This window comes from Mesocricetus auratus, unplaced genomic scaffold (genome assembly GCF_017639785.1).
Source record: "Mesocricetus auratus isolate SY011 unplaced genomic scaffold, BCM_Maur_2.0 Super-Scaffold_100676, whole genome shotgun sequence".
Classification (NCBI taxonomy): Eukaryota; Metazoa; Chordata; class Mammalia; order Rodentia; family Cricetidae; genus Mesocricetus; species Mesocricetus auratus.
In genome coordinates, this window is record NW_024429266.1 from 45335828 (window position 1) to 45407916 (window position 72089).

Sequence of the window (72089 nt, forward strand, 5' to 3'; positions counted from 1 at the left end):
AGATAAGTAACAAGATGTGACTGAATTCAAATGAGACAATTCTGATTATTATTGAGACTATGACACGAATGTGAGAGGGTAGAAAAATAGACAGAAAACTGTTGCAGGCTAATGTTGTAGTGTCTTGGGAAGATGAAACAAAAGTAACAATATTCATAAGCTAGCTGAAAAGAAATATATATATATACTTTCTGTCCCACCTTGTCCCAAGTCATTTAGTCCCAAATATACATGCTGAGGCTTATATTAATTATAAACTGTTTGGCCAATGGTTTAGGCTTCTTACTGGCTAGCTCTCTAATTGTTAACCAATAACTATTAATCAATGTGTTTCTACATGGCCTTATCTTACTGGAGAATACCTAGAACCAAGAGTCCTACATTTTGGGTAGCTACATGGTGTCTCCCTGGTAGCTCTCTTTCTTTCTTGTCTCTCTTCAGAATTCTACTCACCTGGTAGCTTAGGCTACACGTCATGCCTGGTTGCTGGACAATCAGTGATTTATTCATCAACCAATAAGAGAAACATATATACAGAAGAACATTTCCCATAATATATATTTAAACATGTTTCAGGAGTTTCAAAATTATCCTTTGACACTATATATATATATATGTATATATATATATATATGTAACATATGGAAATTAAAACATTCATTGAATGATAGGTTGGGATGAATCCCTATTTATTTTGTTTAATACAAGAAGATGGCATTCCACTTATCATATTGCATAAAGATAACAAATATGATGCAAAAAATCAAGCTTTAATATTTTGATATGTTAACTTTAAACTGATAATTTGATATTTAAGAAGTGATGAAATGGTGATATTTATGCCTATACAATGTATTTGAAGGGAGACCTCTGGCTCTTTGCAACATGTCATTAAAATGATGTTATACAAGTGTAGCAAACAATAAATCTAGATTTAAAAAATAAATAAACTGATACTAAGAACAGACTCCTTTATTTTGATACCACATTACTGAGTCTGTAGAATTACTGGGTGCTTGCCCAGAGGGATGTGGGAAAGATTAGGTAACAGAGAACTAAAAATGAAGTGGCGTGAAGGTAATTTAGCAAATGTAAGGGGATTGATTGTTTTCTAAAGAAGCAAATAACCTCTGACATCACATGAAAGTTACAGATTAAGGAAATTAAGAAAAAATATGGTAGCTGGAAATTGCAACATTAATATCACTCTAGATACTGAGTGATGAAATGATTTCAGGGCAGGCCTACGAAAAGAGAATATGCTTAGAATAGTAATAAATGGAATAACTGAAGAAATTATCTAAATATTTGGTCAATAATAAGATCCCACCTACCAATTACACCAGAATTAAGAATAAATATTTTAAAAGGTGAAATACCAGGACAATGAAGTGTAAAATATTTGGAAAGAAAATGAAGAGGAAGAAACACACATATAAAAACTGCAAATTTTCATTTGACTGGGGACTAGAACAATCAATACTACTAAAGCATTTGTATGAGCCCTCAAATCCACACACTCATCATAACTTCTATTTTTCTGAAAGCAAACATTTTAAAACATTCTACTATTAAAATAATATTTTCCAGAAATTCACTTTTGGAAGAACCCATTTTGTAGTAATAATTTATGTAAAATTTATAGGTTCAGCTAATAGCCTAGAAACTGTTATGGAATATTAGGCGAAGATGTGTTACAATTGTTCATGCTGTGGAACGTTTGTTTAATGATGCAAAGATGTGTTGCATTCTTTTTTTTTTTTGATTGTTTGGAATTTATTCTCTTTTTTATATTTTGTTTTTAAATTTAAATTTAAATTAGAAACAATGTTGCTTCACATGTCAATTCCAGGTCCCTCTCCCTTTCCTCCCCCTCCAGCCCCCCAATAGCCCCTCATTTCCCCAGGGAAGGTGAGGTCCTCCATGGGGGTGTCCATAGTCTGTCATTTCACCTAGGGCAGGGCCTAAACCCTCCCCCAAGAGTCCAGGGTGAGCGGGCATCTCTCATTGTTAGATGAGAGCCCAAAGTCAATTTGTATACCCAGGATAAATACTGATCTACTACCCAAGGCTCAATAGAGTGTCAGTGGGTGTCAGTGAGAAGGCCTTAGTAATATATTGAGCCTTGGGTAGTAGATCATTGTTGCATTCTTTTATGTTGCATTTGTTTAACTCTGCGAAGCTGTATTACTTTGCTTGTAAGCAATACCTGATTGGTCTGATTAAAAGCTTAAAAGCCAATAGCTAGACAGGAGAGAGCAACAAGTGGGGCTGGTGGGCAGAGAATAAATAGGAAGATAAATATAGGGAAGAGAGTGGGTAACAAGAAAAGGAGAAACAGAAGAGAACGTCTAGGGTAAGCCACCCAGCCACACAACCAGCCATGGAGTAAGTAGGCAAAAAACTCCAGAGGGTCAAAATGTAATTAAAGAGAAACAGAATAGTTTAAGTTAGAAGATCTGGCTAGAAATAAGCCAAGCTAAGGCAGGCAGCAATAAGTAAAACTAAGTCTCCCTATAGTCTCAGTGTATTTATTTGAGAGTTAGTTGGTGGGCCCACAAACAGAAAAATGAAAAGGACAACTACAAGAAGCACTCTAGGAGATCTTAATCAAAGAAGCTTTATTCATACTTGAAAACCCCTCTATTGCCATGTAACTGAACCACACAGGGATGGGAGTAAAGTGAATCATTCAGTTATGGATTATTTATACCAAAGGTAGACACAATGTTGCCCATATCAGAAAGCTTGAGAGAATTTAAATTCTTTCTATAATACTGCCTTCCCTGGCTCCTCTATCTCTCTCACAAACAAACACATTTACTCAATATTGAATACATAATTTTATGATTTCACACATAAATTTATCTCTCAGACAAAATCCAGATTATCTCAAATACAGTATACTTACATAAATTAAGTTTAGAATATATAAGCAATACAGTGCATATATATTTCCTAATTGTTTTTATTCTGATTACAGAAAACAGTGCTCATCATATTCCCCTCATATGATACACACACATATGCATACATACACATACACACACACAAAAACACACACATACACACACACACGAGAAAGTTTAGCTTCATCTAAACATAAAATGAGATAAACAATGAAGTATTTGGAAGAGGGATGGAAACAACTCAATTTCAGTTCCTCCTTTATCGATGTAAATAAACACAGATTCTCTTCAAACAGCTATGGAATGTACTCTCTCATATGTAGCTCCTTCTAAATGCTAAATATGGGTATTTAGGTTGGACTAAGTGTGAAAGTTATGAAACTAAGAAAGAGGACCATTTGAGGAAGAAAAGGAGACTCTATGGAAGAGAAAAGGGGTGTGGGAGAGGCAGCAGAGCACAAGCGATACAGAAGGCAAAGGTAGGATTCCTGGGTCCTTACGGCACAGCATAGATAGGGAGGACCTGAGATAGGGTGGAGAGAGTGAGGATGAATTGCATCTGAATGGAGCATGCACAATTTCCTTGTAAGTATGTATTCATTATTATGTTTACTTAGCATTTACTTTGATTGTTTCTTACAAAAATAAATGGATTAACTGCTTACAAATCATCAACGTCATACATTCCAATCGGCAATAAATAATTGATTTATAAGTTATTACCAGCCGGGCGTTGGTGGCACACGCCTTTAATCCCAGCACTCGGGAGGCAGAGGCAGGTGGATCTCTGTGAGTTCGAGACCAGCCTGGACTACCAAGCGAGTTCCAGGACAGCCTCCAAAGCCAAAGAGAAACCCTGTCTCGAAAAACCAAAAAAAAAAAAGGTATAAGTTATTACCATGAATAGATATACCCTAACTATAAAACTGTACAAACAAAATGGATCATAAACATGTCTTATCAGCCAGAAGTTTCAGATTCATATATGTGTACATGTCACTCTTAACATCTTTGCTTGAAATGCATTAGAAAATAAACAGCTGCTTGTTCAACAATTCATGAATTAACTCACAGAAGAACAAGTTTCTTAAAGCTTTTCAGATCATTTACATAGTTACTAAGCTTTAACTTCATGCTAAGGCCTATGATGACTTCCACTTCCTTCTTCTGGAAAGTGTTCGCAGTTCTGAATCTCCTGGTATTGTGACACATTACTGATGGAAATTAAAGTATGTGACTCTTGTAAAAAGCTTGTCAATAATTCATAAACCAGTTAAATGCTGCCCTTAAAACTCTCTGCAAAATGACTTGAACAGCACGAACAGAAAAGTGTAATGTTTAAGGCTAATGAAATTCATAGAATCAAATATTTTGCCAGTTAAAACCTTGGCATACTGAAAATCTTCACTAGAGCTGGGAAGCCATTGAGCTGGTATATACATTGACTCTTACTGGTTACTTTTATCTTTCCTATGCCACCAAATACATGATTTTATAACAAAATACGATGTAAGTATAAAAACAATTTATAGGCTTTCTCCATGATCCAGTTACTGATTTTAAGATGTGTTTGTACTGAGATCTTAGTCACCACATAATTTGATGAAAATTTAGCTGCTGAAGTGAAAAGTAATCTATATGAAAAATAAGACATACAAAGTTTCACAGTCATAAAGCAGACATACTTGAAAGTGTTCAAGCCAGAATCCTGTTTCTGGGAGGAGGGAAACATGGAATATATTGAAGGAAGGAACAGATTTGACACTAAATAATTAACACAAATACTCACGTAGCATTTAAAAGTGTTTGACTTGGGGAAGCTATAATGTTGCCTTGATTTTGCATTAGAATTGTCCTATGTAGTAGGGGTGCTTAGCCTTTCTAAGTAACTATAGAAGGTCAAATAAACCCCAGAGGAAGCCTAAGAAATCCTGAGATTTCAAACTTTTGCTCCTTAACTATCCGGTGATAGTGTCACAGGTTTGTGTGTGTGTATGTGTGTGTGTGTGTGTATGTGTGTGTTTGTTTTATGAGGGTATTGAATAGGATAACTAAAACTCTAGAATTTTGAGTTAGTTAATTGTAACAGAAGCTTAATATGCTAATTTCTAATATATAAAACGTGTATGTTTAATTTACAGCATGTATTTGGGAAACATTTAAAAAATAAATCTTGATTTTTTCCTAATGGTCTACAGTATATAATGTAGGAATGACTACACTTTAGACATTAAGACACAAAGACCACTTGGCTGGGCAACTATCCCAACATTGATCACTAAAAACTGATTCACAAATCTGACTGATCACAACATTCTCCTTTTTCTGTGGTCCATTTATAGGTTCCATTGAAGGGTAGAATATTAGTGAAGAACAACATGCTTTGTTTCCATTAGCATTCTTTTTAGCTTGAATGCTCTCTGAGTAAGAGCAATTTAATGCCACCTTTATTATGTCCTTTGAAAATGTGGACACAGAAAATTCCACATGGCCGTATCCCTAGATGAACATCTACAGGTGATCTATAATTAAAGAGAGAGAATATGCTTCCTCCAGGGATGAGTTCCTTCAGAGGTGATCCAGTTCCTTATGGTCAGCTCTAGACACATGTACACATTAGCAAAACTAAAAGGACTCAATAGGTGTGTGTGTGTGTGTGTGTGTGTGTGTGTGTGTGTGTGTGTGTGTGTGTGTACCATCATACCTAAAAAAGAGATCATGAGTTTGGGAGGGAAGGGGAAATGGAAGCATTTAAATTGGAGAAAGGAAAGGTGGGAATACTATACATGCAGAAAATAAGTATAAGGTTGTCAAGTAACTCAAGGTACTTTTTAAAAATCCAATACCTTTGTCACAGCGTCTACTTCACTCCTTTCACTGTCATAGATCAGAGCGCATGTAAGGACAGCCTCTTCCCCTCTATCTATACTTATTCTTGCATCCTGGATTTTCAAAGCAAATGATGTCACCACTCTTTGAAAATGAAGCATAAATGGTCTAGTCATTTTAGAAAGTTTTTACTGTGTTCTGCTTCACCTCTCCTACCATTTTCATTCTTCTGAAGAGTTCAGCTATACTGAACTCAGAAACCTTTTTGAAACAAGCCAGAAACATTCCACTCAGGCAAGGCCTTTTTACTTATTATCACCCTGCTCTGAAATTCTCGTCTCTCGTTGGTCTACCTCACTTTTCCAATACTATATCAAGTGTTCCTTCTTTACAAACTCTTGGGACACTTTATAAAAACTTTCTATTGTATATTAATACTCTCTAACTTTCTATTTCCCTTTAGTTCTCCATAATACATATCAACATCTAATATACTGTGTATAATATATGTATGTATATATCATATATAAGTATGCTTATATATGTATATAATATATATATACTAGAATGTTTCAATTGCTACATTCACATTTGCCTTGTCTTTTATTAGTTAATACTGTCAGAATTATTATCTATGGTCGAAACCTATAACATTGTATTTTTTTAGAGGAAATGATTGTACTATATCTGAGGAGAATTATTGTCTTTTTTGTTTTTGATCTGTATTTATTATGGATCTATTTAACATCCACCCATGATAATAATTATTTGAAATACAGAATGCACAAAAATGGAAATTTTGAAGAAGATCAAAGACCTGTTGTTCTATACAGACTTAACATTCACTCAGTATAAAGGGACAAATTTAAAAGGCAACTGGGGGATGGGCTAGGGGAGAGATAAAGCGGGGTGAGAGGAGGGGTAGAAGGGAGAGCTGCGGTTGGACTGTAAAATGAAATCAAAAAATAAAATTAGAGTAAAAGAAAAACATAATATATCAAAATAAAAAAGATTTAAACATGCTCAAATAGCAGTGATTACTGAAAAAATATTAAACATAGGTTGTGATAGAGAGCAAGTTGTGTGTAGGGAACTTTGGTAGATCAAGGTGAGTGATGGCTTCTTGTATATTTTTTTTTAATGTTATATAACGTGAGTTTAAACAGTGGGACTTGTGAATACAAATGTGAGTGTTATTTTCTTTTTATTTTTTAAATTTCATTTTACATTCCAACCAAAGTTCTTCCTCACACCCCTTCTTCTGCCCTTCTCCTAGCTCCCAGCCTACCCCTTATCCACTCATCTCAACAGTTATGGGCTCCCATGGGGAGTCGAAGAAGTGTGACGCATTATGTTGGAGGAGGACCAATCCCCTCCCCTGAGCATTAAAGACTGAGCATGGCACCCCTGATATTAAATGGGCTCCAATAAGCTAGCTAATGCACATGGACAGATCCTGATCCTCCTACCAGGGGCACCTCAGAATGTGTAAGATAACGTTACTTTCTACAGACACACACACACACACACACACACACACAAAAAGAGACAAAATTGAGCAGGGCAGAGTACATAGTAGGTCTGGAAGTTCATTCCTGAAGAAACATAAGTCGGGCAAAAATCAGTACATGGATTTAGGCAGGAAAGTGAAAAACAAATGCAGGGCTCTTGAAGAACAGCTCTGAGTGTTCCTCAGCGAAGAAGTTCTAGTGCAGCCAAAACTGAAGCCATGAGGCCACAGAGTAATTGCTTTGTTGAAGGCTTTACATTCAACCTTTACTTCAGGGATAGTTTTGTGAAGCAACAATGTAGGAGTGGGAATTTTAAAATGCATACTTTGAGAGGCATTATGGATTGTATTGGAATAGAGAAAGAAGACTAACAGAAACTTTGTAATCCTTTAAGGCTTGAACAACTATGAATTTTAAGGTATGATTTCGATGGAAAAATCATTGTTAGTATGTATCGTATTTATAATCTCTGTTAGAGGACTAGAGAGGTAGCTCAGCAATTAAGAACACTTCTGCTCTTCAAGAAGAGCTGGATCCCATTACCAGTCCCTACATAGCAGCTCAGAAATATCTATAACTCCCGTTGTAGGGTATCTACCTCTCTCTTCTTGCCTCCATGGGCACTTCAGGCTTGTAATGTATAGACAAAGATGCAACAAAAGCCATACATATAAAATGAAATAAAATAAATCTTACAAGTAAGAAATTAAAAACCAAAATGCATATTAAATACTGCAGTAGAGATGGCAAGTGAGTAGTTGCAGGCAACTGAAACTAAGAAGAATGATTCCTCAAACTTGCTAGTAATCTCATTCAACACTTCATCCCTATTGGCAAGACTGGTGATTTGAAAAAAGTTAGACAGTAATGAAGGCTTGTGGAATAAAGTTTCATATTCCCTTAATTTGAATATAAGAAGTCATATTGTTTATAATTGCTATGATAAAAATTAGTTGTTTACAAAATTTTTAATATTTCAGATATTTTCTTTTTTGGTAATAAAGTATGTGATTTTCTTTTCTAAAAGTACCAAGAAATGTTTTCTCAACCACGTAACAAAATTATTCTACACCACACCTAAATTATTCTCTTTTGATGGCAAATATTTTGCAACCTTCAAAATTTATTTATCAAGCTTTGTTATAAGCCTTTGAAAATGTACATACATCTTTTGAGACTTCACATTGGAAACTAATATTACTGCTTTTCTCTTAGATTTTTCTAGAGGTTTCATCATTTTTAAATAAGATTTTTAAAAAGTTTAGCGTAGATGATAAAAACACAACACGGGGCTTCTTTTCTGCTTCAGGGAGTAAAATCCAATTATATCTTATTGCAAATGTTGAAATAAAGTAAAAGTAGTAAAAAAAATGTAGGAAACACCAACACTTCTCATAAGCAACATTAAACAATTTCCCTAGAGATGAAAATAACACCACCTCCCTCATTTTGTATTCAGAACAGAACACTGAACACTGGAGAGAATTCAAAGAAAGTCAATAAGCAGAAATTTTTCTTGTTTGACTTATTATTAAACCCTACTGAACTTCATTGAGTATTACTGTTATATCCTTCTCCTCTTCACCATCAGGTAATATTTAATTGTTTCTTTACTTATATATTTCTGTGTGTTGGGCAGGAGTATGTCATGGTTTCTCATGTAGTGGTTTCTTTTTCCTTTTGCCATGCTAATTCTGAAGATCAAACTCAAGTTATCAACATTAGTGGCAAGTATTTTTATCTGCTAAGCTGTCTCATTATCTTGCACTTACCAACACTTTCTTAGTTATTTTTCTATTCCTATGAATAGACAACAAGACCAAGGCAACTCTCATAAAAGAAAGCATTTTAGTGGGGTTTGCTCACAATTTTATAGCATTTATCCATTTTCGTCATAACTGGATACAGCAGAAAAAGCTCCTGGACATGGAAGCCGGAATGATAGGTGTCTTAAGTTTATCTAAAAGAGTCACAAAGAAGCCACAGACCAGAGACAGACTTTAAAACTCATGGTCTCCTCTATTCCAGTAACATGTTTTCTGTAGATAGATCCTCCTCATAAAAGAATGCATATCTTCCCAAAACAGCATCAGCAATTGAAGTCTATGTATCCAAAGGCATGAATCCCTGGGGTCATTTAATATCCAAACAATATACATTCACTTCTGCCTCTATAGGTTTATAGATATCCTGTGAGACAAAGCATATCCAGCCCATATTTTAAATTCTTCATAGTCTCATGTTTCAAAATTACTTGAAAATGAGACATATCTTTTGAGAATCAAAACAGTTTTTACAACTGTAAGCTCCTATAAAATCAAAATCAAATTGTGCACATTCGCTGGGCAGTTGTGGCGCACACCTTTAATCCCAGCACTAGGGAGGCAGAGGAAGGCGGATCTCTGTGAGTTCGAGGCTGGGCTGGACCGATAGCCTCCAAAACAATACAGAGAAACCCTGTCTCGAAAAACCAAAAAAAAATTGTGCATATTCAATATAAATCAACATGGAGCAAATATTCTATTCAAATGCGAAGAGCTGAAAAATAGCAAGGAAAGGTCAAACCAAAATTCAGCAGAAAAAAAAAGTAAACCAAGAAACACCATGTTCTGTACCTGGGGCTTGTGATGGCACCATGTAGGACTCAGAGACCTTTCTCTCCAACCTTTTGGCAATTTTGGCCTCCTCTAGAAGTAGCTGTTCTTTTCAGCTTTCCTAAATTAAAACCCATGTTTCTTTCATGTTCAATATCCTAAGATGTCCATTGAATCTTACACTCAGTCTGTATAGGTGCATACCCAATTCTACATATTGTTTGACTTCTGTGATGTTTCAGAACCCAAGCCTGTTTGACTCATTTGCTGCTACAGATTTCATGCCTAAATAGCCAGTGGTTCAAATTATATGGTTTGCTTGTGCCTGGAACTAGTGGGGGGGGCACAGATTCAGTGACCTATGTGTTCCTGTAACTAGAAAAGCAATAGACACAGAGACTGATATTTGGAGTTCAAGCTTTAAAATGAAAACCAGAAAAGCAAAGCAGCCAATCCAGTAATTCTTTTCTCTACCCAGATAAAGTGGCCAACTTGTCTCCATGAATCCTCAGAGGCAAAAGCTCTTAATTCCTGTTTCCTTCTATTTTTTCTTTTCTCTTCCCAGCCATATCACTCCTGTCTCCACCTCGCTAGCACTGGGGTTAAAGGCATGTGATGCCAGGTGCTGAGATCATCCTTGTATGAGTTGTTTCTTTTAGGAATGGATCGACTTCATGTAGTCAGTGTGACCTTAAACTAACAAATCCATCTATGTCTCAATTCTGAGTCCTGGAATTAATGGTGTGTACCATCACTGCCTAAATCCTTGGCTGCTGTGATTAAAGTTATGTATCACCATTGCCTGACCTCTATAGCTTGTGGCTGACTTTGTTTTCTGAATCTTCAGACAAGCTTTAATAAATCATAAATAATATATCACCACATATTCCTTCTTCATTTAACATGGGAAAATGCTTCCTTATGCAGTCAATAAGCAAGAAGTTACTCTCAAAATCTTATCTACACAGGCATGTATCTCCGTTCAAATGAATATACACAGGTAAAGCCCTGAGCTCTCAAAGAACTCTCCTATCACCCTAGCATACATGCCTTAAAAAGTCATTAATCTCTTTAACAATTTCTCTGACTTTGTCATGACCAGTCTGGATTATAACTTTACCTCACTCATTCCCTCTCCTCATCAAACTAAATGTTTTTTACTGTGTCACTATAAATCTAAGAGCAGTGACTAGCAACTTTGCCACATGCTGGAGCTTCCTCTAATGAAATTTTAGTGCATTACTTTTTTATTTTGTGTCACTCAGATCTTTAGGACATGGGTTTCATTATTACAGCATGCTAATCTGTCAAAATGAAAGGAAACTGGAAATACAAATATTATGAACATACATATATATGTATGTATGAATTTTGTTTCATGTAATGTGTAAAATAACATATTCTTATATCGAAGTATTTCATAACTTTTTTAGACTCCGTGGCACAGGCATATTCGAGAGGAATGTCAACAATCATAAAGCCAGCACAGCTGCTTGACAATGATCCAGGAAAATGTGATGGTTGCCATACCACTTTTGGTTTTGATCTACATCTGTTGCATATTTGGGGGACATTTAATAATTGGACAATTTAGGAATATATGATTGATGGACATTTTCTTATAAATCATTTATGTCTTCTCCCAGGAGTAGTGCTTCTAAGCTTTCCCAGGAAAGTCCTGAACCTATTGTCCCTCTCACTTTTAGGGAGATACTCTTATCTACTTGAAGGTCTTCTTTATGCTTTTAGAGTTTGTGACACACATATGAGGTTATGAGATATTCTTAAAACATGTCCCTATACTTACTCAAGTACAAGATAATCAAAACAAAGCAAACTCAAAAGGGTCAATAATATTCGATGGGCTATAGCAGCTCTCCACGGATCATATTATAAGCCTCTTCCCACTACACACTCAGGCAATTACATCATATATACAGCAACAAAGTTAGATTAGCTGAATATATCTCTGCCCTACACAAAGAATTACATTGATGAGCAAAGAATGATGTAGAAAAATGACAAACGAATGAGATACAGGACCTCCCTTAGACTAGTTGGCTCATGCAGAGTCACTGTGACATCATGTGACCCAAGGACAAAAGAATGCCAGGATTAGACATACAAACAAGTTCTATAAAGATATAAAATGTAAACATTTTACTATACCAGGATTTGAACAGTAACTACTGCAGCTATGGCCTGAGGGTTTTTCTTGGGCATATTGACAATTGACACTTTGACCATTAAGAGTTAATAATACACTGCTTGGAACATGCCCAGGCTGGTTTGCAGATTTTTTTTGGATCTAGCATCTTTAAATCCACAAAGGCTACTACTGAGAACAGACTGTCATGTGCCTTTAGACATAAAACTTGGGTTATTGGATTAATGAGTAAAAAATTGTTATAAAATATAGCTGTTTATCAATGCTGATTAAACTAGGTTCTGTAATGGTTTCTCAGTGGTGACTAAAAATATGCAAAAGCATGTGAAACTCATGTCCAAAACCAAAAATGATATGATATATGTTTTTGAACAATATGAATCTATTCTTGCTTATTGAAATCTGTATAGAGAAACACTCTGCCTGCTAGTCAGTTAGGATGCAAGAATCTTGCCACCCCCATGGCCTGACTTAATCCTCCCTCTACCTACTCCTTACATCCACTCAGAGCTGGCCCCCTAGAAACTCTGTCCAAATTTAAATGAGATAAATGAGATATTTAAGAACCCAAAGTGTCTCCTTTATTTTAAATAGCACACTTTTGTCTATATGGTTCAATAGATTGACACCTTATTGCTTATTATATATGTAGACTTTTTTACTCTGATATATAATGAAAACCAAGAATGATAACATGTTCCTAAAAAGGAAATAAAAACAAACAATAGCACAGTTATATGAATGGGTATATTTCAAATATAAATCAAGTTTGAAACCTGTTGATTAGGCTGTAAAAAAATAATTTACTCAAATTTCCCATTCACAATATTCAAACGCAGATATCAGTATGAATTAACAATAAATACTGTATCATGTTTTAAAATTTATGCCTAGTATGTCTCCTCTTCTAAACTCTCTGCTATCTAGAGGTTCTATCATTAAATTCCTCTTCATTTGCATTCCCATCTAATATGTCCTATCCTAAGGCAGCAAGACAACAAGTATTCATTCCACTTTTTATATTTTTCTTTAAAAGTATACTATATTGCAAAACTGTTCAGCAAATTCAGAGACAATGTTTAGAGAATAGAAGACCATTGGAAGACTCAGTACTACATGAGATGTCTCCATCAAAAATCCTCCCTCAGGGCTCAGGGAAGTCGTAGGAGGAGGAGGCAATAAGAGCCAATGGGATGGAAGACACCAAGCAAGCAAGACCTACCAGACACAGCAGAGCTTACAAACATAGGAACTCATATAGAATATAGCAGCATATACAGGGCCTGCATAAGTCTAAGCCAGATGAGCTCCCAATGTTGTAACCAGAAGTGGACACAAATCCCAATCTTAAACCCAGAAGCTGCTACCAACTGAAAAATTCACAGAGGGAAAACAAGCAAAAGAACAACAACCAAAAAACAAAAAAGTGAAAGATCCTACTTTTCCCACTTGGGCAGAACACAATTAACTCAATGAGCTCAGCAGTATTTTGGAGGGTTTTTTTTTCTCATAAAATTTTGTCTAGGCAATTTTTTAACGTTACAGATATTTTGCTTATACAATGTGTTTTCTGATTTTGCTTTTTATGAGCTCTCTCTTTATAGCCTCTCTGTCTCTATCTTTCATTCTCTCTGTATCTGCCCCTGTGTGTGTATCTGTTTCTGTGTTTTTTTATCTTTTTCTTTCCCTCTCTCACTTCTGTCCTGACTTCCCTCCATTCTTTTCTTTCTTCCTTTTCTGTTTGCTTGTTTACTTTGCTCTCTTCTGGCTCATTGACTCTGGTTTTATTATTATTAGTATTATTATTAATTTAATGTCTGCTTTCTAATGAGATAGAGAGAAAAGGGTGGGGATTTGGGTGGATGAAGTGGATATAATACAGGGGCACTTGGAAACGGCAAACCATAAATATATATAAGTCATCTACTAACTGTACACATATTCATTTTCTCCTATGACATCATACTAAACAATCTAAATTGAGAATCAGGATGTGGACAAGAGCACAAGGATATTCTATTCAATTATTTGAAACTTTAAAAGGTCCTATTTCTTTCGTGTTGGTTTTTGTCTTACATTGAATCAAATATGAATTCCTATATCCTAACTGCTCCTTTCTTCTTAAATCAGTATGGCACTAGGATAGAAATTTCTAGAAGAGAGCAATAAATCAAAATCAGAACTTCAATATATCAATGAAAATTATGATGAATATTAGTCAAGACTCCTTTCAACGAACAAATTCTAACTTGAAAGCCAATGTACCAGCATACAATCCCCCTCCCAGTGAGTCTGGGAAAGAAAATCTTCATCCAGAGACTGACAGAAGCACAGGCAGACACCCACAGCTAAACACTGACCTGAACTACTAGAATCCAGTGACAGAAAGGGAGAAATGATGAGCAAAGTAGTTAAGACTGGGCTGGTTTAACCCACAGAAACAGTTGACGTGAACAAGGGGAGCTCTTGGTCCCCAGACTGATCACTGCGAGAAAACCATGGGAATGTCTCAGACACCCTGAATGTGGGCATCAGTTAGGAGGCCTAGGTAATCTATGGGGCATTTGGTAGTATTTATCCTATAGTACAAATAGACTCTGAGTGCCCAACCCACAATGCTCTCTTAGTCTGGACTCATGGGGGAGGGCCTAGGTCATGCCCTGGATGAAATGACAGACTCTGGAGATCCACCATGGAGGGCCTTACCTTCCCTGGGGAGCAGAGTGGAGTTGGGTAGGGGACTGAGGTGCCTGGTGTGGAAGGCTAGGGAGGAGAGGTGGGTGAGGGAGCTGGGATTGACAAGTGAAACAAGCTTGTTTCTAACTGAAATAACAAAAAAAAAAGATAAAAGAAAGCAAAAGTTCATATCAATTCTAGATGAGAATATATTTTAACATGCTCTATGATGAGCATCATTTTATTATGCAAGTATTAATTTTGTTAGATATTTTGACAGACCTATCACAACACCAGTAAATTGTACTATACCTCTACCCATCTAAGATGTCATATTCTATGTAATGCTTTATGATGTTTAGCAACGCATTTCTTAAGTTGAGTTGTTTTTGCATGCAGTTAATATTTTCTCTTTGCTGAGTTCATAAAACATAGTAGACACTAAATAATTTTATGCAATGGATGAACTAAGAATGAGAAAATTGTAAATGAAAGATTTTTTAATATTAAGGCAAAGTGAAGGTTCATTAGAGACTTAGGCATAGAAAATAAGTCACCCAGACAGTTTTTGATGTAGAGCATTCTTCTAGTTATCTATTTTAAATCTGCAATATACTTCTCAAATATAATTTTGCTGTATAATGCATTTCACTAAAAACCCCAAGCTAAAACGTGAAAAATAAGTAAACCCAATGCAATCACATGTATATATTGTGAAATGATACAATTACAACAAAAATCTTCATTGACAAAATTTTAGCCATATAAATACCACAAAATCATGAAAGTTTAAAGTTATAAAAAAATTAAATAAAATTGACCAAACAGAACTTTTAAGAAGTCTATCTTCATAAGCGCTAAAGGAGAATCTCAAAGAAAAGTGAGAGCACAAACTTACGCAAGTGTAGAGTCACAGAAACCAATGAGACCATCACCAACACCAGGTCATCTTCCAGATTCAAAAGGATTCCTCTTACCCTAGAAAATTATACTCAATCCTTACAGTTCTAAATTTCTTGGCTTTGATTTCATGATTTTTATTCTTATTTCCTTATTTTACCCACAGCTCTGTGTTTTCATTCATGGACTTTCCATGAATTAGTGTTTTCATTAATTAGTTTTACATTTAACACAGATTAAGCACTGCCATATTTTTCAGCTGTTGGGATGATGTCAGATACTGACTCTTCTTTCTGAAGTGTTTGTTTACCCACCAAATAATTTGGTCTTCATCTCAAATTATTTCTGGCCCCAAACCATTGTTTTTAAAATGAATAATTAATTATATAACAGAAGATGACAACATAGTGAGTGCTTGCTACGGGAGGTTGAGAGTCTGAATTCATATTCCCGGAACTCAATATAATGTGGTAATACACATCTGGAACCCCAGTGTTTCCGTGGTGAGATTGGAGAGGCAGAAGCATCAGCATCTCCAGAAATTTGTGTAACAGCTAGGCTAGGACATGAGTTGATAAAGAGAGATCATGCCTTCAACATGGTAAATGACAAGGACTATTACCTGAGGTTGCCTTCTATTACCTCTAACCATCACTCCCTTGCTGTGCCTACACATTGTACATTTATGCATACACATGGATCATGTATAAATACATAGGTCATGTACATACACAAATATGCTGCTTATACATGTAAATAATACATAAGCAATGTAACAGTTTCAATGCAAAAATGTGCTTCCTGTGATGGTATGCACACACTATACCACATGGTGGGAATAGCTATTAGTACTCAGGCTACTATACTGGCCTACCTTTGGTTTTTGGAAAGGATAAATCCTCAGTTGCAGACACTAAGAGCACTACCTGTGTACATTCACTAAGTTCCCTTTTAAAAGGGCTCTGCCCACATCTCCCCCTCTCTGAGTGTGTGTGTGTGTGTGTGTGTGTGTATGTGTGTGTGTGTATGTGTGTGTTTGTGAGTGTGTGTGTGCTTCTTTGACTGTCTCTGTCTCCCCCACCGCTGCCTCTCTTTTTTCTTTTACTGCTCCTCTGCCCACAGGCTGACCTCTCCCTCCCCTCACCTTTTTCTCATTCCCTTTCCACTAATAAAAACCCTCTGCATGAGCTCTGTAGCATGGTGTCTTTCTCTACCGTGTTGCCTTTTAATTACAGCAATAGCAGTTTAGTTAAAAAAATACTCAAGTTGATTAGCACCCTATTTATGTTCTAGAGAGGTTGAAAGAGGACAGTTGTCCCCCTGGCTGTTGCCCTTTAATATTTCTTTCCTGAATCAATCTCCCTTGCACTTCCTTTGTATTTCAGGAATGATGAGGCTGATCCATCAATGTCTTTATGACAAGGAATCAAGGGTATACACAAACAATTGCAAGAAGTTTATGAGATGTGATCCCTTAAAATGATCACATCCCAATGAAGGCGATGACCCTTTAGGATGAGGACGCAATCAACAGCAGAAATAATGATAACAAAAGTGTACTCTCGTTCCTCTCAATGATTCCACCAATAGCAGCTTCTCCACAGTCCTTTGTGTAGAATCAAAAGGGAGAGAATGATAGATCAGACCACTGACCTGACCAAGACTACTTGCACTGTCAGCTATGTATGTACAAATCATGTCTTTCTTACCTTTTGTATAAAATCTCAGTCACTGAAAGCTTTTGAATGAAAATTTGGTATTGTCTAATCCATTAATCTTATTTTTCCCTATATTATCACTTGATTAAATCTCTTTTCTCTGGCTATGGCCACTTGTGCTGGCTCACTTAATTGTCAACTTGAAATAATCTAAAATCACCTGGAAAGTCTCAATGAGAAATTCCCTGGATAAAGTTTTCCTGTGGTCATGTCTGAGGGGATGGTCTTGGTTATGTTAATTAATTTGAGAATACATGTGAACTGAGCCATTTCATAGGCAAGAAATCCTGGGCTGTGTAAGGATTAGAAGCCAGTAAGATAAGCCACAACAATAAGTCATATGTTCATTTTTAATTGTAGGTGTGATATGACAAGGTCAGTTGAGGAGGTTGTGTTTGAGGGGTATTATAACAACAGCAGAAAAAACCAAAATGCCATGTCTCCTCTCTTTGACATATTAGGATTGATAGCCACTTAATCTGTCATGATCCTTGGAGGCAGGCAGAGCTTTTACCCTAAAACACTGGAAAAGAAAAGTAAAGAAGAGAAAAAAATCAGGAAGCATTGCCAAATAACTAGCAGAGATCCTGATCAGTTATACTTCACTAATTCTGGGATTAGTGAACATTTTTTGCAGACTGGAAGAAGTAGTTTATTCTTATCTTTATTGTACCTATCCCTCCATCTGTTTGGGATCAGTAAATACAACAATAAAGAAGACTTCCCATAAATCTGGATCCGGACTCCAGAAGATCAGTAAGTTTGACCTTCTGAACACATCAGTGAATAAATGAGATGGCATGAAGGATTATTTCTCTGTAGTTAGATTAAAATAGTGTCACCATCTTTGCTGTATAAAATAGCAGTGCTTCAAGTTCTTTTGGGAAAAGCCTCATGTCTGAGCGCCTCTTACAATGCTGGCTGAATTGTCAACATTCACATAATAGCCAATATTTAATGTTTGACACTTCGGGGATTTATCAAGGAAGAATCAGTTAAGAAGTGACATAAAATCAGGCCATGACAAGTGCAGGGACACAGATTCATACATGGCCTTAGGCAGCAGCCCAAATTGATATGTAACCGTGTCCCCAGAGTTCAGCAAAGGCCACCCAGATCACACTGTTCCTGCTTGCATAACAGCCCTCAGATACTAACATGGTCTCAGGTGGCAGACCAGACCCCAGGCATCCACATGACTCTTGGTGGTGAGAGTAGACAGGAGCATCAACTCAAACACTGACTGCAGTAGGGTCGGGGCACAGACATGGTCCTTGGCAGAAACCCCGGTTCAGAAAACACCATGGCCCTGGGTGATAACACAGTCCACTCAGATTGACATGACTCTAATGTGGGTACAATGATCTGACACCAGCATTAGCACAGATTGTGGCCTACAGCCCCTGGCATCTATATAGGTTTTGGGGACCACCAATGACTATGTGGATATTTGGGGTCTGGTCAGCCACCGGAGACCATGTCGGCGTCTGAGGGCCATGTTGCCGCTGTTGCAAGGACCTTACCGATCTGCATGTCTCAAGCTGCCACTGCAGCCATAGTGACATCCAGGTCCAAGCTGCTGCCAAGGGTCATGTCTGGCTCTTTGGTCAGGGTGCAGCTGGGGTATGTATCAACACTGATGGCCTGTGTTACCACAGGGATTCATAAAACCTTTCCTGTTGAAAATCTGAGGACCTGTGCCGAGTCTGCTTGCCCATCACTGTCCCTGGGATGGATAGCTGGCCCTGCCCCTCTTGGACACTGCAACAGGAAAGCTGACCCCACCTCTATGGGAGAGATGGCACCACACCTCACTATAGGGATGGAAGAGATTAACCTATTACATGGGTATTGGAGAACTGACTTTGTCCCTTATCTATGGGGGCTGGTCCCAGTTGCCCAAATTGACCAGCTCAACCATAATCCAGATCCCTATCCTAGGCCTTGAGTTTGCCCACCCTAATATCTACCCCATCTATGTCCTGCTGGAGAATTTAAAGGAACCAGTCCTGAGAAATGACAGCAGGGGTATCTCCATGACTCCATGACTCAGATCAACAGCAGATATTCAAGAGAACTTTCACTGAGGGTCCAGTGATGATGGTGTGCCATAGTCTTTGAACCAGATCAATGTCGTTACAATGAACACTTATGAGTAGGGATGACTATAAAAAGAGTATACTGCGTGGTACACCAAAGCTACCAATGCCACTAGGATGAATAAAATGGTACTGGATAGAAAGGGAAGATGGAGGAGTGAGACAGTTTATTGTGTCGTTGATGTTGTTGTTTTTCTTTCTTTGCTTTGTTTATCTTTTGGGAGGGAATCTTTTGCCAGGAGAGACACTCCAGCACTGTAGGCAAATATGAAGAGACAAGGAAGTTAGTGGGATTGGAGCACATGATGTGAAATTCCCAAATAATTAATAAAGAATTATGTTAAAGAAAACAAGATAGAGGGAAAGAAAGGAAGAAAGAAAGAAAGAAAGAAAGAAAGAGAGAAAGAAAGAAAGGAGAGGGAGGGAGGGAGGGAGGGAGAGAGGGAGGAAGGAAGGAAGGGAGGAAGAAAGGCTAATGGAACGATGAAAGGAAAGTAAGCTCTACTTTCAAGCATTGTTACTATGGACTCAGAAATTTATGGTAATAGTTTTAGGGTGATATCATGTTTTTCTTTTTCTCTCTTTTTTTTTTGTTTGTTTGTTTGCTTGTTTGTTTTTCGAGACAGGGTTTCTCCGTGGCTTTGGAGGCTGTTTCCTGGAACTTGCTTGGTAGATCAGGCTGGCCTCTGGAATTAAAGGTGTGTGCCACCAACACCCATTTTGTTTGTTTGTTTGTTTTTCATGCTTTTATTATTTCTCTATGATACTTTTGTTGCTAAACCATTAAAATTAATGATCTGGTCCCCTCTCAAATGAAATCCATTTAAACTACTTAATCTAGGCTTCTTAATCATTTTTCACTTTTTCAACCCTTATACAAGAAAAGATGATTTTATTCTTTGGAAAAAGCATTTAACTTACATACACAATTTATCACATCATAATAGTTCCTTTGCAGTTATTTTCTTGAAGATTACTAAATATAATGTTCATAGAATTGTTTTTCTCTCCCAAGAATGTGTGAAGAATGAGATAGTTTTCAAGGATGAGAAAGGAGTGGGAGTGTACAAGAAGCTTTGAGAAGAGTCAATACCTTCACATCAGTGTTTCTTTATTCACTTTAATTCAATAAATCAGCACATTGGAGGAATCTCTCTGAACATAGAATTTGCTTTGGGAGTGACCAAGGTCACTGACTTGTAACAAACTTGACAATCTGACCTTGAAAACATGTATTAACTCGATAGTGAGATACTATCATAAGTAACTGAATGTAGTAGAGGCATACTCCTAACAGATTTTGGAATCTAAAGTCTAAACCTGCAAGTATAATAAAATAAAAGTTATCATCAATAAACTAATCAGTTTGACACCAGTGTGAAACTTTAGGGACACAAGAGCATTGAGGAGAGTGCGTCTGTGCAAAATGTTAAAAAAAAAGAATAACAAGTATCCATGAATAAATCAGTTAAAACAGATCCACTGGTTAGTTTCACAGATTTTTTTCAGTTGGCTTTAATGTGGCCATTTTCTCTTCTCTGTCTTTCTATCTCTCTCCCTCCTCCATCTCTTTCTTATTAACCCTTAGCCACTGATCTATATAAAGCCATTCATACTGGTAATTTAAAATGTTTGTGCAAAAATGTATGCATAAAAATCTATGAAGTATTTAAATAAATGTATAAGGTCTCATATTCGAGTAGTCATAATTCTATGTAAATCTGAGTTTTAACACATAAAAAGAAGTTATACTTGGAATAAGAAAATTCCAAAATAATCTTTGTAATAATACTAAGTAATTTTTAATAATTATAAATATTTTTTCTGAGATTGCTGGTTTTCACTCATAGCATTAGAGAGACTAAGGCATAGGACCATCCTAGTTTTCAGGTCAGTCTGATGTGCATAATAACCTCTTAAAACAAGACAAAAGCTATAAATGTTGCAACTTAAATTGTTGAGTAATGATGGAACTGAAAATTCTATGTAAATTCCTGGAGCTTGTGTCAGTTTGCCTAATTTTGTTCCGAGTGGAATTAAATGTATGAAGCAAATGCATTAAGTATTCTTATTATTTGAATCTTTAAGCCACAGTTATCAAAAACCTAAACCTTAAGACTTTTGTTCCATTTCTAAGTGTTTAAATATATTTTACTTGCTATGTTGTCTAAACTTCCCTCTTATCTCTAGAGAGGAGTGTTTCAGTTTGGGAGAAAAGGTTACAAAGCAATTTAAATATAGTCTATATATTAATTAATGTTAAAGACCATCCAAAGTTTCAGGAAGTTGCATCATATAACATTATATTGTTTTTCTTTGACTTGAGCATTGCAGATCTCCTTAAGGTAAAGACTTCCATTGACATCATCATGGCTGTATTAGAGACAACAGGGAAATCTGAAGACAGGCAGTCAGACATCAAAACATTTATCACTTCAGTGAAAAATCATTGTCAAAATGGTACAATTTTATGGACTTAAAAAGTTAAAGTAATAATATCAACACTTGTAACAGTAGATAAAATAGCAATATGGAAATACGCGAATTGAGAAAATGTTAAAGGTGACATCAATATACTTACTCAACTTAAAGCTGACACAAATAGATGCTTTCAAACAATAGTTAAAACTTTGTTCTTTAAAACACATTACAGTTTTACAAGTTTGAGCCTTTCATTGGTAGGGTACTGAATTCTGGGTATCTTTCCTCCTATCTTCATGAAGTGAAGCTTCTCTTTAAGAGCTGCAAGTTATCAGCATGTGCACTTCTTTATATTCATTTTTTTATTTTAAATAGCTTGTTTTACATGTCAATTCCAGTTACCTCTTCATCTCCTCCTCCTGCACCCTCACCATCATCCCCCCCATCCTCCCAACCTATTGCCAATTCCTTCTGCATAGGGGATATCTAGAGTCTATCATTTCATTCAGGGTAGGCTCCAGGCACTTCCCTACGAGTCCAGGCAGAGAGAGCAACCCTCTTTGTGTTATGGACACACGATGTCTGTTAGTATTCAAGGGATAAACAATGATCCGCTGCTCAGGACCCCATAAGTAGCCCAGGCCTCCATGGTATGTACTCATTCATATATGGATTTTAAACATGGATCAGGAGAGTGCCAGTCTGCACTTCCACTGACAAAGAGTCTGGGAAACAGGAAAGAACCTAAAAGATATACATGGTACCCAAGAGAAGAGAAATGAGGCAAGATCCTCTGAAGAGATGGGGAACACGGCGAGGGGTGGGGGGGGAGGGGGACCTGGGAAATAGAGAGGGGGAGAAGTGGAAATGAGAGTAGGTCGTGGAGGAACAGGAAGGTTGACTGGGGGGGGGGTAGGATAGGGGAAAGAGGGAATCGTAGGTTAGAAGACAGATCAGGCACCATTGTGACCTCTAGTGATCTAAAGGGATGACACAAATTGGCAAGCTAAGCAATAGTGTAGAGACCACCTCGAATGACCATTCCTGATAGTGAACTTGATGTCTATAACCATCCTGGAGCCTTCATCCAGTGACTGATGGAAGCAGAGGCAAACACCCACAGTTAAATACTGAACAGAACCCAAGGAACCCAGCGACAGAGAGAGAGGAGCAAAGAGCCTATTGGCAAAGAATGGGCTGGCAAAACCAGCCGAGACAGCATGTGCACTTTTTATTGGCTTGCGCACATACCCTACTCTTCAGACATCATGGGGTTTTTGTTTTTTTTTTTCTCTCCACTTGTTCTCTCACAATATAGGTATGACTTCCAGTAATGCTATCAACTATAAGGCAGCCTGAATAATGTCTTGACTTAAAATTCTTTCTGTCGAACAAATTGGACATTGCTTTTGCATTCAGCTTCAATCAAGTGTTCATGACACATACAAAATATGGTTAGATTCTTTGCCAAAGTAGAACCTGAATTGGCATCTTGTGCACTTCTGCATACAGCGCTCTTCACCTCTGAGAATCATGAACCCTAACCATCCACTGTCCACATTTCTTATTGTGTGTTGATGATTCATACTCCCAAGATAATGACCTATTTAGCTCTGACTGTAGTATTTTAGATTTTGAGCATGTAGATGGAAGCTACTTCCCATTCTCCCTCAAAACAATACCAATGACTTAAGAACCACATAGTCAAGCTTTTCCCCCAGAAATTAATGCACTTATTGCACAAGTTTTATGTATTGGTTTATTTTCTCAATGCTTTGACCAAACCCATCAAAGCAGAAAGAGAAAAGAGAGAGTGAGAGAATAAAAGAAGGAAGAAAGGAAGAACAGAAGGGAGGGAGGAAGGAAGGAAGGAAGAAAAGAAGAAAGGAAGGAAGAAAGGAAGGAAGGAAGCAATTTAAAAGAGGGAAGTCTTACTCAACTTTAAATTTTGTAAGGATCATTCTATCATTTGAGGGATGATATTGCAGAAGGTTGGGAAAGCATGCATGCATCAGGAAGAGGCTGCTCATCACATTGCATCTGCAATCAAGAAGCAGAGTCAGTACAGAATGTGGGACTGTAAAATCTAAAAGGCTCTTTCTAGATTCCCATTTCAGCCAGTCAAGCTCTATATCCTTAAGGCTCTGAAACCTTCCAGAGAAGTCAAATTAGCCTGTAACCATGGGTTAAACACATGAGCATACCAAAGACATTTCACAATCAAACTATAAATCCTAAATTTACAACTAAATCCTAGCGGGGGCGGGGGACAGGCGTTTAATCCCAGCACACTGCAGTAGACAGAGGCGGGTGGATCTCTATGAGTTTAAGGTCAATCTGGTGTACAAGGAGAGTTCCAGGATACCACAAGCTGTTAAACAGAGAAACTGTCTCAAATAACGTTCAATTATAAATAACTGAAATGTTGGAAGGCATTGATTGCTGGCTGGTCAGAAATTGCAGAGATTGCAATCTCCACATGTCCTGGAAGCTTATCTCAATAGTTCCACAGCATGGGGCTCCATACCTCCAGGAAACCTTCCTGCTTTTACCTGCCCTTATCTGGAGAATGCTCCTGGGCCTGGAGAACTGACCTTGCCTGAAATCTGTCTGTCTTTAAACCAGATGCCTGACTTATCTTTTGCTTGAACCCTGGCATAGATCCCTGCTACAAGGCTCCCTCGATGCACATATGGTAACTAAGACATATGATAGTAGTGTGCCACTTGAATGCAAATTACTGTTTGCTCTCAGGCTCCCCAATTCTATGTCTTCCTTGTTCTCTGGAATAAAGTTGAGCTGGTTCATCAAAGGCTGTCTCATGGAGTGCTGTCTCCATTTGTGCTCATGGGCCACATACAAAGTTTCTGTCACTGTTACTGCCTATTGCGTTCTCAACCTGGTAGTCAACTGACCAAAAAGGAAAGAGGACCCCCCCCAAGACACAGAAAGATTTAACTAAATTCATATATACTTATGAAAACTGAAGAGTGAACATAAGGCAAACAGACTAGCGATTTAAAAGAAGACTCTCTTCAAAGGGGATCTCAATACAAATGCTAAAACTTGGTTTTGTCTCATATTTCCTTTTGGTCATATCAAATGATTGTAACTTTAGTGGTAAAAAGTATCTATAGTCATAAAATTAATGACTGATATTAATTAATGAGTATAGTACCTATATTTATTTAAAATTAACTAATTAATGGTCTATTTGCTTTTTATATACTAAAATACAATACAAGGTAAATTTATTATTATTTTTAACATGACAGATACAAAGGGTAATAGCATGTATTCAAAGAATTATGTACCTGTCACATAGAGAAATTCAACAAGGAAGGTGAGTGACACAGTTAACAGTTCTAATAGCTAGTAAATTACATTACTCAGCTTTTGTCACCCACTACCTAAATAAAAGCATCCTACCTAGCTCCTCCTCTTAGTCCTATATTTTCCACTCCTACCTAAATAAAAGCACCCTAGCTAGTTCCTTCTTAAGTCTATATTTAGTTGATAGTTATTTCATATAAATACTTCATTTTATACATTTTTATTTTTAAGGCTATGATTAAATTATTTCTCACTTATATTTCCTCCCACCAAGCCCTCTACATTTAAACCCTTGTTCTCTTTCAGATTCATTGCTTCTTTTATCCTTATATATGATTATATGTTGTGCACATACACTTTGTCATGTCTACTTTTGTTGTTCTTGTTCAGCTCATGTTTAGGGAGTCATGCTGGTGAGACTTTATGTGCACAGTTTCTGACATTGCTAGAAGACACGGTGTCAAAGCAAACTCCCTGGTTCTCTGGCTGTTATGATCTTTGTGTTCTCTCTTCAGCAATGCTTGCTAAGCCTTAGGCATGGGAGTGTTCTGTAGATGTATTCATTGGGACAGGTCACCACAACTCTGTATTTGATTGGTCATGAATTTTTGTAATGAACATTGTCTATTGCAGGGAGGAATTTCCTTGCTGAGCATGAAGACTATTCTTATCTGTGGGTATAAGGATAGATAGATATTTAGAACATGGTTAGAGCTTATGCTGGTTTCTTAAATGGACGTTGGATGTTCTCTTCTAAGATCTATGACTTCACTACTCTGCATGGTTGGCTAGTTTTCCAGTACCAGGCTTGGTTTCCCCTCTTGTTGAGTGGATCTTAAGTCCAATTAGAAAGCTCTTTGTTACTGTCAAGGTGTTTATAACACTCATGCCACCTTAGGGTTGTTGGTGCATGTTGGTAAATGTTATGTTTCAGAGGCTTAAAAACAGGTGTAGGACTCTTGGTTGATTCCCTCACTTGGAACCTTGCATTGTAACTTCTGGTTTCAAGGGAGCTACTCCTCAGGAAGGAGGCATTCAAGTTATTTCCATATCAGAAGCCTCTGGGCCTATGTATGGAGTGAATGGTGTCTTCAGCAAAAGATTGTTACCTTCTACTTCAAGGGGGCTATCAAAGATAATAGCAATAACCTGTGTGTTTTGTCAGTCTCTTGGAAAGCACAGACCAACATCTTAAAAGATTCGTTTTTCATGCCTGTTTATGAGTATTTTGATAAAGCCTCTTTGGTTCTTGCCGAGAATATTGTCATTTCAGATGAGAATTTTCACTTTAATCAAATATGTATATTTACACATTGAATTACATGTATTACAGGACCTGTTTATAGTTAGTAATATGATTCCCTATGGTTCTTTTCAGACATTCTTACTGTTGTGTTACCCTTCTCTCCCCTTCTGGGTGTACTAACTTTTCCTTCCAAAAACGTTCCAAATTTTCTTAATTTCATATTTATATTGTTATCTACTATTATAAAACTCTGTTGACTGAATAGTCTCAGGGTTTACACATTTTTATGTATTATCTTAAAACAATTTTCTCACTTTTTGAAAAATTATTTTCACTAAACAACTCAGTCAAATTAGTACTATGTCATAATTTCTATGGTAAACAAAATGCCAAAGTCATCCACTGAATCTTTTTAAAGGAAGCGTATTATTTCATTAATAACTTTTATTGTATACATGCATTAATACATTTACTGCATGATCAATGTATCAATACTTTTCAAAATGTTGTCTAAAGTCCTTTAATATGTTTGCATAATCCATGTATCTAATACTAATCAACTTCATTTATATCCACTTTCTGGGAGTATTAAAAAGAAGTAACAGGGACAAAAAAAATCAATATAATATTTTATTGAAAATTCACATTTCTCATGATTCCAAATTTTAAATATCCTTAAAATGCAATTTGTTTGTTTCTGTGACCTGAGATATCCATCTTGTTCTTAAAGTCATAAATGAAATAAATTATGGTAGCAAACAGAGAAAAATATAATGATTTAGATTGTTGTAATATGTAACATACAAAATAATGTGTAATATTTTTGCCCAATTAGAAAAACTTTTAAAGTTACTGTGAAAAAAATGGAATCACTTATAAATTTACTTGTATATGTCATAAACACTTTACAAATCAGTTTTTCTTCTTTAAATATTACTCAAACATGACTTGATTCAGATGTAGTGGCTAATGAAAATTTAATTGTTGTAAGTAAGACAGATATATTTCCATATTCATACAACAATTTTCCCTAAATAAATGCACAGAGTCTATCCTTGAAAAGACTGCATAATTCTCATCTTCGGTTGAACTAAAACTGAGAATACCATATTCCAACAACTTTCAATTTGTATACAAGACATGACCAAATATAATAAGAATAGGCTTCTAGACATCTAGGCTTATAAGTAAGATGTCAAATACCTATAAATGTATCATAAAGCAGCATGAGAAGTAGGATGGATGGATGCATATGGCACAGGATTTATTAATACTCAGTATTACTATATGCCAAGAAGTTGTGTTCAACTGATCTTAAACAACTGATAATCTCTCAGTTGTTAGAATATAATTTCTAATTATACTTTGTATTTATTATAATTCTGTAATATAGATGTATTTTCACATGTAGAACATTGAAATTATTGCTAATAAATGTAATATTTAGTAATAACAAACACTAGAAAAATTTCAGTCTTATAGCAATAGTATTTTTATTTTTGGTAAAAACATTGTTTTTAATTGGCTTCAAACAGTAGTATATTGTTATAATTTAATAACTGTTAACATAATATCTTTATAGCATAAAATATAACGTGGAATAAAATTTGGATACAATAAGGTAGTCTTTCATTCTTTTTAACAATCTAAATGTAGTATTATGAAAATGACTAGTTTTTATAGATAATTTTCTTATACATTCATAAGGTATTCAAATAATTTTCCAATTTAGAGCTGAGAATATTTTTACGGAACTTAATGTGTTCTTCAATTTCAAAAATTAAGCAAATTCACTACCGATAATTGTAAATAAATTACTAAAATAATCTTATATTTCGATATTTTATTAATGTAGCTTAGTTATTCATGATCAGACCTGATACAGGAAAATTAATTTTCTTTCTACTCTATTCAGTTCAATTTCAGTCTCGATCTATCTCTTTACTCTCTTTGGAAATAAACATGTCTTGACAAACAGGGATTTTCTAATTAATAGATCAAATGTGTAATGAAATGTTTCTTTAAACTGAATGTTACTTGTAATAATTTGCAGTTAAGGTGAACCTCAGGTGAACAGGCAAAGCTTTGACAAAAATATCAGAAATTTTATATAGTAATGATTTTCTATAAAGAGATTGTATGTGTTCTGTTGAATGTCATAGGTAAAATGTTCTCATTTTATTTGATCTTCAATATTAAAAATTCATCCTTCTGTAATTACTTCCAGACTAGAAATTGCAGTGATATTCACGTAATACCAGAAGTAAAATATTCCCTATAGGCATTTGAGAGAATGCCAAGTGTCTAGACTGGAATGTTTCTTAATTGGTCTCCCACTTGATGATGAGCAGGCTTAAAAGAATGCATCTCATATGTCTCTATGATTCTTAGTAACCATTATCATCAATATGATAAATTCAAGTATTCCCAAGGTCCTTTTAAGACAAATAAATTAGGTCCTTTGGTAGGTACTCATATATTTTAGGTCTCTAAACTGTGACACTACATAAAACAAGAAAGAAATCAATATCTTTGTTATGTGTTGCAAAATTAATATTAAAAATCATTTTATAAATATTGATATTTTGACTGTGTCTATCATGTTTGTATGTGAAACTTGTGTCATGGTTATTGACAGTGTTTTACACAAAGAGGCTCTAATTTGTAAAAAACATTATGCTAACTTGTAAGATGGAGGATTCTGCACTGTTTCTTTTTCAATAGTCATCTCTTTTTCTCAAATACAATGCAGCTGGCAACATTTATGAGGATTTAAAAGAAGAGATTGATTCTTTGAGCATTTGATATTATTTACCACTTATCCTGTGATGCATCAGAAAATTATGAATACTTCATTTTAATAAATGATCAGTTAACATCTTAACCATGCATACACATTTATATTATATGTGATACACATACACATATATGTTCAAAATAGAGGACAGATTTACCTATAAAATTGCATAATACATAATAGTCAAACTATAATTTAGAGACTTGGTATCTGAAAAGATTGAATATAATTTTTCTTCAATTAAATGTCTATGTGTTCTCTTATCAGGTTTACAAATGTGTAATAAATTTGTACAAGGGCTTGTTTGGCCTCTAATGAGGCTGAATCTTTGCCCAACAGAATGTCAAGTGAACTTCACTATGTTTAGATTTGTGACCATTCAATGCACTTATACTGAGAACTTTGATTTCCAAGACTCTCTTTTCCATCCTTGACAATACTAATTAACACAGAACAAGAAACCAACCACATGCTTTCTAACTTTTACTCATGCTGTAATGAGAACATTAAGTCACAAATAATATATTAAGACAACAAAAGGTGGCAACAAACACAATAATAATATTAAGATGATATAGTCAAGGGAATTGTTTTGGACTAGGTTAGAGTCCCACAGATACTCAGAAAAGTGTGTGTTTTGATGGCAGTGCTCAGTATTCTGGACAAAGGAAGACATCACTGAAATACAGGGAAGGAGAATAATGTGGTGTGCATGTTCACGTGACAGAATGAAGATAGCTACCTATCCACAGCAAAATGAAAGGGAAGACTCCTTTGATTTAATTTAGAAACAATCTTATTTTACATACCAACCCCAGTTCCTTCTCCCTCCCATTCTCCCACATCCCCCACTGTCCTCCAATCTCACCCCACACCCACTCCCCAGGGAGGGTGAGGCATTCCATGGGGGATCATCAAAGTCTGTCATATCATTTAGGGAGGGCCTCATCAACATATGAGAATCAGTTTCTTGTCAAACAAAACTTATCTTTCAATTCAAATTTATCATGTAATACCTTCTAGTAGCAAACCAACCCAAGCCACATCAACTGTTACTTCTCTTTGATTTAACAAATCTAGAAAGTTCTTTGACTGGTTTTCAAGTTCTTGTGTGATGATTGTCATTCTTCTATGAATACAAAAAGTTGATACCCATATCTCAAAATATTCTTTCAGTTTATATCCTTTTGATTCACTTTTAACTTGATTCTTTTAACTAAGTTCTATCATTTCAAATAGTGAGTCATTATAACAAGCGTTGTCTCTTTTATTTCTTTTTTCTGGGAAATACAATGTGATTTTTTTTGGTCCTCAGCATTTGGTTTGGAAGTAGTACCTGATAGAAACTATCAAAACACCTGCTGTGAAAATCCAAGGATTTAGTCTTTCAATAGACTTATAAATGAAAGAATTATATTTTCTTGAGTGTACAGGTGAGAAGTAATATTATAAAATAAAATTGTACAAACACCTGCAAGTGTAAGAAAATAATCATCATTCCTTAATATGTAATGTAGTGAAACACTTTTTGTAAATTCTTTTTGCTTATATAGTAGCAAGTCTATTTAATCATGTATAAGAAATATTTCATTGTTTTTTTCTAATTTAATAAAATACAAAGTTGCATAATGATCTACACAGATACTTAATAGTCTTCCATATATAAATTATTTGATCAACACTCCATATGTAAGAAGATTTTTGTCAGGGCTTTAATATTTTATTTATAACTGTGGCTCTGGTGAATGAAGTATACATATATATTATATTGTAATCGTAATACATGTGTTGGGCCGCTGGCATTTACCTATTTGTATCAAAATTAACTATTTGTTATGCTGCAAATTTCATTACAATATCTAGTACAAGGTTTGGATTAGAATATTTCTCACTTTTCAAAAAATTTTTTTTAAATTCTCAGTTACTTCCACTTTTCAATTTAACAGTAAAATGCCCATTAAATTCATTAACCATACTTTATTTTATACCAAAGCTGAACACATTCCCATCAATACACCATCCAGAAAGTAATACACATGATTAAAGTATTGTATTTTTGTATTTGCTTTCAATTTAATTTTAGAAAAAGCATTTATCTTCTCATCCATCTCCTCAGCCTTTTACAATGATTGTTATAGGATCTTACATATTGGGGCATGTTCATTGTGTAATTCCCTAGTTTGTAATACTACATTTAAATTTTTGCTAGTTTTAATGTTTGGAAATTTGACTATTTAATTAAGGAGAATTTTATCACACACAGCATTTTGTACATACATATGTATTTAAATGTTTATGAACCAAAAATAGCAACTATCAAAATTTTTTTGGTTTTTCCATACAGGAATTTGGAGGCTGTCCTGGAACTCGCTCTGTAGATCAGGCTGGCTTCGAACTCACAGAGATCCACCCACCTCTGCCTCCCCAGTGCTGGGATTAAAGGCGTGTGCCACCAACGCCCGGCGCAACTATCAAAATATTTTAAGAAATTCTTTCAGTTTGAGGATTTATGCACTAAAATGGAATTTAGCCAAAAGATGTAGCTACAACTGTCAGAAATGGGAAAATGCTATTAATATTTGTAAACACCCTTAGAGGTCTCCCATACTGGAAGGTAAGAATTCATTGCATAAGACAACACAATGCACTTCAGGATGCAGGACTTGGGTGAATAGAGCTAAGGTTGACCTGGAAGCCTGCTCCCTGAGGATTAGTTCTCATAGTATCTGAAGATGTTATACAAGCTGCCAAGGGAGAAAAGCAATCAATAGTACTTGAAGCTGCACAGGCTGTGGACCTCAGCAATGAATAGCACAGCAAGATATTCCCCAGAGTACAATAGTGGCACTTGTATTTTGGAGTTACCCAAGAGTCATCTAATTGAATTTACAGATGGCTCAAAGGATGGCACTCCTGCTTGGTTCTGTAAACGTAACAAACTGCCTGTGGGTAATGATTCCATGGACCTGAAATAAAAAGACTGCCTCCACTTGCTAAACAGTGCAATTCATAATTGCAATGTATTACTTATACCCAATGAAAAGTGTAGCTCTCACTCCGCAGCAAAGTAACTTCTTTTGCAGCAGATAGAGACCAGTACATATAAATACATAACTGGACAAAGTTCAGTGAACAACTGATGAAAAGTATGCAACTCCAATTGCTTTATCTACAGCACAACGCTTGACCAGAAAACACTGCAGAAAAATGAGTGAAAAAAATTTTGCAAGAACCAGAGGTCCAGAATTTCTGTTGTAAGATATTGTCCTCTATATATGACAAGAAAGTTATACTAAGGAAATCTCAACAATATGGTCACCAAAATATGACCTTAACACTGACAATTGATTGGTAGTCTGATGATTGTAAGGAAAAATCTTACAAGGCAACAACCTAGATGAAGAACTCCATAATTTTAATGGCTGCTGAGGGAAGGTGAATCAGTTTTCACAGGGTAGGAGCACCTCAGTGGGTTATCGACTCCCAAATCTGTCTCTGTGTGTCTTTGTGGCTGTCTATGTGCCTGTCTCACTGTCTCTTCTCTGTGTGTATTTTTTGGCAACGAGGAGGCCAATATTTTAGAAGAAAGGAGAAAGGAAAAGTTGAAGAAGAAGATGGAGGTGGATAAGTAATGTAAATTTAGTACTCATGTGCATTATTTTCTTAAAATTTGTAAAATTAAAAATTATGTCAGGTGTAGTTTGGTTTTCATCACAATGAGGATAGGAGGACAAGAAGATCCTTATAAATGTATACTTTCCCAATATAATCTTATAAGTGTTTTTTCAGGACCAGTGAGATGGCTCAGTAAGAAAAATACCTACCAAGACTGATTACCTGAGTTTAGTCCCCAGGATACACATAGTAGAAAAGAAAACAGCCCCCTCAACTTGTTTACAGACCTTAATAGGGATCGTTACAACACACATTCATACACAAACACACACATGTGTATATGTATATGTACACACATAGATACATAATTATGCATACACATATGTATATACACATATGCGCACACACACATATGGATGTATATGAATGAGAATGTTTTCCAAAATTCATGATACTTACTATGTAAGAATCAGTTAGATTGATTGTGGCTGGCCCAAAGGAAGATCCTATTAGGAATGTAGCTTGACACATCTTTATGCCTGAATAAGGCCACGGGAGTTAATGAAACCGTTATGAAAACATTTGTTGTCTCACTAGTCACTGCAGATATGATACACTTAAGCTCATCAGCTGGATACCAGGTGGTTTCTTCCAAGTTTTCTGATTCCCTGAAGATTTAAAGACAGATGCAAATTTTATAAAGGATGCTAATTAATTGGTTGAAAATATCAAACTTACTTTTCAGGACAAAAGGGATATCAATATCTTATTATTTCCCTATATTCAACTAATAATCACTTGTATGTAACACATAAGATCATCCTTTTTCATACAGTCTACCATAATAGCCAAACTTTTGGTTATGAACAAGTAAATTTACTGGGTACATAGCAAGCAGAAGCTAAAGCTTTAATAATGAATATCCGATAGATACAAGCAGCAAATAGATCAAAAGTGCCATCATGTCTGGCACCCGCAGCAGTCACAGACACAGCTGAAGTAGCCTGATTGAGGGACCAATCAGTGGCAAGAAAAAATCTGGAGCAGACAGACAAGAGCAGAAACTGCCTAGTGAGATTGAGGAGTCAGTTGGAGTTCCCTACCAAGTCTTTCCAAGGAGCAACTTCCATCAGTTGAATTTTAACTCTGTTCTCCCACTGCACATATTATCATATCACAGATAAACAAACATTAGTAACCTCAGCTGGAAGTGGCTTATCTTTTAGGTATTATTAAGGACAAAATACTTTAATTTGGTGCTTCTTGCTATGCTACCAAGCACGGATACGGCTTGCATGCACCAAGAAAAAGGATTTGTGAGCCACTACATAGATGCTGGGAACTCAACTCTCATTCTTGGGAGAACAGCAAATGCTCTCAACTGATAACCAACCCTTCCAACACTTACTGTTTCTTTGTTTATTTTTGATTTGTTGTTGTTGGTGGATTTTTTTTAATGATTGTATAAGTCTTTGTATTCTCCTGTTTAATACAAAATTTGATCTTAAAACGATCCAAGGTGGTAAGTATGGTATATTAATTATCACTACAGGTAAAATGTCAAAGGTATTAATACTGGAAAAATACATTCTGTCTCACCTTATATATCCTTAAATTAATGATCTTTATGTTGATATACATAATCCAAGTAATAAAAAATTGAAGTTGGATAAAGTTTTATGAACTTGATGTCTATAACCATCCGGGAGCCTTCATACTGTGACTGATGGAAGCAGAGGCAAACACACAACTAATCACTGAACTGAACCCAAGGAACCCAGTGACAGAGAGAGAGGAGTGATGAGCAAATTGGCAAAGAATGGGCTGGCAAAACCAGCAGAGACAGCTGATCTGAACAGGGGAATGCTCTTGGACCCCAGACCGACAGTGGGGAGGCCAGCATGGGACTGATCTGGACCCCCCAAATGTGAGTGTCAGTGAGAAGGCCTGGGCAACCTATGGGGCCCTAAGCTGTGGATCAGTGTCTATCCCTGGTATACAAACTGTCTTCATGTGCCTATAGCACAAAGAGAGATGCTCTCTCAGCCTGGACTCTTGTGGGAGTGCCTTGACCCTACCAAGAGTAAAATGACAGACTCTAGATATCCCCTATGTGGAAGGATTTGGCAATAGGGTGGGAGGGAGGGGGGAAGGGGAGTGCGGGAAGAGGGGAGGGAGAGGGAACTGGGATTGACATGTAAAACAAGCTATTTAAAATTTAAAAAAATGAACAATGTTATATAACATATAATTTTCACATTTCCCTGGTGTATTAAATACTTCACAGTTTAATTCAGATTTGTTACTTGTAGACTATGGGTTATGTCAAGCAAAGCATGATATTCTCTACATCTTACTGTATAAACTTATAGATATCATTAGTGTTACTTCACAATATTACTATTTAGTTTGCCTTAGTAAACCTAAAAATGATAATAAAATAGTTTAGGTGATACATTTATAATTAAAAAATGAGTTATTTTATGAAGAATATTTTTCAAAACATACAAATTGTGTAGTAGGAAAGAACTTTATAACACAAGGGTTAAAACAATCCATTATGAGGCATGCACTGAGAATATGTGTCAGTTGCAATTCCAGCTCAAATTGCTATTGCATAGATACTACTTTAAATTCAAGCTTTGAAATTGCCAGGCCTTTTTTTTGACCTCTAAATCCTAAAGTCTGATGGGCATATTTCTTTGGGAAAAAAATGACGTAGATTCATTGAATGTGCTGGCCCTGCAATTGAGCAGGGTGTGTTCAGCCAAGCTTCCTTGGCTTCCTTTCACTTGCAGACTCTAACATATATTCTTCTGATTTCTGTATTAGTAGCAAAGGGCAATGATTTCTAATTCTAACTTTGTGAATTCAGTACAGAAAATAGTAAATCAAATATATTTTAATTATAAAAGTAAGCTAAGAAGGTATCTTCAGAGTTCCTTAAAACATAGGACCATAATGCTCTACATGCTTCTTTTAAAACAAATATAGCAGTTATGACATTCAAATATGATGCTAATATATTATGATGAAACATTGTTAATTTTACCTTTTTATTTACTGTGTTTAATTTACATTATTATCAATTAAAATAAACTTGCTTAATTAATGATATTTCTTCAGGACAAAGGAAATTCAGATTGTTAGACTTGGCAGGAACACACACTGTGCCATCTCACTGGAATTAATAAAGAGATATTTCCTTGATGATAGATCTCAGACAGGAAACTATGAAACAGTGAGTGAATTTTGTTGTCTATAACCTTCCCTATTTACTACAAATATAGGATACAGAGCCTAAGCTTAAGTAAGATACATGGGACAACTGTACACATATCTCTAAATATTAGAGCAGGATACCTCCTGTAAAGATGAAAGTTTTCAAGGGAAAGTAGCTAGAATGAATGCACATTGAAATTCACTATCATGTGGTGGTAACCCATGACATTCAACAAACTAATCAGGGAATAAGTAAAGGAATGATTCCTCTGTCCATTGACCCAAACATTTGCCTAGATGCTGTCTGGATTATTCTGTTTCCACTTTACTTCAGGAAAGTTAATATTTCTGTTCTGCATTTCTGAAGCTCCCAGGTAACTGCTGGTTTCTGTTTGATTGGAAGGATGTGGACATAGTGATAGAAGGAGGAAGGAGAGTTCTTGGCACTGCAAATGGTATTTGTTTATCTGGGTGTAAACTTTAGAATGCCAGATATTTTCCTGTACTTACTCATTGCTGGATCCTAAGGTGAGAAGACATGAAGTTAATGACTCAGATCTTGGGAGTCAGGAAAAAGGAAAGACAGCAGACTCATTTATTTATTGGTAGAAACTTATATACCCTCCCAGCACCCAGGTGTTCTGACCAGCTGACAATGTGTAGTTAACCCTCATTGGCTAGGCACAATCAGGTCCTTTGACAGCACTTGTTGCTAAGGCCTCAGGCAGGATTCTGTAGTCACCCCTCATTGGCCAGGATCAGGACCACTGAAAACAATTGTCAAGACTCCACTTTGCCTCATCTCTAGACCTAGTAGGCCTTAACTTCCTACACTTGTTAAGTGCTTTCAAGATCATGATTTCTCTCTCTCTCTCTCTCTCTCTCTCTCTCTCTCTCTCTCTCTCTCTCTCTCTCTTTGTGTGTGTGTGTGTGTGTGTCTGTGTGTGTGTGTGTGTGTGTGTGTGTGTGTGTGTGTGTGTGTGTGCTATGGCCTCAATCATTTCTGGGAAAATAGGAATTGTCCTTCTCCCTTCATCTTTTCTATAGAATGTAGTATGTTCATTTGCTACATATATTTTTGATTAAAGGTGATAAACATTGGCACAAAATCTCAATAACAAAATTACCATTCATTCAAACCTTAACAAAGCATATTTATAGAAGTAGGGGTGAATTGCTTCCTATCCTATCAGCACTGAACTGGAATAGCTTCCAGTGTCTGGAGTGACAGCTGTCATATCCAGACAGGAAAACTGAGGCCCAAAGAATTTCAGGGGAAAACATCTGAGAAAAAAGGGGTTTCTGGGAATGATCACATCTGACCATTCCTGACTGGTAAAGTGACACTAAAAACCAGAAAAGAATCATCAATATCACAATAGGGAAGAGAGTGGACAGGCTGTGAGGTCCCAGGAGTATTCTGCAGTGTCGAGAAGTCCTCTGGTTCTTGCCAAGTTAGAGTGCCTCCAATAGGTTTTTCCTCATGGGGACCCACTGGATAAGCAATCATATGCTATTCTGAAACTAAGCCATACAGCTCACAAAAAGACATGGCCTCTCACTAAACCTGGAACTTGTCTTTTCATATGGACTCACTGGCCAGCAGGCCTCCAGGAATCATCCTGTCTCTATATTGTCCATGTGCTAAGACTACAGGAATGGATCATGATACCTGACTTTTTAAAACACGGGTTTTGTGAACCCAATTCTTGGGCACAAGGCAACCTATGAAATGAGCCATCACCCCTCTTCTTTATATACATTAAATCAGCCATTGAAATAACTTCCTGTGTAGTTTTGATGACTAATCTTTTCAATTAGGTCAGAATTATTACTGAGAAACTGTCTAGTGGAAAAATACTACCTTTTCAAAACAAAAATTGACATTTCCAATTTCTGTGACAAAGTTGAAATGATCATTCCAGAAGGGATTTTAGATTACTAGTTCTCTACTTCAAATACTAAACAACTTACACAATAATTAATTTCATAAACTGTTATTAAAAACAGCTCTATAAACTGATGACATTAGAAATAAACTAAAAAGCAAGTGATATACATTATCATTTTCTACTAAAAGTCTGATGTGTGTGATAGGTATAATAGGTTTAAGTTGCTTAGCATCTATAAAAAAGTGAGTCAACATAATTTTAAAAGTAAATTATTTGTTTGTAGTCATTCAGAAGCCACAAAGAAAGTCAAATTTATTACCACCTTTTATGGACTGGGAAATTCATCAAAAGCAGATTAATACTCTCTGTTTATTAGTGCTGCAATGTATAATAATCCACCAAACTCCAGACTCAGGTGTCATTTCTTTCATTTCGCAAGAAAATATTTCCTCTTACTTGAAGTAAAATAAATTTAGACAATATATCCTACTAGTTTAACAAGAGACAAATTGTTCAAAATTGTGAAAAAATATGTTATAATTCTTCCCTTTTAGCAAAGCAGAAAAATCTAGGTTTCCAAGTTAGGAAACAAAATCTGTACACAGCGAAGCACAGGAGACTATTTATTACAATAGCACAGTCTTCTTGGATATACTATTCTAATTTCATAATTTATACGACTAGTTAGGTTAAAGCTATTAGAAGTGATGTAACATAACTACAAGCATTATAAGCAATGCAGGCTTTCTATATTCATAATGATGATATATATTTTTTTTAATTGAAATAAAAATATAAACTATATGAAAAGCACTTAGAAACAAGGGATTAAGAATCACCTTTTTTGGTGCGCTGTTCCTGGTCTCTTCAATTTAAGAAAGATACAACTTGGATAACAGACCTAAAACAATATATATCAGCAATTGTTTGGCATTTGCAATTCCTGGGCAGTATGGATACTTGCCTTGATCAGTGCCCTTATTGATTCTAAACACTCTGTTCAACACTTTTCATTTATCCTTAAATTCTCACTGTTTTCTGTTCCTTCACTCACTCATTCATTCATTTCCTTCATTTAGTTCTGTAATTCTCCCTCTTCCAATTTGCCAAGCTTAACTCTTTCCCTATGTTTTTATGTTTTGCACAGATCTACTGTTCAAGACAGAGTCTGGTCTAATTTAAATTTGAAAGGCTAACTAGAAACAAGCACAGTTAATGCATGGCATTCAAGAATAATAATAAGTCTCCATGTATTTCTTTGGGAGCTAGGTAGCAAGTCGCCAAAGGGAAATAATTAATCAGGCAAGCAAGCAAACAAACAAACAAAAACAAATACATCTAATGTTAAAATTCTAACTTTACTCAATGAGATGCAGCATATCATATGGAGGGGGTGTAAAATAATCTGCTCGATTATTAACATTTTTCTTTTTTAAGTTGTATCCATTTCCTTAGGCATAGTTATCAGAGACGGAAAGCAAGAGAGAAAGCCAGTCTATATCTCTTATTTAGAGATCAAAGGTTGCAAGTGGCAGAAAATGTCAACTGGAGCACCTCTGGCAGTGTAATACACAGATCTATCATCTTTCATGATACAGAAAGGTTGAAAGATGCTTTCCATCTTTTGTTTCTAATGAAGGCCAATATGGAAATGTAAAGAAAAAAGGGAATGTGCTCCAGAAAAAGCATACTATCCTTAAAACTTTAGTTCTCTATTAATCTACTGAATTTATGTGTCAACCTTGGACCTAAAGAGACAACCCAGCATTTAATAGCACTTTCTAAACAAATATAGAGACAAGGGATCAGGTCCCAACACCCATCTGAAATCAGACACACCTCTAACTACAGCACTATGGGGACTGGAAAGAGAAAAATCACCAGGGAATATTGCCTACCAGCCCAGACAACAATTAGCAAACTCCATGTTGCCTACCAACCTAGGCAAAAACTTGCAAACTTCAGATACAGCTAGAGGCCTTTGAAGGAGCCAGGTTTTGATAAATAGAGGGCAACACCTAACACCTTATTCTGACTGTGAATGCTCACAAAGTACATGCATTCACAGATACATGTTCATATATTACATACCCATCTACCCCAAGACATCCTACCCCACATACAAATATTCTCATAATTTAAGAAAAATTTGATCTCTGTTAAAGGAGCCTGGAAGGTTACCTAACAGTCATGTTCTCCCACTTTATGAGAAAGACTTCCTAATAATTATTACCAGGAATGTTTTCATTTCTGAGAGCAATGACAATGGTGTCCTGTCTTAGCTCCTATAATTCTCTGATATAGAAGAGGATTTGAATAAACTTCAAGACCCTGAACCAATTCAAAAAAGAAATGTGGTGTCTTCTCAGCCAGATAGCTAATAACACAGAGATTTATCTAAGAGTTAAAGAGAAGAGTTGAACAACATAAGGAGAAACTATCTCCCTCAAGAATTTAATGTTAAAAGTTTTAAAAATATATATCAAGAGCAGAGGAGAGGAGAGGAGAGGAGAGGAGAGGAGAGGAGAGGAGAGGAGGAAAAGACAACTAACTGAGCTGATTTTACCAAACTGCATTAGGAAATTGCATTATAGTTTAAGGGCCCAGTCTGCTCTGTTTAATGTGGTGGAGTAGAAATGTTCTTCTCCCCTCACTTTAATGTGTACAATTCAAGTGTGACTACATTTTCTTAGGCAGATCTGGCCCTTACAAAATGACTTTCACATGCAGTCTATACATAGCTTTAACAGTGTAGGGAATGGAATGACTTGAGTGAGGAGACCTAGGGAAAAAAGATACAAGAGGACAATGTTTTTTGTGGACCAGCTCAGCTGCAGTTCAAAAATTCCTGGAGGGAATGAGACATGTTCTGAGTTTTGCCTGAATGTAAATTCTCCTTACCAAAACCTTTTAAAGCCATGAATGATGCATATCAGGTTATAAACTCAGTGTCTACAGAGAAGAATCTGAGTATAGATGGAATCACTTGAAACTTTCTTATATATTTCTATTATTCATGCTTAGTATAATTTAACTTGCTCAGGAAATGCTAAGGACACCTAAAAGAAATAAGTATTTGTAGCTTGCTAAGTCATCATATCAAGGACCAGGAAAGATGGGTCATTAGATAACTACACCAGGTAGCAGGCAGGAAACCTTAGTTTGTTTCATTACTTGAAAGCACAAGGTAGACAGAAAGAACTGACTCATAAAAGTTGTCCTGTGACCTCCACACATCACAATGTCAAGCATATTTCCACAGATGCACACATACATAAACACACACACACAAACACACACACACACACAAAAATAAATAGATATCTATAAATAGATGGATAGATAGGTAGATAGATAGATAGATAGATAGATAGATAGATAGATAGATAGATTATAGACAGACAGATAGATGGGGTGAATTTAACACCTAATATTTGCTTGAATTACCTTTTACCACTTAAGGAAATATAGTTTAGAAGCGCTTCAACAACATTAGTTAGTTCACAGGACAAGGATTAAAGCTAGGCCATGATCCAGTTGTTAGTTTCAATACTGTTTTGTTTATTTTGTAAATGTATGCATTTAAAATTTTTATAATATCCAGGATCAGGACCATGAGAGGTTATATAATTTTGTCTGCTTACTCCCTTGTTTGGTTTTGATTTTTGTTTCTGAATCAGGGTCTCTCACTCTAGTCCAGGCTGTCCTCCTGCCACAGGTGCCCAAAGGCTGGGGATGATGGTATGAACAATAATTAATCTCTTGCAGATTCATTCTTTCCTTTTCTCTGCTGTCCCACAGCAGCATCATGCTTAGCTTTCACTTGTGAAATTAAATCAGATTATAAGAAATACTCTTCCTTTGTAGGCATCCTGTGAAGCCATTAAGCAGGTGAAAAGATTTTCCCTAGGATTTGAAAGGACAGAACTATTGTGACGAACCAGAGCTATTTTATTCCCTGGGGGAAAAAACCCATCAACTTTCAGCTGTGTGGTGTAAAGAGAAGCCTTCCCGCTAGCCTGGTTCCAGAGCCGCATCAGTCCCAAATAACACAGAAGGCTATATTAAATATGAAGCTGTTGGCCGTGCTTGTTTCTTACCGGCTAGCTCTGACTTAAGTATTTACCCAATAATTGTTAATCTAAGTATTTCTCTTACCAGAGAAATTTCTGAGCTTCCTACCCCATGGAAGTTACATCTTGACTTTCTGTGTTTCTCCTACCCAGAGTTCTCCTCGACTCCTAGTCCCACCTATCTTACTTCCCTATTGGCCAACAGTGTGTTATTGACATATACACAGGACTTCCCCCATCAGTGTGATACATCGACCTCTGCATACAAGTACCAGTTGTCAAGAGCATTACAAATAGCGCTCAGCAATATCTTGGGAAAATATTTCAGAACTGATTTCTGGCTGACACAGATTTATATTTTACTTCACTTGAAGTGCAGATAATCAGGTATTTGAAAGCCTTATAAGACAAGAGAACCTACCATTGTTTTTGTCATATCTGACATTTGACCTTTAATTGTTTTCTTTATTTTTCATTATTACATATGATATGTATTATATATTAAAAACATTATATATTAAAAATGTTAGATGATACATCGTGTCTATACTGAAGGATACTTTTTGAACACACAAGACAAAAATCAGTAAGAACAATCCTTTCACAGTGATAGCAATTCTACCAGACGAATGAAGGTCATTGGCTACAACTTCTATGTGCTGAGATCCTTTGCATATTTTGTAGCATTTGAAAAAAGTTCTTGCAGAAGAATATCCATATATCATAAACTATGTTACTATCATCCCTATATTAGTAAATGGAAATTACAGATGCTCTTAAAAAACCTTTCTAAAACTAAAAACATATGTCAAAAATGCTTTGTAGAACAAATGGAACTACTGTCATTGTCATGGCCATTGAATTCTTCCCACTGCACTAAGTAAGCAAATATTTTCACTTAACCTATCTGACTTAATTTTTTTCAGAATAATACATTGGATAAATGTTAGATAGAATGACCTACATTTTAGACATTAATTTTATAGTTGCTTTGCCTTCGTGGATATCTATGCACTACTTCAGAAGACAGATCCTGAGCCATAGATGCTTATGAACTTCTATGATGGTGCTAAGAACGCAATACAGGCACTCTGAAATAGCATCCAGAGCTCTTAACCAGAAAGCCATCTTTCCAGCCACAAAATGTTGTTGGGTTTTCTTTGTCTTGTTATGTATAAAATCATATACTTTATAGACCCTGTGACTCTAAAAAAATCTGTACCAATCTTTTACATGGCAAAATGTTGGATGTTTACCCTCATGGCTGGCTGATTGTAAGCTGTAGACCAATAACACACTATTGTATCATTTATTCTTACCCTGAAAAAAAAGAGAAAAATAAAATAAAACTTTAAATTAGAATTTCTAGTTACTTCACATAGCTTCTATACTATTACAAACTTTAAAATACATATTTAAATGAAATCATTTGAAGCCAAAAGCTGTCTGCAAATTCAAAGCCACATATTTATCCTGCTTCTTCAGTAAACACACATGAGGTTTTCTAATTTTCATGAATCATACATTATTATTTCAAAAAGAACTGCAGCAGGGGACAAAATAGAGTTTAATAATCTACAATAATATTGTGCAGCTGATTTTTACATGACTACTTTACCACATTCCTTTTGCAGATTTCCTTTTTCCTTCCATTTTTTTGTGTTGTTCCTTTTACTCTTAAAGTACATTGTTTTCTTTTTTAAAGGCAGTCTATATAGACTTATTTCATTTCACAAAGAGTTAGCTTTTGACTCTGAACTTCATGGAGGTATTTTTGTTGTCAGTTCCATAAACTTTAAGCAGTACATCTGCTTTCATGCTATAAATCCTGAGACTAAATCACAGTTTTTCTCCCAAGTGGGATGAATGGATTTGAATTGGACACCAGAAAAGAAGGACTGCTGTGCTATTTGTTACAGCCTGCCAACTTCGTTCAATTGAAGCAACAGGGATGTGTTGAAAACCAGGCTGTTTCCATAAGGTCATTATAAAGCCTGCTCTTGGAATTACCAGTGGAAAATTTCAAAGAATCTTCCCACAGAGCATCGATGTGTCTGTATAGCCAAAGAAGCAATCTTCTATGTGTTCACAACTAAGCATAGCAAGACTGGTATCCAAAGGGAGCTTTGGAATCTCTGCCCTTAGTGTGCTGGTTATAAAGTTTGGCAGAGTTGTTTACTCTATTACTTACTGGAAAAGGTCCAAAAGGAATGTTTTGTTTGTTGTTTTATGATAATTCATATTTGTCCATTGAAATCAGCCAATTTTCATTTAAAAATGTGTAGTCACAGAGCAGCCATGAGAGCAGCCTTGAGTTCCTTCTTAAAAATTGATTTAGGTGGTTGTTTAAAATCATGTATGGAAGTTTTACTCAGTGTGGTACCAATACAATAAACACTGTCTCCTCCATACTTCCTCCATACTTATTGACACTGCTTTGTCCCAAAAACTAAAACAATCACAACATAAATTCATAATATAAGCCAAGAGTTTAATAATCTACAATAAACCAAAAGGCTACTGAGTGAGTGTGCTCTCGTGAGTGTGCATTCTGTTTCATCCAAGGACTTCAAGTTCTCTAACTCACTGAAACGGCATTACTTCTTATTTTAGATATGTACTAGATACAAGGAGAACCTAATCCATAATCACAGGTCACATCGTTGAGAAATTAACTCAGGTGAGCATTTAAGAATTCAAGTATAAATTGGAATAAGCATTGTCTAATAAAGCTATAATTACAGACTTGCTTGTTTATATACTGCCCTGATTTTATTCCTTTCCTTTTCTTTCTATATTTCTCCCAGTATAACATTGTTTGCCTTTTTCACTGTCTTTTAGGTCACTGTTCTTTGTAACTAAGCAAGCAGGGGAAAAATGGCTAGTAGTGCAGTGAGCAGATGGCTAACGTGGTCCCCTCCATGTGACTCCAAACACAGAAGTCTGCTCAAGACTACATGGTAAACAGTGTTTATCATAGGTAGGATCATTATCCCTTTAGCCCTTTCATTAGTTCTTTGACCCCTATGGTTCAGCATTAATGAAACCACACTTCCTATTCCTGAGGCTTCTGTACTATTTCACTAGTGTCCTGGTAATGGAGTGTGTGTTTACTGCAGCTACATTACTGAGCTCTCTACTGCTTGCCCCTAGCATCAGTCCCACACAGTTGTGGGTCTTTGACACACACTGGTAAAGTTCTGGGATGAACTGTGCTTATTAGAGCCCACCAGGAAGGCAAGCTTCTTAGTATAATTAGCTCCCCTGAGAACAATGGCTGCCTCCACAGCAGGGAAGCTTGAAGAAATTTAAAGTATGGAAAGCACAGAAAAAGGTACCTGTAATTAAATTCCTTTTCTCCCTCTCTTTCCTTGTGTCATATTTCTTTTTTTTTCTCCCTTCTTTCATTCCTTCTGACTTGTATGTGTAGTCTAGTTTATTTTTAGATTCCATCTTGATTAGCAAAATCTGATTGTGTAATTTGGTAATCAAACCTCTCCTTGCTGAAGGTCACATATTTAATTGGTATATAATATTAATCTTGTTCTTCTTGTAGTGAAAATTCAATAGAGAAAAAAATTATATATATACAAGCAACCTAATGACTTGTAAGTGGAGTGTCTTTATTTGAAGTCTTCACTGTGCAGGTAACACATTCATTTTAACATGGGGCATTGTTCTGCTATTCCCACTGAAGAATGATCTTGATTTTTTTTTTGAGATACCTTTCTCTTTAGAGTTCTCATTTTCTTCATACTTCTTTCTTATTCTCGATCTGTATGCTGTTCGTTCATCCCATTATCCCATTAGAGCCTTCCTCTTGATAGCTGACAGTCTGTTGACTTTTGTTATGAATGTACCAATTATCATTTTAATACTTTCCAATATCTCCCAAGTGGTATGGGTAAGATGTTTAAATAACCCTTAGCAGCAAGTGGCAAAGGCTTGTGATCCAATACACGAATAACAAAAACCCAGCCCCTCTATGGCCTCAGCTTATATTTCTCATTCATCTGGGGCAGTGAAATAGAGTGCGTTATGCCATCCACTTCACTGTACAAATATTTATCTAGTAAAAGGCCATCTCTTGAGGTGTATTATTGGTGTGTGTGTGGAAAGGGTTTTAATAAAGATCTAAGCAATCCTTAGTACATTTGTCTAGACTTGGGAAAAGCATGCTTTGAAGGTCACCAAGGAACAAAAAGAAATGGTAATAACTGTGGTGATTAAAATCATCTGCAGTTACCGAGTTCTTTTGTAAACATCTTACTGACTCAACTGTGAACACAATGGAAAGCAGTCTGTTCAAGTCGCTGACACTATAGCTTTAGAGTCTCTGAATCCGGGCTTTTAAAAGTCAACAATAAAGTCAAGATTTTTTACTCCCTAATTTTCCTGCTCCGAGGCTATATTTGCACAACACAATCAACCCTGCTGTTTCAATCAAGTTAGTGAGAAAAACAAGTCAGGAAAACCAGCTGTTTGGCATTTTGTATATGAAACAGCTGGTTGATTGTCTGAATTTTTCATTTTTGAACTAATCTTGCTGTCATGATATAGAAACATCCTACATACTGATTCATTTCCTTATGAAGTCTAAACAGGTTCAATTATAGGGAATCTGGGGTAAGCAGCCTTAGAATTATTAAGGTATACTTAAGTGCAGCTCCGTGGCACATATAGATAGCCAGAAAAAGAACACAGTGATATAACAGGACAAGTAAGTTGTTAATTTTTATTAGGACTCTAACATAAACTATTTTAAATTCTCTCAGCGGCAGATGTCATGAATGTAATGAAGAATAAATGAGGAACTATTTCTGTTTAACAATATTTTAAACAAGCTTTCCAATATTGGTGAAATTATACAAATCTTTGATTTATATATTGAAATTTGAGTCTAAATTTAGATGTGAATATCCTTTTATCTATGGTTTTATATTTCATTTGATTTATATTTCTCAAGTAAAATAATTCTTGGAGTTACTGTGACTTTTCCCACTCGAACTGTGCAATTTCAGTAGCATAGAGGACATTTTATGTTAGAGAATTACTGCTCTGAACAAAAACATGTATTCACCAAAAGGAAATAATAAAGCTAAAAATATGTCATCACCAGTTTTTTTCTAATTTTATTCATTTATAAGCACATAATATATTAGATTCTCTGAACAATGGCATTAATTATTAGTTTTACATTTATCAACTCAGTGTGTACCTCTGTTGAGTGACATAATGAAATAGAACAATTACCTAGCTCAATCAAAGGCATATTTTGTGCCATTCAGTGATTCATTAATAAAATGCTTATTAAAAATTTAAAATTGATTTATGCTAACACTTTTATACTACAGTTATATATGAATAATAACTCCTGTTCAAATATTAGCATAATAAGTCATTAAATACAATTACCAGTGCAAACACAAATGTTTATGATTTATAAGAAATTACTATTTCACTCTAGTAGCTGAAGGTCAATATATACTGGGGGGTGTCTCTGACTCTTTTTTCTGCTTTTGGGACCCTTCCCCTCTACTGGGTTGCCTCCCCTAACCCTGATATGAGGGTTTGTGACTCATCTTATTGTATCTTGTTATGCTCTGTTCCATTTATTTCCCTTGGAAGTCTGCTCTTTTCTGATGAGAAACTGAGAACAAGTAGATCTGGGGGGAGGAGAAAGGTGGGAGAAGGGGCAGGAAGGAGGTGGGGACTGCATTGTATGAGGGAATAATAATTTTAAAAAAATGGGTATCACAAGTTTGTATTATTTTAAACACTGACCATCACAATGACCCATAAGGGGATGACAAGTCAAGCAGACTAGTCCAGCCACTACTACAAACATATAGACACAAGAACTCATGAAGCAAAGAGTATCCTATACAACAGACAGAATTCATTGCAAAATGTATTTGGTGTAGAGATGGAAAAATAATATTTTATATCCAATAATAATGTAAAACCATTCTTTGCTTTTGGTTGATGTTTTCAGTTGTTGAAGTATGAAGAGAGAAAGGGAAACATCTATAGACTCAGTGTAGATGTCGTCAGTCCATGCAACAGCAAAGGTAATCTCTATTATTTGTCATATTTTGTGTTAATTATATAGAATAACAGGCTTCACTCTGATAACCTCATTCACATATTTAATACTGTCATAATTTCCTCTTCTCATTATCCTTCTTTGCTTCCCTCCTCTTGATGTCCTTCCTCTAGTCTGTATCCCCTTCATCCTATCATACATTCTCTAAAATTTTATGTTCTACATACAGTGAAATTAGTGTATAAATTGCCTTTCCATGTATCACTTATTTCACTTGGCAAAAATCATTTAAAGTTTTGTTCATTTTCTTGAAAAGATATAATTTCTGTCTTCTTGGCTTCATAATATGTTATGATTTATTCATATCACATTTTGCACATCCACTGACAGATACCTATCTTATTTCCAAAACTAAATTGTTATTAATTGTAAGCAAGCAACATGTGATAGACATTTTTTGTACTCCCATAGTTTGATTCTCTGCTGACACAGTAAACCATATAAAGCTGGATTAAAAAAGACCAGGTTTACTGGGTGAAGTGCTCTTGTGTGACTTTCCCGCCCCTCAGAGGTGAGGTGGGGGAAGGAAAGAGGAGAAAATCACATGGCCATTCTAGAGGTTAGGACATGTTCTTGAGCAGCTATTGACTTAGGAAGGAACCTGGACTTTTGGCAGTTTTTCTGAAAGGGGAGGGGTTTGGAATGAGGAGGAGTGGGGTTTATGCAGAGTCTTCAGCCAAATATCCTGACCTTCTTGGATATATGAGCACTGGTTCAAGTCTGGCTAATAGCTGTTGGCATGGGACAATATGAGTAGGGGAAATCTGCAATAGGTTGGTTCATGTTCAGCAGGAGGTGTGGGTCAGTTAACTGCCACGACCTTAGGAATTTGTTATTAAAAGTCCTGATTCATTCCCTAAGTCTCATGACCATGCCTACATGGTATTTAATTCCTGGTCTCTATACCAGCCATGTGATTTCCCTTCCTCCCTTTCCTCACCTCAACTCTGGGATGCTAGAAAGGATACCCTGGAGTCCTTGGCTCATTAAGCTTTGTCTTAGTGTGACTTGAGCTGGCTTATTGAGTCATTTGAGAAAGCTACTATAGGGTACCAAAACACCTGTCAATATGGCTATCAGATGACGCTTTGTATTTTGGCTGTGATAATTTGGGATTTATGCTGTTGTCACTGATAGCTGATTCCTATATTATTTCACTTTAGAAGGTTTCTCATGTTATTGGCATTCTCAAGAATGTGACCTTCCAAGGACAGAGACAGACAGAAAAAAGGAGCACATGATAATTAGAGTGGACACAGAATTTCAACAGTTCTAAGTCAAGCAAAGCCAGGATTTACAACAGACCACTATTGTTAAAAAAAAAAAGGCAGAGGGGACACAGTACAGGTTTCTAAGGGTCAAAGCCTATGAACACCTTTGTCTCTAGCACCCAAATGATCCTAAAATTGTTTGCGTGCATGGCTGCCTGGATTCTTTCCTTTCTTCCTCCCTCTTACCATTCTACTTCCTTCCCTCTTTCTCTCCTTTCCCCCTCCCCCTTCCTTCCTTCCTTTCTTCCTTCCATCCTTCATTCCATCTATGTTTTCTTCTTTAGAAATTGTCAGGGTCTTTCTGTTTAGCCTAGGTTGATTTTAAACTTATTATAGAGCAGAATGGCTTTATTTCCTAAATGCTGGAATGATGATAGAAATACATAACTTCAGCCTGTTATTTTCTGTTGTTTTAAACTAATCACTTTCTATTCATTAGAACAGTCCTCGCAACAAACATATTGGACATTAAACAACAGAGGAAAGGTCAGAGTTTGGTGGCCTATATCCCCTGGCATGAAGGATTTCTAATGAAACTGAATTAATTTCCTTTGTTGGTTTGATTCATTTCTATTTTACTTTAACAAGAGAAAGCAATAAATACTAGTTATAAAGTTATGAAATTTTGCAAGACCATTGAAAAGCTAACTATTACATGCAACAGAAGGGTAACATAAATGTATCTATTAACATCAGTTATAGGATGAAATCCTATATTGTTACACTGGGTTTACAACAATCAAAAAATACCTAAGTTGATTTTGGATTTCCCTTTGACATTTTTATTAATAACAAAGAAATTGTGAGTTTTCTTACTTAGATATGTAACTTACTCCTAATTGCTGCACCTAAAGTAAACAATTATAAAATGACGGAAAAATAAAAGAGTTCAAGAAAAAAAATAGAAAGTATTTTCAATGTCAAACAAAGAGTAAAGGGGCAAAACTTGAGTTCACTACTCAGAAATCTCAAACAGAGAAAATTAACTTTATATTGTTGTCCTCTAAATTTCACACACATGTACTGTGGTATGCAATGTAAGCACTCTTACACACACTCACACACACACACACATACAAACACACACATACAAACACACACACACACTGAAAACTAAAAAATCAAAATTTAGTTTGAGCCAGATGAAAACAAAACATTGTTATTAATTAAAATTGAACATTACCTTACAGGTATATGTTAGTATGAACTATAAATATGTAACATTCACTGGAAGAAAATAAATGACAGAATACACTTTGAATGTTTTATTATTTTCTTTCATTACTTGAGTGTTCAGGATGAGAGAGAGGTACAAAAGCATTCACGCAGATGAGTGCATGCACATGTTTGTGCAAATGAGAATGCATATATGTGTCCTTGAATGTGGAGACTAGAGTTCAACATCAGTGATTTCCTCAATGGCTCCTCACTTTATGTTTTCAAACAGGGTGTCTAACTGTTGATTCAGATAAGGCTAACCAGCCAATGAACTCTAGATATCTGTCTTTCTTTCTGACCCTTCACGCATGATTTTATGTCCCTACTGTGATTCAAATTCAGTCTGCATGCTTGTGTGGTCAATGCTTTAGCAACCACTTTACTGACTAAGCCATCTCCATAGACCCTGAAATTTTATTTACAATGGCACTAAAGTTCATAAACAAATGGTTTAAACTCTAATGAGAATAATACCAACAGTAAAAATATAAGTCAGTATTTGTTGCTCTGTTTTTTTCTTCTCTCATAAAATATATAGTGACCTCAGTCTCCCCTCTTCTCTCCACTCCTCCTACTGTCCCCTCCATCTCCCTGCTCACACCCCTGGGATCGACTATTCTTCCTTTACACTTCAGAAAAGATCAGGCCTCTCAGTAATATCAATGGAACACACAATAACAAAATGCAGTAAGACTAGGCACAAAGTCTTATGTGAAGGCTTGACAAAGCAACCCAGTAAAGGAAAATGGCCCCAAGAGAAGGCAAAAAAAGTCAGAGACTTCCACAAAACCTCAGGCTAAACAACCATATCAAGTATGCAGAGGACCTAGCACAGACTCATGCAAGCTCTGTAGTCTTCTCTTCAGTCTATGAGCCCTGTTCAGTTGATTCTGGGAGTTATGTTCTCCTAGAGTCCTCACCCCTCTGCCTCCTACAATTCCTCCTCCCCCTCTCTGCGGGGTTCCTCTAGCTCCACCTAATGTTTAACTGTGGGACTCAGCATCTGATTTCATCATCTTCCAAAGGAAGCCTCTCTGGCGGCAATTGGGCTAGACACCGATCTGATTTTGTGAAATATCATTAAGAATCATTTTGACAGGTTTTATGTGTTGGAATGGGGAGCAGTCAGTCATGTTAGGTTTCACCCTGAGGTCTCTGAGCCAATACTTCTTCCAGTTCTTGCTGACACTAGCTCCCTCTACTAGCTTGGGCCTGAAGTTGGACCAGTCATAGGTTGGCCACTCCCACAAGTTCTGAGCCACCATTGATCCAACACATCTTACAGGGAGGACAGGGTTGGGTAGAAGGTTTTGTGGCTGAATTAGTGTCCCAGTCCCTCCAGTGGAAGCCTGGACTGGTTACTGAGGATGGCTGGCTCAGGCCATTGTTCATATCTTCTATTACTAGGAAACATGGATAGGGTCACAGTCATAGGTACCAGGAAGTTTCCACTGAACTCACTATGTTTCCACATCACCCCATAAATATCTCCCTATTCTGCATAGCTAAGAATGTCACAAGTTAAACTTTTATTCTCCTATACTGTTCTATAAATTGGCTTATTATGGATGTTTCTGTTTTGCAGATACTGCTAAAGAAAGGTGGAGGTAACTTTTAAATGTTTCAGAAATGACAGCAACAAGAAAACCTCATTCAAAAACAAAGTTCTATTTTAAAATGTGTTATCTTCTTGCCAAGATGAATATAAAATCTACACTTTTAACATTTTTTACAACTTCACATTTTGTACCTCAGATCTCAAGAGCTTACTTTATCCCTCCTGACTCTAACTCCCTACCCATTAATTAACAAGTTTGGTTCCCTGAATTCCATTCTACTGTTTCATTGTATGAATTTGAATTTTAAAATATTTGACATAAGCAGTGTTCTGTCTTTCTGTAATTCCCTTATTTTAGCCTCATGTGATAAATGAACATTGTTATGTATTTCATTGTTTCCATTCTTAGTTTTTGTACGTATGTCTCAATGCTTCTATCTCAAATTATGAAAAATTTCAAGAGTTCAGAAGAGTTGGGGGAAGAGATACTGTGGTTGGGATGTATTGTGTGGAAAAAGAAAACATTTTACTTAAAAAGTAAAATAAAATAACTGGATTCCTTGAGTGTGGTGTCTGAACATGGGTGCCAGTTGGGAGGCCTGGGCAGTTTATAAAGCTGCTAGCAGTAGAACCAGTATTTGTCCCTAGTGTATGAACTGGTATTTTGGGGCCCATTATCTATGAAGGGATACTCTCTTTGCCCAGATACAGGGTGAAGGGTCTTGTTCCTGCCCCAAAGTGACACTTTGATGATCTCTCCATGAGAGGCCTCACCCCCACTAAGGAGCAGATGGGGGTGGGATGGAGAGATGGTGGGGCAATTGGATAACAGCAGGGAGAGGGAATTGAGATTGGTATGTAAAAATGTTTTTAATTTAAATTAAAATTAATCAGGAAATATGTACAAAATAAAATAAAAACCTACAAAATTTCAAGTGTTCTATGACTTCTAGCAAGTATTTAGGACAAAATGTTTATTATATTCTTTAAATTATCATACTGTCTGCATGTGTCAACTCGTCACTATACTATAATCAAAACCATTAATAGGTCCTGAGCATTTTATATATTTTTATTTTTTATTTACATTAGAAACAAGTTTGCTTCACATGTCAATCCCAGGTACCTCTTCCTCCCCTCACCCACCCACCAGCCCACCCCCTCACCTAATCCCCACTCCATTCCCCAGGAGGGTGAGGCACTCCATGGGGGATCTCCAGAGTCTGTCTTTTCTTTCAGAGCAAAGTATAGGCCCTCCCCCAAGAGTCCAGGTTGAGAGAGCATCCCTCATTGTGGGTTGGGCACCCAGAGTCCATTTGTATGCTGGGGTTAAAAACTTATCTACTACCCAAGACCCCACCAATTGCCTAGGCCTCATCAATGACACCCACATTCAGGGGGTCAGGATCAGTCCCATACTGGCCTCTCAGCCATCAATAGCTCCTTCTTGTTCAGATCAGCTGTATTTTGAAGGTTTTGCCAGCCCAGTCTTTACCACTTTGCTCATAACTCCTCCTTCTCTGTCACTGGGTCCCAGGAGTTCAGTTCAATGTTTATCTGTGTGAGTCTGCCTCTGCTTCCATCAGTCAGTTGATGAAGGCTCTAGGATTACACATAAGGTAGCTGTCAAATTCATTATCAGGGAGGGGCACTTAAGGTAGCCTCTCCACTATTGCTTAGTTTGCCAGTTGGGGTCATCCTTGTAGATCTCTGGAAATCTCAGTAGTGCCAGTTCTCTCCTGAAGCCTATAATGACCCCATTATGTTATCTGTCATCCTGCTTTCCTGTAGTCTTCACCTACTCAAGCTTCCTGATCTTCCATATCCTCTTCTCCCCTAACATTCTTCCCCTCTCTATTTCTCAGCTCCCTCTCTCCTATCACCCATGCTCCTGCTTGTTCAGGATATCTTGCCTCATTCTCCTTCTCTGAGCTACCATGCATATCTCTCTTAGGGTCCTTCAGTTTCCCAGACTCTTTGGAAGTTGGATTATAGTGTGGCACTCCCCGATCCATGTCTAAAATCCATATATGAGTGAGCACATATCATGTTTGTCTTTTTGTGACTGTGTTACTACACTCAGGATGGTTTCTTCTAGTGTCATCCATATGCCTGCAAATTTCAAGATACCATTTTTTTCTGCTTAATAGTACTCCATCGTGTAAATGTAAGACATGTTCTCTGTTCATTCATCAGTTGTGGGGCATCTAGGTTGCTTCCAGGATCTGGCTATTACAAATAATGAATGCTATAAACATAGTGGAACAGATGTCCTTGTTGTATGAATGTGCATCTTTTGGGTATATGCCTAAGAGTGGAATAGATGGGTATTGTGGTAGACTGATTCCCATTTTCCTACTTATTTCTAAAGTGGCTGCATGGTTTGTAATTCCCCCAAGCAGCGGAGGAATGATCCCCTATCTCCACATTCTTTTCAGCATAAACTCTCATTGATGTTTTTGATTATCGCCATTCTGGAAGGAGTAAGATGATATCTCAGAGTTGTTTAATTTGCATTTCTCTAATGGTTAAGGACATTGAGTACCTTCTTAGGCGTCCCTCATTCATTTTAGAGTCCTATAGTGAGAATTATTTATTTAGTTCGGTACCCCACTTTTTAATTGAATCCTTTGGTGTTTTGGAGACTAGATTCTTGAATTCTTTGTATATTTGGAGATCAGCCCTCTGTCAGGTGTGGGGTTAATGTACATCTTTTCCCACTCCGTGGGCTGCCTGTTAGTCTTGCTGGCTGTGTCCTTTGCCTTACAGAAGCTTCTCAGTTTCAGGAGGTTCCATTTATTAATTGTCAATCTCAGTGTCTGTGCTACTGGAGTTATGTTCAGGAAGCAGTCTCCTGTACCAATTAGTTCAAGGGTACCACCCACTTTCTCTTCTAAGAGGTTCAGTGTGGCTGGATTTATGTTGAGGCCTTTGAACCATTTGGACTTAAGTTTTGTGAATGACAATAGACATGGAATCTATCTGCAGTCTTCTACTTGCCAGCATTCAGTTATGCCAGCACCATTTGTTAAAGATGGTTTGTTTTTTTCTACTGTATAACTTTAGCTTCTTTGTCAAAGATTAGGTGTTCCAACGTGTATGGGTGAATATTGGTGTGTTCAATTAGATTCCGTTAGACTCCTGTCTATTTTTTGTGCCTACACCAAGCTGTTTTCAAGACTATAGCTCTATAACAGAGCTTGAAGTCAGGGATGGTGATGCCTCCTGATGTTCCTTTTTTGAATAGGGTTGTTTTGGCTATCCTGGGTCTTTTGTTTTTTCATATAAATTTGAAAACTGTTCCTTCAAGGCCTGTGAAGAAATGTGCTGGTATTTTAATGAGGACTACATTGAGTTTGTAGATAGCTTTTGGCAAGATTGCCATTTTTACTACACGTATCATACCTATCGAAAAGGCTGGGAGATCCTTCCATTTCTGGTGTGTTCTTTAATTTCTTTCTTTAAAGACTCAAAGTTCTTGCAAAATGGGTCTTTCACTTATTTGGTTAGCGTTATCCCAAGGTAATTTATGTTGTTTGTTGCAATTGTAAAGTGTGATATTTCTCTGATTTCTTTCTTAGCCCATTTGGGCTACTGATTTTCTTGAGTTGATCTTGTATCCTGCCACTTTGCTGAAAGTATTTATCAGCTGTAGGAGGTCCCTGGTAGAGTTTTGTGAAGTCACTTATAGGAACTATTATATCATCTCCAATGTTTGATCTCCTCTTTTACAATTTGTATCCTCTTGATCTCCCTTTTTTTGCCTTATTGCTCTAGCTAGAACTTCAAGTAAAATATTGAAGAGGTATGAAGACAGGGGAACAGTCTTGTCTTGTTCCTGATTTTAGAGGAATTACCTTGAGTTTCTCTCCATTTAGTTTGATATTCTCTGTTGGTTTGCTGTATATAGCTTTTATTATGTTTAGGTATGATCCTGTTATCCCGGATCTCTCCAAGACCTTTATCATGATGTGGTGTTGGATTTTGTCTAAGGCTTTTTCAGCATCTTGTGAGATAATCATGTGATTTTTGTTTCTCAGTTGGTTTATAGGGTGGGTTACATCGAAGGATTTTAGTATGTTGAACCATTCCTGCACCCCAGGGATGAAACATAATTGATCATGTTCGATGATTTTTCTGATGTGTTCTTGAATACAATTTGCCAATATTTTATTGAGTATTTTTGCAGCAATGTTCATGAGGGATAGTGATTGAGAGCTTTTCTGGGTATAGTAGTCTGGGCTGTCATCTGTGGTCTCTTAGAATATGTTGGTAGAGTATGTATCCTGAAACTTCTGGCTTTCTGAGATTCCTTGGAGAAGTCAGGTGTAATTCTGACAGGTTTGACTTTATATGTTACTTGACCATTTTCCTTAGCTGTTGTTAATACTCTTTCTTTATTCTGTAGATTTGGGGTCTTGATGATTATGTTGCAAGGGGACTTTATATTCTGGTCCACTCTATTTGGTGTTCTGTAAGCTTCTTGTACTTTCATTGGCATGTCTTTCTTTAGATTGAGAACATTTTTTTCTGTTTTCGCTGAATATATTTTCTGCCCCTTTGAGGTGGTTTTCTTCACCTTCTTCTATACCTATTATTCTTAGGTTTAGCCTTTTCACGGTGTCCCATATTTCTTGAATATTTTGTGTTAGGGATTTGTTGGACTTAAGAATCTATTTTTCCTAGTGGCTCAACACCTACGATTCTCTCTTCTACCTCTTGTATTCTGTTGGGTATACTTGCATCTGTAGTACATGAATGTTTGCCCAGCTTTTCTAGTTCCTACATTCCTTCAGACTGTGCTTTCTTTTTATTGTCTCTGTTTCACCTTTCACCCCTTGTAGTGTTTGTATTGTTTCTTACAATTTTGTCTTTTCCTCCATTTCTTGCATTTTTGTTTGTTTTTGTTTCTGTCTCTTTAAGGGATTTTCTCATATCTTATTTGAGGGCCTCTATCATTTTCATGAAGTTGTTTTTAAGATCATTTTCTTCTGCTTCCTTTGCATTGGAATGTTTGAGTCTTGCTGGTGTAGAGACTCTAGACTCTGGCAGTGTCATATTTGTTTCTTGATGCCAAGTGTCTTTTTGTATTGTCTCTTTCCCATCCCTTCTTCCAGTAGGTTCTGAAATAGACTCTTCCTCTCCTGGTGGGTAGGGGATCAGGGTTCCTTTTCTGTGGGTACAAGCAAGTCCAATTCTCTGGTAGTTCTCCTCTTCCAGGTCCTGGTTCCATGGGTGGAGAAGGAGACCAGGATTCTGGGGTGCATTGGCTCATGCCTGGATGGGAGACTCAGTGGCAGTTGGCATTTTATATTTTTTAACAACTGAATAATTATGCTTTGTGTAACCATCCCACATCTTCATTATACACTCACAAATTTATGGACATCTAAGTTGTTTAAAGTTTTTGGGTATTAATGCAAAGTTTCTGTATCCCAATAAGCCTCTCCACTGATTTAGCAATCTAAATCAGACCACATCAAACCAAATTAGAAAAAGTCAACATTTAATGGATACAGCACTGCCAGATGGCCTTCCAACCACCCAGAGAGGAGACCGGGAAAGGGAGACCAGAAAAACCATGAGTGTGTTCTCTGGGGGACTGTTTAAATACCCTATGTGAGTGTTATTTGAGTACCCCTGGGGGAGTGCCCAACATTAGACAGACTTTCTGAGATGCAGCAGGGTTTGGAGGTAAATGGGGGATGGAAGGTTGGGTGGATTGAGTGGAACCTCCACCAAAACAATTATGAATAGAGAAGCAATAACTATAGAAGCATAAATATTGCTGTAGTGTTTTGTATACATGCCCAACACCAAATGGATCAGGAACCACAAAATATGATCAGATACCTGAATCTGACAGAACAAAAAGTAGGAGGGAATAGATTTGAACTCATTAGTACAGGAAAAGGTTTTCTGAACAGGATCGTTACAGCACAGACACTAAAACCAACAATTAATAAATGGGATTTCAGAAAAGCTTCTGTGCAAATAACTCAAGAAGCAAGTCTCTAAATCACCAAAGGATCCAATTAAAAATTGATCTACAGAACTAAATAGAGAATTCTCAATAGAATGAGTCTAAAATGGCTGAGAGGCACTTGAGAAAGTGCTCAACATCCCTAGCCATCCAGGAAATGCAAATCAAAACAACTCTGAGATACCATCTTACTCATGTCAGAATAGCTAAAATAAAAAACACCAAGGACAGTTAGTTTATGCTGGAGAGGTTGTGGAGAAAGGGGAACACTCCTCCATTGCTGGTGGGAGTACCAACTCATACAGCCACTTTGGAAATCAGTATGGAGATTCCTCAGGAAAATGGGAATCAGCCTACCACAAGACCCAGCTACTCCATTCTGAGGCATATATCCAAAAGATGCACATTCATACAATAAGGACATATGAACCAATATGTTCATAGCAGCATTATTTGAAATAGCCAGAAATTAGAAGCAACCTAGATGCCCCTCAACTGAAGAGTGGATAAAGAAAATGTTGTACATTTACACAATGGAGTACTATTCAGCAGAAAAAAAATGGAGTCCTGAAATTTGCAGGCAAATGGATGGCACTAGAAGAAACCATCCTGAGTGAGGTAACCCAGTCACAAAAAGAGAAACATGGTATGTACTCTCTCATTTATGGATTTTACACATAGATCTGGGGAGTGCCAGCCTACAATCTTACTGCCAGAGTCTGGGAAACAAAATCTTCATTCAATGGCTGAAGGAAGCAGAGGCAGACTCCTACATCTAAACACTGAGCTGAACTCAAGGAACCTAGTGACAGAGAGGGAGGATTGATGAGCAAAGGGTTTAGGACTGGGTTGGTTTAAACCCCAGAAACAGCTGACCTGGCAAGGGTTACCTCTCAAATCCCAGACTGATGGCTGGGAATCCATCATAGGACTGATCAAGACCCCCTGAAGTGGGCATCAGTGAGGAGGCCTAGGCAATCTATTGGGCCTTGGGTAGTAGATCAGTATTTATCGCTGGCTTACAATTGTGCCTATCCCACAATGAGAGATGCATTATCATCCTGGACTCATGGGGGAGGGTCTAGGCCTTGCCCTGGGTGAAATGACAGACTATGGACACACTATGGAGGGCCTCATCCTCCCAGGGAAATGAGGGGGTGCTGGGGGGCTTGGTGGGAGTGCGTGGGAGGAGGGGAGGAAAGGGAGAGGGATCTAGGATTGACATGTGAAGCAACCTTGTTTCTAATTTAAATTTAAAAATAAAGATTTAAAAAAAGAAAACAAAAGCTTCTGTAATCAAAGGACATCAAGGATTAAACAAAGCAGCAGGCTACAAAATAGGAAAGGATCTTTATCTAGTACCTATCCCACAGAGGGCTTGTATCTAAAATATACAAAGAACTAAAAGAACTAGACATAAAAAATGAAATAAATCAACAGAAAATAGGGTATAGGACTAACAGAAAATTTTCAGAAGGTGAACTCAAACGGCTGAGAAACAATTAAAGAAATTTTCAACATTCTTAGTTATCAGAGAAATTCAAATCAAACTACCATTTATATCAATCAGAATGTCCTAGATCAATTTTAACAAAGGAAAGATAGGATGTGCTGTTGAGGATGTGGGAAAGGCTGGGACACTTACTCATTGACGGTGGGAGTGCAAACTGACCAGACAACTATGAAGCTGAGAATTGAACTTCCTTAAGATTCAGTTATAGCCAGTCTTGATGGCACACAGTTTAATCCCAGGATGCAGGAGGCAATTGCAATTGGATCTCTGTGAGTTCGAGGCCAGCCTGGTCTACAAAATTAGTTCCAGAATTGTTATACAGAGAAAACCCATCTCGAAAAACAAAAGTTAAACACAAAACAATCAAACAAAAATATTCAGTTATGCCCTTTTTGGGTATATAGCAGAAGGATTCTATATCTTACCAAAGAGATATTAGCTTTGTTTTGATTTTTACTTCCTCTGATACATAGGAATTACCTGTGAGCAGCACAGCACCACTGAGATACCTTATTAGGCCTACCATGGTACATCTCACTTAGTCAATTGTTATGAATTAGTGATCAGTTAAATCAGTAATGTTACTATGATTTTAAGAGATTGAATTTCAGTGCTATATTTTCTTATAAAGACAAAATTTGCCAAGTGGGGAAAAAGGACAAAAATAGAGTTTTAACATTTATGATGTTGATAAATTATTTTATTTTGGATCACTTCTTTTTAAAGGTTTCATGACAATTTTTGTAAGCAGCAAATCATAGTCCCAATAGCTTCATGTGCACTCTCATTAATTTTATCTTCTAGTTCATCCCTTTATTTATTTTAAAAAGTTCATATTTAATCATATTTTGTTCCACTCATGTAGGTAAACTCACCTATGACTTATGTTTGGATCACAAACAGGTCACTTGTGGTTAAAAAACAAAATGTTCAACTGGTGAAATCAATACGTTTGCATAACTATACGCCTATATGCATAATATATGTACAACTGAAACATGAAAGTTATTTGTATTATATGTGAAAACACCTCTACACAAATTTCTCATGCTTTATCCACATGTTCCAATTAATGGATCATCTCAAACTGGTCTTTAAAAAACGTTTCTCCTGTATTTACTTTGTGTGTTTGTATATGTGTTCCCTTTTTAAAAGTTAACAACTATGTACTGTGTGTGTGTGTGGGTGTGTGTGTGTGTACAGTGTACATGCTCACACACATGTACTACTTTCAGGAGTTGGCTCTCTTTTACCACAAAGTGATTCTGAGGATAGAACTTGGATTATCAATTTTGGGAGTACATGAATTTACTCAGTAAGTTTCTAACCAACTCAGCAGAATCATGTTGAACATCAAATATCTAGTATAGGTTCTAGAAACTTTCTCAAAATATGATGTTTGTTTTTAAAATACTTCACTGTGTAGGCCACCCTATATATATCGGTTTTGGATGTTATGAATAAATAGAAGCCAGGAATTAGGTTTGTCCTGTTGTGTGTGGGAGATGTAGGTGGCTGTTCTAGATGATTTCCTTGAAGTTGGAATGCTGCACTTCATTTTTCATGGACTTAATGACTTTTTATTTTATTTTCCCTGTGCATGTAATATCTATAAATTTGATAACTGCATAGTCCAACATTGTTCTTGTCAAATATGATCATTGTAAGAATGACATATTGGTAAGAACTGGTTAAAAGTAAAAAATGTGCAGCCAATGTTGTGTGAGGAGTTGTTCAATCAAATTGGGGCATCAGGATATTAACTGTCACTCAGTGACAGGGCATCATTCACCCCAGACATCTAAATATAATATCAATAACTGGAGAATCATTTGATGTGAGGAAAACCACCCCTTCTGTTTCTGTTTTATTTCTTCACTAATGTCCATTTTTGAAAATGATATTAATAATGGAATAGAACCATGGGTGACTATCTAGTTTTGATTTGAATTTAAGATGTAATCATTATATGCTAAAAATAGTTCTTTACTTAGATGATTTATTTAACAATTCATTTTATTTTGAAGAAATATTACACTAGTAAACTAAATATTGTATTCTTACTATGTTTGTCTTTATTTTGATTACTTTTTATACAACACTCTGCTTTCTTGCTTATGTTATGGTTCTGTCCACCTTTCTGCAATAGAAACACCCTACATTATATTCCATGAATCTCATAGCATTTAGTGATTATTTTCTTAGATTTGTTCTCCTGCAAGCTGTTGATGTAGTGCCATGTGTCTCATTAATTATTAGTACCAGAGTACTTGGAGATACCATTGTGATATATATATATATATATATATATATATATAATTCAAAATCAAAATAGAGAGATGAACAATGAAGAGCCATTTAAACATTGTGTATTCAATGCTATATAAACTCTGTGTGGTGCAACTTTTAAGAAAACTAAGTCAAAATAGGTAGAATTAAATGCAAACACACCTATGCATATAAACACACATACATCAAGATGCTAAGAACACTTGCAGGTTGGCATTTTTATTTCTTTATAATTTCATATGGAAAATCTAATTTAAGTATAACCCATTTTTTTTTCTTTAGGTAAAATGTGATGTGAACTCTCTTGATTTTAGTGAAGAATTTTCCAGAAATTAAAAAATAAATACTAGCAATAAATAATATTAAATCATTGTGAATATATTATACAAACAATGTGAGACTATTGATTTTGGATGTTAATTATTAACTTTGTGTATGTCAGTGTGCAAAGACTTGAATGGATTTTTTGAGGTAAATTAAAGCTATTATCCTTGAAGACTTATGTATGATATTGCTTTATCACAAGAACCATTAGAGCATATTAGAGAATAGACAGTCTCTTGTTTCAATTTAAGCAATTACATTGGTATGATGTGATTTCTGGCTCCATCTTAATTTTTTTTTATTTCACATTTTACACATGTCATTCTCAGTTCCCTCTCCCTCCTTTTCTGAACCCACAATCCTCCCAACCACCCACCTCACTCCATCCCCTTTCTGCTCCCCAGGCGAGGCAAGGCCTTCCATGAGGTATTTTCAGAGTTTGTCATATCATCCCAGGCAGGGACTAGGTCCTCCCCCGTGTGTCCAGGCTCAGAGAGCAACTTTCCATGTGGAATGGGTTCCCAGAGTCCATTTATATGCCAGGAATCAATACTAGTCTACTCTCCAAGGTCCCACAGATTGCTGAGGCCTCTTCTCTGACACCTAGGTTCGGTGGGAGGGGGGTGTCTTGATCAGTCCCATGCTGGCCTCTCATTATCAGTCTGGAGTCCATGTGTTCCCCTTGTTTAGTTCAGCTGCCTCTGTGCGTTTCACCAGCCTGATCTTGATTCCTTTGCTCATCACTTTTCTTTGCAAATGGGTTCCAGTAGTTCAATTGAGTTTTTAGTTGTGGGTATCTGCCTCTGATTCTGTCAGCCACTGGATGAGGGTTCTAGGATGGCATATAAGGTAGTCATCAATTTCATTATCATGGGACGGCATTTAAGGTAACCTTGGTGTCATTCTTGTAGATCTGTGAAGATCTCATTAGTGCCAGATTTCTCCTCCAACTTATAATGGCTCCCTCTATTATCATGTGTCTCATCTTTCTCTCCTCTATTCTTACCCTGGTTCAACCTTCCATCGTAATTTTCATGTGATAGTATCATGTTCATCCAAACAATCAATATATAAAATTTGCTTTATTTTCTTCATTTGTAGGGACTTAATTATTGATTTATTATTAGGCATATCCTATCTAATAAGCTGAATTATGGTTTGATATTGTTAGTGACTAATCCTTACATAGTAGCTATTTTAAATCTTCAGTTAATATAAATAAAGTTATTATCTATTAACTTTAATTTTCTCATTGTACTTATAAAAATATATAGCACAGTATTTTCCCACTGATTTCTTATAAATAGAATCAAGATTTAGTTTCAGGTCACTTTTTTTCTATTTTGGGGGGTAAAACAATTATACTAAAGGAACTTCTTTGTGCTCCAGATTAACTTGATACCTACCATATATATATATTGTCTATCTTTATCATTTATACTTCTCCTTGTGAAACTCTCAGTGGCATTAAAATCATTTTATTACAGATGTACAACAATGTAACACCATTCTTGAAATTTCTAGTTATACCTTCAGATGGGTAATATTATAATAAGAAATTTAAAGAACCATGAAAAAGTAAGGAAAACAAGTTTATGTCAAAAGAATAAATGGTAGCAATTGAAAATGAGCCACCTGTTTCTCATTAAGCAAACAAGTTATGTGACATACAATTCAGTAGCTGAAAAATGCTTTTAGAATCCCAGGATTGCTTATAATGCTGTTGAATGTGATATCCAGGGAGCAATGTACCATAACAATTTCTTACAGAATAGTCAGTGTTGTGCAAAAGGATCTTCAAAAAACAGAAGCCATTTATCATATGATTGTAGACAATGTTTCCTCTATCTTACTCTCAGTGTTAGCAGAGAAGCAAATCAGTAAACCTGTGGTTAGCAGAGGTCATACCTTTATACTTTTTCTGCAATGATAATTCCCTAGCTTTAGCTGGGTAGGTATTACAAAGAAAGAATGTTGAAAACAACTTATCCTTTCCTTAGATTTCTAAAGTAGGCTTGTGGTAGGGAAATAGGCTGTGCTTGTACAGCATATTCTCATGCCTAATGACATTAGGGGTGCTGATGTCATTAGGCTAGGCATTCTATTCTAAGAACTCACTGAGTGTAGTTTTCAGGCCCCATGGTGTGAGATTATAATTTACTGAAATGGAGACTGTTGAAATAATGTTAAATTTTAATATAAAATGTCAAGATTTTAGTTATGGCTATATTTACTTCCTTTTCTGTTGAATCCCCATGCATAGATAAGAAATGACCTGCTTAAAATGGAAATGATAGTACATTTTCTGACTGGAGATACATGTCTCTGAATTCTTAGTAAGGTGACCTTATACACAGTGATGAGATTGAGTGATGTTATAGAAAGAACAGACGATAGCATTGTAGAAGAAGAAGGGTTGCTGGGTCTAAATTTTCCATTGGGTGTGAAATTTTTATATTGATAAAAATAGCAGCATTCACAAAACGCTTTTTCAGAATAATCTAGAGCATGAAATAGAATACTTTATATGATCCAAGTAAAGAAATTGTCTGAAAGAGGAAGTGGTAATATCTAATGAATGATCAAGAGAGATGGTGACTAGAAACTGACTTCTGAGGAAACTCAACACAAAAATCATTGGATTCTATTTGCAATAGTTATCTGATTAGTATGCAGTGGATATCAATATTAATCTGATGAGTTAATGGGAATATGAAATAACAACAGTAGAAAATGTAATGGTGATTTTTTTCTTAGTTAGACTAAGTACTGTGATGGGAGGACCCATGAGTTAGTCAATTTCAAAAGAATTTCTTTATTATGTAGAGGCTGAATTAACCATTTGCATTCATGGATTCACCATTTGTGATTTAACCAATTTCAAACAAAAGTCTTCAAAAAAGACTATGTGTATACTAAACAGAAAAATTTCCAGATATCAATCCCAAAACAATGTACTATAACAACTATTTAAAAAACGTCTACATTGTGCTATTCATTATTAATCTATAAATATATTACAATTGTACAAAAGGTACATACTAGTTACATACAAATATCATGTGTAACGGTTTCTTTTCATTGCTGTAATAAAACACCATGACTAAAAGTAACTTGCAGAAGAAAGTTTTAATTTTGGTTTATGGGTCCAAGAAGAAAAGAAAGCCCATAACAGGGAGAGAGACACAACTGCATGGCCAGTTCAAGATGCTGAGAAATAAAATTTAAATCACACATAGAAAACAGAATAAAAAAGAAAGAAAAGAAATCAGGAAGTGATATAAACTTTCAAAGCATGCTCCCAGTGAGATACTTCCTCCATCACACTGTACCTACAAAAGGTTCCATAATTTCCATAATGGTGCAACAGATTGTGGAACAAGTGTTTAAATACATACACCTCTGAGAAATACTTCTCATTGAACACATCATATCGTTTCACATACATAAGATAAGTGGCCACTGTCAAATTCACTTCCACAAGCAAACTCACACACTAATGCATCCTTTCTATGATGCAAGAGATGATGATGGTCAGGGCTCCACCAAGACATCAAATATGATAAGATACATATTTGAGATGGGAAAGGTATTTGACCAACCACAAATAGGTGGAAAGAAAATGATTTGGTACACAGGCAAAAGCACTTGTCAAATGGGAGGTCAATACATAGGAACAGATACAGGAAGCTGGGTTGACAATTGGTAGAAGTCATGGAATGTAACTATAGTTGTTTTTTTTTAATAACTAAGGAAAATCTTCGGTTTAGAAGATTTGAACGGGTACTTGAAAGTCAGTCGAGGAGCATTTGAAGTCTTGGAAGAGTGAGGATTGTATACTTCAATGGTACGGAAAACCACTAAGTGTCAGGAAATCCTCAGCATCACAGTGCTTCGTGAGAAAGCCTTGTAATGAGGGTCTATGGGAAGCTGTAGTGCAATGTTTTACTCTTTTGGCTTTTTTGGAGCCTGCCACCCAGCTCCCAAGTAAACCACACATGGAGGCTTATTCTTAGTTATGACTACCCGGCATTAGCTTGCCTAGTTTATACTGAGTTTTTCCTGTCTTATATTATCCCATTTACCTTTCCCTCTGGGCTTTTATATTTCTTACTTCTTTATCCCTCTTCTTTCCTCCTTGTTCCCTGTCTGATTGTGTAGCTGGGTGACTGGGTAGCCGGTCCCTGATGTTCTCCCGTTTCTTGTTTTCTCTTACTATTTTACCCTCAGCCTGCCAGCCCCACCTGTACTTGCTCCTATCTCAGTATTGGTCATTCAACTCTTTATTCGGACCACCAGATGTTTTAGATAGGCATGGTAACACAGCTTCACAGTGTTAATGAAATGCAGCATAAACAAGTCACACACATTAGCATACAATTCTGTCACAGGAATTTCATGGGAATTGGGTCTCTCTTTAACAAGATAATGGAAAAAAAGCTAGAGATTAAACATTTGATAGTGTCTACAAGGAAGTAACAAAATGATATAGATTTGATTCAGAATTTGATTTAAAATAAATTTTTTAAATTCTATGTAAGATTCATGGTACTTTAGAATGAGTACTTCTATTGATGTGAACAGTAAGTCATGAAACATTATGTTAGCAATGCTGTTGGAGTGTAGCCTCTTCAAAATACAGTTATACAAGAAAACTAGTATTATAAATATGGTTATCCAGCATCTATTTTGTATAGAGTGTTCATTTAATATGAATTAAAGGAAATTGAAGAAGGAAATTGAAACAAAAGAATGTTAATAGCACAGCAGTTAACATATTGTACATGTAGTCAGATATTATTTTACCACACTAATATATGGACTAATATTGTTCTGAAAGACAATAAAAAATACACATAATTTTAACTATGTTAAAATATAGTTCTTTACATTTTTATTTCATTTAAGTTTTACGTAAAATCCTTATTTTCTAACAGTGGGAAATAGTAGCAAGGGGATCACATAAAAGTTTCTAACAGCATCAAACTATAATAAACTTTCTCTTTAAATGATTGGATGTAGAAAGGTATAAAAGTGAAGTGGCCACCTCCTCACAACCAGAAATTTTAATGGAACTCGATACACTTTTAAATGTTTATTAAATAAAATTCATAAAACTGATATGAAATTGGAGTAAATATAGACTACACTGAAACAATAATGTCAAGTAAAATGATTAGACTACATTCTATTAAAATGTTTCACACACTGTCAATATGTAGCAATGCTATTACAGGGTAATAATAATAGGTAGAACAAACCCATTAAGTTTTATTATTGTTTTAAAACATTCTACAATTTTCCCTTTATTACCTGGTGGTATGTACTCATCATTCTACTGTTAATGTATTCAGGATATTGGGAGTGTCATAGTGATGACTCTGAAATCATTGGAAAAGATAGATTCATATTGGAGACAACACCAATAACTGAATTTGTAACAGGTTCAATGGGAATTACTCCACTACCCACAGAGCAACCTACAACCAGGATAGTGAAGGACATGATGTCATGGCAAGAGATTTTCCATTTTCTTTCCTTAAAAGTCATCGGTTATTAGCTAAAAATAAAAAGTGATCTGGACACTTGCTCAAATCCAGGTGCAATGATGTATGATAAAGGAAAGAGAATTACTGCTGCTTGACAGGGCTACATTAAAGCAGATCATCACAACACATTTAGCATCTGGACTTCCAGATGTGCTGGATGTTGCCCACATCTACTTATCTGGTTCATAGAGGAAAGCATGCAAGTTAAAAGCATGCAGTAAAGGAAGAGACTATCTGATTTAATATTTAAGGGAAGGTGAGAAGTAAGTTAGAAGTTACATAGCTATTCTATAAGTAACTACTGTCTGAGGTATGTAACCTACAGAAATCATTACTGGAATTAATGAATATGCAATTCAATACTAGTAACTCTACTACTGCTCTTACAGAACAATAGAATGCATGCTCTCTTTGACTGTGGTCATTCCCAGGAGTTGCCTCACAAAACAGAACCCACTTTGAATGAGACCTCATTCCTGCGGTGCTGACTTTTCAGCCCCCCTGTGCAACGTGGACCTGAGATCTAAGGTACTAAAGAAATGGGAGGACAACAGACTAATGTTGTAGATAACCGTACTTTAGTTGCAGTGTACTTTTATACATGAATGTAACAAAGAAAGCAATGATTCAGGGAAGACTGTTAGATTTCAGGAAAACATAATCAGAAAAACACATAAGCAAATACTAAATATTGGCAGATTATCCCTTTCCCAGAAATTTTTCAAGACATAAGCCCTATCAAGAGCTTTATAGCACTGAATTGTTTTCAGTAAACATTATCTCCCAGCTGCCTGCTCCCAGGCTGATGGAGGGGTGGGTTTTCGGCCAGGGTCTGTGATCCCCACAATACCAAATTTAACACAATTGTCTGGCATGTGCTACAGATTATATTAGGGAAAGAATGAAAGCATGGACGAAAGTAATATCCAGACTGAAGGTTCACTGACCAGACTGGGTTATATAATGATGGTCTGAAATCCAACATGAATAAACATCTTATAAGTTAAATGTAAATGTTTGAGAAAGGAGGCAAGAAATCACATCCAAGACAAATCCAGGGAAGAAAATTCACCTGAGGTAAAAGGCCCTCTTGCCTTTTTCCTGGAGCCTCTCTCACAGTTCCCCAAGGCATTGTTTACCACGGGACATTCTTTTGACCATTCCAACAACAGGGGCTCTTTGAAGAAATATAAAATGTTATTCATCTATGCTGACTAAATAGGCAATGCTAATGAATTCAGAATCCTGCTTTGGAAGGCAAATCTCAAAATGTTAGGCTTTCTTCAAAACAGAAAATAACTATTTGTGATAATAAAAATACAATAGTTTTCTATTCCATTTATTTTGCAAACACTTGTTTTACTTTCTAGTGTTCTTTGATGAGACAGTATCTAGAAACCCCCTAACCATTAATCTGTGAAAACATCTTATTTGTGGAAGAGTGAAGCATATGTTATATGATATAGTAAAAAATTCCATTATTTGTTAATAAGTGTACTTTGGCCAGATATTTATACAGTTTTTCCAGGAATTCAAAATATGTAAGTAGAATATCCAGCTAGCTATAATTTGACATCCTGTCATGCTTATTCATAAGAATAAAAAGGATACTGTGTAGTGATATGCCATCATAACAGCAATAACATCTGTTATCGATGCTCTCACTTTTTTCAACCATTTTTCTGATCTTTGCTAGTGTGGGTCCTGCACAGTCTCTGAGCTCACTGTTTTATTGCTGAAAAGAGACACTATGACCATGGCAACTCATGTAAGAGAAAACATTTAATTGGTGTTTTCTTAGAGTTTCCAGGAATTAGTCCATTAACACCACAGCAAGGAGCATGGCAGATTTTAGGCAAGCATAGCACTGGAGAAGTATTTGAGTACTACACCCTAACCCATAGTTGGAGGGGTGGGGAGAAACTGGGTCTGGCCATGGCTTTTTAAATCTTGAAGCCTGTCCCCAGTGACACATTTACACCAACAAGGTCACATCCACTGCAAGAAGCCATATCACAGTGCAAAAAGCATTTAATACTGCCTTCACAGACTTCACACGGTTTAAAAGTACAAAGTTCTAAGTCTATTCTGAAACTCATGGTATTCTCTTAATTGCACTTCCCTGTAAAATCAAAATCAAAATGCAGAGGCCTCATACTTGCAACATAAAATGGCACATAACATATACTACCATTCAAAATGGGAAGAAAGGTAGCAAGCATAGTGAGGAAATACTAGACCAAAGCAAGTCTAAAACTCAGCAGGGAAAACTCCAAATTCTACATCTTCCTGTCTGATGCCAAAGTGTTATGTTGATCCTCAAGTCTTGTGCTGTAGTATTCTTTGGATTCTTTGGTGTGTATCCCATGATTCTCCAATCTCCAACATTTGGGGATCTCGAATAAAATCAAGGCTTCACTTTCATAGCCTCCTGCTCTTCCATGTGGGGGCACCACCCCATGCCTGGCTTCAGCTGCTTTCTCTAGCTATGCAAGAAGATACTGCAACCTTTCTTATAGTCTTGACTTCAAAGGAAGAGCCACAGGCTGACGCTGCCAAATTCTGCCACTTGCTGGGCCTAGAACTTGACCCACTCCTTCAATATTTGAATATATTTGAATCAGCTTTCTTTTTTGGATGGTTTCCTTCACTTCCTAATCTTTGCATTAATTCCTTTTCACAAGTTTGAAGTTTAGCCGAGAGGGGTCTTTCCATCAAGTCATCACTCTTTTTTCAATTGAGTATCAAGCATTTGGTAAACTTTTTATCTCATTGAGAGCTGGACTTGACTGGAACATTATACTATGTAGTGCTCCTTTTCTCCTCACACTGTATGTTTTTTATTGCCTGTCCCACTTGATCCCTATCATTTTAGATGTGCGTAAGAATCATCACTAGTAACTACAAGATACAGTCAATACTAGGCTTTCTTGAAAATCTTTTCTTTGTCAATGTCATTCATTTCTCTAATTATCCTCAGGCAGATTTTTTTCGTTTTTTTTTGGGGGGGGGCAACAGCAAAAAGCAGACACACTCTTTTCCAAACTTTCACAAGAATGGTTCGTAGGCCACTTACTAATCTTCCCTTCTGAAGTTTCTTGAGTTGGGCCCCTAAATTTCAAATTGCTTTCATTACTGTCTTCCCTGCTCCTACTAGTATGGTCCATTAAGCTTCACTTAAAACATTGGAATGATAGTCCAAGTCCCAAAGTCTTTCACATACCTGCAACAACATCACAGTCAGACTTGTCACAACAAGACTATTCTTTAACTTCTGCCTTAGTCTATTTATTTGAAGAAGCATCATGACCAAGGAACCCATATAAGACAAAGCATTAAGTTCTTTTTATCTCCTTCCAAATGAGATATTTGGTGTGTTGCTAAATGTGGTGTTTTGGATGGCCCTCACAGACTCATGTATTCCAGTGCTTAGTCACCAGGGAGTGACATTATTTGCAAAAGATTAGGTGGTGAGTGCTAGTTGAGTTGGTTTGGTCTTTATTGGTTGTTATTGGTTGTCTTTGAGGTTTCAAAAGTTGATGCCAGCCCCAGTTTCTCTCTCTCTGTTTCTCTGTTTCTCTCTCTGCCTATGGATTCAGATGAAGCCCTTGACTACTTCTTCTTCTCCAGCTTCCTGACTGTCTGCATGCCTGCAATATTCTATTCCAAGATGATAATGGATTCAACTTCAAAACTATAATCCAGCCCCAGTTTAATGCTTTGTCAGTTTTGGTCAATTTCTAAAGTAAGTTTCAGTTGCTTGACCCATAAACAGGTTGAATTACTTTCAGGAAGGAGATTCTATCAATGTTATTTTAATCATTATTTAAACATCTTAAAACTACAATGGAAATTTATCACTTTAAAAATAACAGAAACTGAGTTACTTTAGATTATTTTTCTGATTTGTTGCTTGCTGTTTATCTCTACCACACTTTTCATAAACATAAAAGAAAATCTTTGAAATTGTCAGTCACTGTTTAAAGTAAATAGCTTCCTAAATAAATTCCTTGTCGGTTTGTGTTAGAATTGCTTTCCTGATTAAATAGGAGACAATAATTAAGTGTTGACCTGTTAATCTAACTGTTATTTAGAAGTCATTAATGAAATGGTTCATGGGTTTAAGAGACATTCTATATTTAAATTAATTCTGTTGCTATAAACTAGGCATGATTCATACAAAGTTCAGAATACTCAGGAATGTAAAATATTGAATTTAACCAGACAATGTAGGAAGAGTGAATCTTGAAATACTATAGTTTGTATTTGTCCGTAG

The 72089-nt window shown here is 36.2% G+C and overlaps 1 long non-coding RNA gene across 3 annotated transcripts; it reads left to right on the forward strand.

Moving 5' to 3' along the window:
- Positions 1-41289: 41289 nt before the first annotated feature.
- On the forward strand, positions 41290-52988 carry LOC121136967. 3 transcript variants are annotated; one of them, XR_005874165.1, is made up of 6 exons: positions 41290-41670; positions 44616-44682; positions 44844-44982; positions 45559-45649; positions 47998-48073; positions 52183-52988. It is a non-coding gene; the product is annotated as an uncharacterized LOC121136967 (long non-coding RNA). The 3 variants fall into 3 exon arrangements; XR_005874164.1 differs by lacking the exon at positions 41290-41670 and having other exon boundaries at positions 42542-44682; XR_005874166.1 differs by lacking the exons at positions 41290-41670; positions 45559-45649 and having other exon boundaries at positions 42542-44682.
- The last annotated feature ends 19101 nt before the right edge of the window (positions 52989-72089 follow it).